Source organism: Sander lucioperca, chromosome 1 (genome assembly GCF_008315115.2).
Source record: "Sander lucioperca isolate FBNREF2018 chromosome 1, SLUC_FBN_1.2, whole genome shotgun sequence".
In the NCBI taxonomy this organism is placed as follows: Eukaryota; Metazoa; Chordata; class Actinopteri; order Perciformes; family Percidae; genus Sander; species Sander lucioperca.
Window position 1 is genome coordinate 525,448 of NC_050173.1, and position 72,089 is coordinate 597,536.

General features: G+C 41.8%; 1 protein-coding gene across 4 annotated transcripts; it reads right to left on the reverse strand.

The window, feature by feature from the left end:
- Nucleotides 1–14,618: 14,618 nt before the first annotated feature.
- pcdh18b (protocadherin 18b) lies at nt 14,619–27,489 on the reverse strand. Of its 4 annotated transcripts, none has more exons than XM_035999692.1 (4): nt 24,582–27,489; nt 24,041–24,129; nt 23,116–23,231; nt 14,619–16,126 (listed from the first exon to the last, which is right to left on the reverse strand). In XM_035999692.1, exons 1-4 carry the CDS (start codon nt 27,081–27,083, stop codon nt 15,171–15,173), a joined length of 3,663 nt encoding a protein of 1,220 aa, XP_035855585.1. In that variant the 5' UTR covers nt 27,084–27,489; the 3' UTR covers nt 14,619–15,170. The 4 variants fall into 4 exon arrangements, with proteins under 4 accessions (XP_035855585.1, XP_035855614.1, XP_035855560.1 ...); XM_035999721.1 differs by having other exon boundaries at nt 24,041–24,096; nt 24,582–27,488; XM_035999667.1 differs by having other exon boundaries at nt 23,062–23,231; nt 24,041–24,096; nt 24,582–27,488.
- Nucleotides 27,490–72,089: the final 44,600 nt, after the last annotated feature.

Genomic DNA, 72,089 nt, shown 5'->3' on the forward strand with positions numbered 1-72,089 from the left:
GAAATAATTTATAAATCACAAGAGGTCCCCAGATGATCCTAACCCCGTGCGAATAGGGCTATTGTGTATGGCTCAGGATGGACAGTTTGAAAAAAAAGATCAAATCGGTAGAACCACAGGGTCATTTTAATTCCACACATACTTCTATCTTGTCTACCTACATTACCCACAATGCAACTCGACTGCGGGTAGTTAAGTCAGAGATTCAGGTGTGTTATGCTACAGCAGAGATGAGCAGCAGGCTACAGAGGTCTGGTAAGCTCCCTTCTTTCTAACTCCACACCTCCTGATTCTTTTCATTTTCAAACGTATGGTCTTCAGACCCAACTGACTCAAGTGACATCACACGAGGACATTTACCAGACTTCACACAGCTTCCTCTGGAGACACAAAATACTTCATACAACCTGTTCACATATGCAATAGCACTCCCCAACACCTGGAAACAGAATTTGGTAAAACGTAAAACTGTTGGTTTCCCAAATATATTCCAAATATTATTCCAGATATTCACAGGTGCATACATTTGTTTACCCGTTATATATTTTAGGAGGTTAAAATTGTTTAATTTAATTTTCAAAATGATTATTATTATCATTACTGTTTATCTAGCTATTGCAGAATGCCACAAACATGGCTGATGTGTCCTTCAAGGCTTGTTTTCTCTGTAATCCAAGGCTTATATTTTGAACCTCTCTCTCACACACACACCGTACATGCACTGTACATCTAAGGTTAGAAACGATTAACCCCCTGCACACACAGACTTCCATCATCTTTGTATGTCTGACACACACTCTCTCTCTCTCACACACACCCACACAAACAGTGATATCAGGCCAATCTGCTGTGTCCCAGTGTGTCCACAGATAGTAGCCAGCAACCCAGCAAGGTGTTTACTGCCATATACAGAGAGATAAAACTGGTTTAGTGAGCCCTAACCCCCCAAACACACACACACACACACATAGTGGCACTATCTTTGTGGGAAACCGTCATTGACGTAATGTATTCCCTAGCCCATTACCCTAACCTTAACCATCACAACTGAATGTCTAACCTTAACCCTTACCCTAACCCTAACCATAACCTAATTATATCCCTATTCCTAAAACCAAGTCTTAACCCTCAAACAGCCCTTTAAAGTTGTGGAGTCCAGCATTTTGGCCCCACAAAGGTGTCCGGACCCCACAAGTATACTGTATTCCCGGTTTTGGGACCCCACAAATATTTAAACAAGAACACACACACACACACTCTGGTGCATCAAAGCAGATACATACTGGACACAATGCTGCAATGTGTCTTTAGGCGCTGACACACACACGCCATTACACAAAATGTGTGACACCAAACACTTGAGTAATCAAAAATGCTAACACTCAAAATGGAGGACACAAAAAGATAAAGACATTCACACACATAAACACTAAGATAATAAGACATTCACTTACACAAAAACACATACACACACACACACACACACACACACACACACACACACAGCTATTATTCAGCTGTTGGTCCATTATCTAACCAATGCCAGCCCTTCTCATCTGTGTGTGTGTGTGTGTGTGTGTGTGTGTGTGTGTGTGTGCGTGCACCTCCCACTTTGGCTATAAGCTTTCTGTCACACTACATTGCTGCTACATTTACTACACACACACACACACACACACACACACACACACACACAAATGCAATTATACACAACACAGCTATTGTTGCAGCCATAACCAAGTGAAAAATATATTCTTGTAGTATTGCTTGGATGAAAACAGGAGCGTATTGTCTTGATAACAAAAAGCAGCTTTGCGAGAGGTGGAAAGCATGTGAATGTGAAAACAAGAGTGATCAAAGTCTAGATCTAGCGTGTGATTTATGCCAAATGCAGTAAGCGTGATAAAACATGCTCACAAGCTACTTATATTATTTCACATACGCAGATATTAACTGCCACTCACACGATATAAGTTCCTGCACACCAATTCAACAACCGAGAGTTGTACAGGTAGCTGCGATCGAGAAACAAGACATAGGGCAGCTTGTTCTCATGAACCATATGTTCAAGAAGATATGAAAAGTTTCATTCCACGTTTTTTTGCTGTATGCACCCCAATGACTGCTGCTGCATAAGAACGCGGCTGGCTGCGTACAGAGGAGGTCGGGGTGAATGGGTGTGTTATAAAACACAGGACTTTTACATTATGCCAGAGAGCGGAATTTGCTTCTCGGGGAAAACAAAAGACTTTCACCCAGTAAATGCCTGTTCCTTATGATTTTTAAATCCAAACCACAATCTTTTTCCTAAACTTATCTAGTCATTTTGGTGCCTAAACTTTCATCGCCGCATAACGCTCACTTTTTGACCCCTAAACTTAAATGTAATAAATGACTGAAACGACCGGCAGCTCGCGGTGCTCTGTACCCGGCTCAAAGTCACCTATTCTCGGGTAACTGAACCACCAACTACCGCTGATACGATGGAGCACCATGCGGAGCACCCTGCAGAGCACTGTAGCCGGCTTTGCACAGCTCTGTAGCGGCTAAACACATCTACTAACTGCCGCTGATACCACCGAGCTGTGACGGAGGTCTGTAGCCGAGTCAAGAAGTTCTGTAGTGGTAGTGTGTGTGTGTGTGTGTCGCTCCGTAGGTCTGTCTTTCCATGTGCCTGATCGCATGTCTCGCTGTGAGAAGTCAAGACAGCCAAAATCACCTTAAACCTCTGTGTTTTATTTTGAATGTGTTTTATTTTTGTAAATTATCCAGCTGCACTGTGGTCTTCCTGTATGTGACTACCTGCCTGGCTTGACACATTCGCTCGCGTCTCATGTAAGAAATAGAGGAGACGCTGAAACTATTGCTGCAGCGCGCGGGCCGACGCAGACGCTACGCACCCGGTGTGAACGGACAGATTGGATAACATGGGTGCCGAAATAAAAATAGCTGCGCTACACTGCTATATGCGACGCTTACGCGCCCGATGTGTTCCAGCTGCTAAACAACTAGAAACTACTGCTCGGCGTCATAGAGCTCGTAGTCGGCAGTCTCATAGTTTCTTATGATATCTTACATTTTGGTGTGCATACATTTTCGTACAATATTCATGAGAATGCATTGCATAGGGAGGGAGAGGCAAAGAATGGCAACTGCGTGTATAGAACTAAGCAGCAAGCGAACAGAACAGCCACCACACTCCAGTGAGCGTCTGCTTGGCGAGCGATGGAGGGTGTACACCCTTTCACAGGTTAAATCTCAAAGTTGATTCCTGCTCACGCAAATCAACCTGACTTTTGACAAAACCAAAGGAGGCACTGGCCCTCCAGCCAAAACTCATCTGTTCAGACTGCACCTTGGCCCATAAAATAAACTTAATAAAAAAAAACAATTTCTCTATTTTCTATTGTCTCTAAATGTAGCACTTGAAGTAGTTCAGCATATTTGATGAAGTTCATGTACTCGCATGATTCTTGCACTTTTTGGGTTGTACCCACATGGTTGAATGCACTTATTGTAAGTCACTTTGGATAAAAGCGTCAGCTAAATATATGTAATGAGGACAGTGGTAGGATGAGGAATTGGTTTAGTGCTGTCACTATACAGAAGTTGTGTGCAGAAAGCATATCCCGCTGCCACCAGAGGAGAAAAGACAAAAATCAATGTGTCCAAAATGAGTGCTTCAGCATCTCAACAAGATGAATGGCCTTAATCAATTAGATGGTTGCTGCTGCCATTGGTTGTTGAACCAATCGATACTAAACTGATAATGGCAGCATACACACCCATGATACATACCGTATGCACACGCACCCTCAACGGCACTGCATTAAATCTCACATTCTGCATGAACACTGGCGCTGACACACACAACAACACATGTATACAGTATGTACAGTATGTGTGTATGTTTGAGAAACATACACACATACTGTGTTTCAGTGTATCCATGACAAAAGGAACATTGGTGGTTTTATTCCTGCTGTCACTCAGGGCATCTGTACTAGCGCTTTAACATAGTTATAGTACAGGAACCATTCACCATTCATAGACATTCTTACACTGGTGTCCGAGGCTGCCATACAAGGTGCCAATCTGCTCATTAGATAAACATTCACACACATTTACACTCCGATGGCGCAGCATCGGGAGAAATTTGGGGTTCAGTGTCTTGCCCAAGGACACTTGGACATGGAACTCCAGGGCCAGGGATCGAACCACGACTTTACTTTACCCACCTGTGCCCACATCCGGTACGTCACCGTACTACATTCTGACCAACTGGCAATTTTGGTAGCTTGTCTTTTTTCTATTACTGAAATATAACAGCAAAAACAAGTTCACTTACCAGTGTCCCTACCATACGAATGCCTACATGCAAAATTGGCATTCTGATCATATACAGTCATTCATTTTTGCTCATTCAGCTGTTTTTCTGCATTGAATTATGGGGCTATAATGTAGATCAATGGGCTGGTTTGAGATGAGCCAGGCCTGTGCAGAATTGATCATCGGCGATCACCACACAATGCATGCCAGTGGTATTTCTGTCCGTTTTGATCACGACTCATGGTGACTTCAGCAACAATAACTTCACCAGATCAAGGCTGTAATGTTTAGAGACAGACGCTGTAGCTGCTCCCCACCATACCTTACCACATTACAGCATTATAGTTTAGTACAGTCTGATTATGCATGACGTTCTATCAAGGAAACGTGTGTCTTGTCTTTCCGCTTTTTCTCTCCCCGTGGATATCAGAATCAGAATGAGATTAATGCCACAGTAGTTACCCTACATGGAAAAAAACAAAGCTTTAGTGCGTAACTTTTTGATATTAATGAACGTCCGTTACATTCAAGCCATTGCCAAATGAGTTGCTACAAAGCTAATTTAGACTATCAGCTCCACATAACTCTCTCTGTATTTCTCAGTATGGCTATGTTCAGAAGATTGTGGCGTCTGGCGACTTTCCCACGCAGAAACTCAAGTGAAGATAATTACCTCTTCTGAAGAGTCCATCATGTTTTTTTAATCCTCCGTGTCCTCCTTGGCTACTAGCAACTGCGTGGAGGAGGGGGGAGCTGTCCGCGATCACGGAAGGCTTGTATCATGTGGACGCACAGACAGTTTTGTTGTCATTACTTAGAATTCCTCATGGGGGAGACAGAAACTACGCACTATAGCTTTAAGAGTCAGTGTCAGTGGGGGTCCGGGGCCTTGTTGGTGAGGCTGACTGCAGATGGGAGGAAGCTGTTTTTATGTTGTGAGGTTTTGGTCCTGATGGACCGCAGCCTCCTGTCAGAGGGGGAAAGGCTCCAGTGATGGAAGAAGCTTAAGTAAAAGTACTAATACCACACTGTAAAAATACTCTAAGTAAGTAAAAGTCCTGCATTGAAAATGTTACTTAAGTAAAAGTATGTAAGTATCATCAGGAAAATGTACTTAAAGTAAAAAAAAGAGTAAATGTACTCAATGCAGAAACATCCTCCCATTTTAGAAAGTGGAAAAGATCCAAACAGTTGTGTGTTTAATAGTTTAATCAATTCAGCTGGACTTGTAGGCCGTTACATTGTTGGCTAGTTTCTTTTATAATAAAACATCACATTTTATAATCTACATGTGTTCTGTGTGCAAACACCTTATTTTGTAAAGTAACTAGTAACTAAAGCTGTCAGATAAATGTAGTGGAGTAAAAAGTACAATATTTCTCTCTGAAATGTAGCGGAGTAGAAGTAGAAAGTGGCATGAAAAGAAAAGACTCAAGTAAAGTACAAGTACCTCAACCATTGTACTTAAGCACAGTACTTGAGTAAATGTGCTTAGTTACATTCCACCACTAAAAGGTTCAAACACTAGGGGGAGAGGGATCAGCTACAATCTTCCCTGCCAGCCTCAGCGTCCTGGAGGCCTACAGGTCCCGGAGAGACGGCAGATTGCAGCCAATCACCTTCTCAGTAGAGCAGCTGATACGCCGCACTCTGCCCTTGTCCTTAGCAGTGGCAGCAGCGTACCAGATGGTGATGGAGCAGCTGAGAATGGACTTGATGGTAGTGTAGAAGTGCACCATCATAGTCTTTGACAGGTTGAACTTCTTCAGCTGCTGCAGGAAGTACATCTTCTTTGAGGATTTCAGGATTTCATGGGCTTTGCGGTGGTTGTAAAATAATTTAAGAGATATAAAGGCTAAAGAGCAGTCTAGAATGATGAATGGTATTTTAACACCCTATTTACACAACATCATGTAAACAACTTTTTGTTGGTGGTTAAGTTAAAGCTGAGGGCTATTTCACAAAACCTAGATGGCGGATTAAGCCGGGATTTCCCAGTTATCCTGGATGATTTTAGCCTTGACTCGGTTTCATGAAAGCAATTTACCATGGAGATTTATTCTGTGCAGCTATACAGCCAGGCTTGATTCATCCTGGTGCCCCCCTTTCTGTTCACTCAGCAGTCACTCCGATGGATTTTGCCTTGTTAGTATTAGCCTGCATTAAAATACCACAGGTACATATTTCTGTTCAGTTCGGTACTGTTATTATTTTAACATTGTGACCATTCTTTATTAGAATAATTCATGTCACAGTCATTGTTACTCTTATATTATGTTTATTAGGACTGTCTTTTTGGATTTTTTAAGGTTATTTTTTGGGCTTTGTCTTTAATTGATAGGACAGCTGTAAATTACATTTCATTTTGTAATGTAATGTAAACAGGAAATGGGGGGGCATGCAGAAAAGGGCCGCGGGTCAGAGTTGAACCCGGCGGCTGCTGTATGGAAAGCTACCAGGGCACCCCTTGTTGTTAGAAGTTCGGTAAATATATTATGGCAGTTGTTGAGATGATTAGAAATGGCTGATGAAGTTGCAAATGTGTTTTTAATGAAGTCATAAGAGCAATATATAAAGTGCTATACACGTGTGTTTCTATAATTGGCAACAATGGCAGACTGGTCAGAGACCAATACTTCGGTAATTATTTTAGTTGATTTATTGCTTTTTTATGTTTGTTTGTTTTGTTTTTTTTTTGGGGGGGGGGGGCATTTTAGGACATTATTTGATAGGACATATTAAGATATGAAAGGGGAGAGAGAGGGCAATGACATGAAGTAAAAGGCTGCAGGATGGAATTGAACGTGCGGCCGCTAAGGCAACGAATGAGCCTCTGTACATGGGGCACATGCTCAACCAGGTAAACTACCCAGGCGCCCCTTTATGTATTCTTTAACAATAAAGGACCGTGTTTGTTTATCTTCCATGTGCATTTTATTTGGCATTCTTTACACACAATTTATGTTCTGTCCAGTGAACTGGGATTATAATTTGGAAGGATTGTGCAATTATAAAAACATATCATAATTGTACAGTCCTCCCAAATTATAGTCTTAGATCACTGGCCCAGTAACTATATAGTGTAGGCTACTGTACATTCATGAAACAACAGGGAGAGGACACCTCAATGTGTTTGATCTTTTATTTTGCTGGGGAAGAATGAATTCATTCCCGTTAGAGTTTCTAGATTTCAGAGTCCAATTTCTTCAGCGTCTTTCTTCTTATCTCCATATACACGAGGAAGCAAAGCGTATAATATGTCAAGAAGGAAACTCGGCTGCTGTAATAAAACAGAAAAAAATACCGAAATATACATTTATGAACCACTGCTCTTAACTGAAACCATTGAAAGAGTTACTTGTCATTTGCACAAACAAACTGTTGTACACTTAAAAGTGAGCAGTGGACGTTTATATGTTACTCAGGAAATGTATATTATGGCGAGACAGAGAGAGACAGTCAGAGACCGAGAGAAAGAGAGATTTGCGCATGCTATTTTAGCATTGTGGATTAGTGGTTGTAATTGATCTTCATGGAAATTTAATTTGTGCCAATGATTAGTAGCCTAACTCCTTCAATGGTATGATTATGACGGTTTCACTTAAGAGCAGTGATCAGTCTAAATGTATATTTTTAGGCTACTTACGTATTCAGTCTACGCTCTCACTCGCTGTTTTATTGCAGAGCATTCTTGTGTTTAAGAAGTGTGTACAGTATGGTAACTTGACTGTGGCAAGTAAAAACTGTTGGTCGCCAACAGAAGGCATCTGTATAATATGTTTATCTATTATTGTTGACTGTTGAACACTCCCTCCAATCTGAATTTAACACAATGCCGTCTGGACAATGTTATGGAACACCAAAAGATATGTACAGTGTAAGGGATCTGTTTTACCATGTGTAATCAATATAAAATATTCCCATGCCCGGGTGATTTCAATCAGAATCAGCTTTAATGGCCAAGAAAGTGTGAACACATACAGGGAATTTAACTCTGGCTTTTTGTTGCTTTCAAGGTTCAAAGTAATAGACATATGACTAAAAACAAAGCTGAACAAGGCGAACATAAACAGTTTGATACTATGTATAGATATAAGTTGCATATAAAAAAGTTAATGTATCCATATACGTGTAAGATAGTAGTAGCCTTGAGTAGGCGGCACTGCCATTCCTATAACAGATGAAGTTCAGCAATTTTCGCTTTCTTTCTACATTACGAGACACTGTAGTTTACACTTGGTCTGTGTAGGTCGCCATGCTTGTTTAAAACTGTATGTACTCCATTAAAGGTCCTATGACATGCTGCTTTTTGGATGCTTTTATATAGGCCTTAGTGGTCCCCTAATACTGTATCTGATGTCTATTTCCCAAAATTTCGCCTTGGTGCAGAATTACAGCCACTAGAACCAGTCCCACAATGAGCTTTCCTTAGGATGTGCCATTTCTGTGTCTGTAGCTTTAAATGCTAATGAGGAGGAGACAGACCCGTCGCCAGACCTCAGTCTTAAGGGGGGCATATGAAATGCATGGGAGGGCACAGTTATTATTAGCCTACAGTACATATATTTATAATAATCGTATACTCTATTCGCGCAGCACGTAATCATCAAGTTAAACATAACCAACAGCAATATGACCAGGTAGCCTATAGCCCACATCACATTACATAGAAGCAATGTTATGAATATCCATAAAACACTTGACTATACAACATATTAGATGTAACACCAGAAGCATCTCTCAAACATTGCATTTTAAAGCAGTCAACAGAGGAATATGCATTGCCATGAGACACACACACACACACGCACGCACATACATACACACGCACAGAGACTTTGAACCTTTTGACTTTGAGTGGAGGCAGCGCTGTCCTCTCTCCAGTCCCTCCTGTCAGTACAGCGGGAGGCGGCGTTTCTACGAGCAGAACCTCCCCATCAAAGTATCTTTCCACTCGGACTTTTCAACCACTTACGGATATCCCTGACGAACTGAAGCAAGTAAGCCAGCGAAAACTCATTCAGCTTTTAAAAATGCACGGTAACTGTTGAGCGGCTACACTGATGTAGGCTACGTCATGTGCGTAGCCTAACTTTCTTTTTAGTAAGGCCGTGACAGGCTGTTGCAGTGTAGATTCCCCTCAATCAAACAAAATCACACCATTGTTTCTTTATATTTTTTAATGTTTTAATGATAAAGAATGCAACATTAATGCAACACAAACTTAGCAACTATGATAACATAAAATTAAAATGAAAGTAATTTTTTTAAGAGATCTGTGCCTCAAGTGGGGGGGCACAAGCATTTTTGGGGGCGGGCCCGGACCCCTATGGCCCGCCCATAGCGATGGGTGTGGGAGGAGAGAGGTGGGTCAAGGTGGAGGGTGGGGGTGTGGCCTTGACCAGCTTGCGGCCACAATTGTAGCTCTATTTCCTCATTGGTAGGCTAAATTCTCTGGGCAGCTGTGGGTGGCGGGCAAAGCAGAGAAAGGGGAGGTAACCTCCCCTTATGACGACATAAAGGGAAGATTCCAGATCAGCCCATCTGAGCTTTCATTTTCTCAAAGGCAGAGCAGGATACCCAGGGCTCGGTTTACACCTATCGCCATTTCTAGCCACTGGGGGACCATAGGCAGGCTGGGGGAACTCATAATTAACATTAGCTGAGTGATGAAGCAGCATTTAAAATGGTAGTTGATAGTTTATTTAATAATTCCTTTTTATGTTGCAAATCTATTCTTTTTAGAGTGCTATGTTTAATTTAGCTTTGCAGAACTATTTATTTTACACTGTTATTTTTTACATTAGATTGTTGAAAAAAAACTGTATGTACTCCGTTAAGGGATGATGAAACCAGCCTTCTCTGTGAAAATAAAACCCGACCGTCTCAGCCACAATCTTCAACCCGGCATCCCGTGCCCCCTTCTCTCCGCACTTCACCCCTAAAATCTAACACAACACAACGCAGTGTACCGCAGCAGTGCCGAGGGGTATCTCCAGGTGGCAGACATGCAGAGGGAGTGGGTTACATACACATACAAATACATATACACACATGTAAACACACAGCTCTATGAGGATTGTAAACAGTAAGACAATAGGGCAATGCAAAAGTGCAAATGGTGCTGGAAAAAATTAAGGATTATTAATATAACAGGCTTGCTTATATATCTGAGGTAGGTTGTATATGCAATATAGTATATATATATATATATACATATAAACAGTGTATACATGTTTAAATAATACTTTGTAGAAAAATAGTTCCAATAATTTGCTGCAACCTTTGCACAAAATTAGCTGTGTTGTTGATGATTTGTGATGTGTTCATTCTTTTTATTCTTTTTATTATATTTTTATTATATCTTTTTATTATGTTATGTTTATAGGCTTTATTGGCGAGACAAAGGCAATGCTCCTGTCCTGGAGGGACAATAAATTGTAGTTTATCTATCTATTTATTTATTTTGTATTCTGTTCTATTTTTAGTTTGATTTTTTTAATTTTTTTTTTAGGTTATACATTTTGTGATGTTGACCCGGTGGGATGGACAGTAATGCCCTGGGTGTGTTGATCCTCAGCTGCTGAGAGTGGCCTGGATTTATTCCCTGCAGGCTGTTTCCCAGAAAGCTGCAGGGTGGTGGTTTCTCCTCCAGGGGGCTCTGTCTGGTTGTCTGCTCCTGCTACTCTCTGGTTCCATAGCAGCGTTGGTGCTGCTTGTATTGGTGAATGAATGAATGAATGAATCATTATTTAATTATTGTGTCATGCAGCGGTGGAAGACGTATTCAGATCCTATACTTAAGTAAAATTACTAATACCTCACTGCAAAAACACTGTTACAAGTAAAAGTCCTGCATTGGAAATGTTACTTAAGTAAAAGTATGTGTCATCAGGAAAATGTAGTTAACATATTAAAAGTAAAAGTACTTGAGTAAATGTACTTGGTTACGTTCCAACACTGTTGTCATGCATAAAAGAAAAAAATGCCCAGCCCACATAGGCTTACAATACATCATTATTAACAGCAAGGGTACCAGATACCAGAATAGCAAGAAAAATGACATATATTAAACAAATAAACCTTGTCGTTTTTCCCATGCTTTAGAGACAAAGGCCGCCAACTTATGTACAGTTAATTTAAACAACCACTCCATTTTGTCGTCATCAGTACACCAAAACTTTTCAGGATTTTGAACAGACATTTCATGATAAGATAGGTGCTCCTAACTCATCATAATAAGGACCATAGAAAACACAATGGGATTCATTCTCAACTTCTCCTAATTCACATACACTGTAAGAAAACAATCCGTAGAATAAACAAATTACCAGTACCTTTTCTTGTTCAATTTACAGACAGAATTCTCAAAATTTAAAGTATATCCTCTGTACCTTTAACAGACATTTCTGTTAATCCACAAAGTATATTTTCCCATATATCTACTGACTGTTCTAACAGTGTAGTTCGCACAACCCTTTTATCTTCTTGGATGTTTGTGAATCTACCAACTTCAAGGGCAACCAGTGGTAGTAGTGATGTGGGTGGTAGGAGCTGGGTGCTGGGTTTACAGTGCACATGGTGAGCCTCTAGGTGTCGCCCATCATCTAGCTGTTAAGGCAACAGAGGAGGGCGGTGACTCCATCTAATCCAACCCCCTCCATGCAACTCCCTGTCTCTCTCCACAGCAGCTATTTCCGTCTGCTTCCACAGCAACTTTCTCCCATCAGCCACCGCACATCCAAGTTATGATCCTTTTGTTTTTGTGAATTCAAGTGGCTCTGAGATTGCTGACAGAATGCGGAGCTCTCTGTGTTCTTCCGGGCTGAGACAACAATCCTGGTTATATCAGGTCATTTAGTGTTTGTGGAAATGCTTCAAAGCGTCCGCGTATGAGCAGGAGCGTGTTGCACAAATTGCAAACACTGACAAGAACCCAAATTTGCTGATGTGGAGATGAAGACTTGTGAGAAGTTTAGTGAAGGGTGACCTGCCATGTTCTGTTCATTCACAGTGTGTTCATAGACTTTACAGTCTTTTCGAGCTTCATGATATAGAGCAGGGGTCTTCAAAGTTTTTTAAGCCAAGGACCCCTGAACTGAGAGAGAGACGGATCAGGGACCCCGTACTGCATATATTGTATAAAATTAAGTTGCATATTAAACTGGGCCTAGTGCAAAGAATACAAAGCTATTAAAATAAAACTGTTTTATTGTTAAATGTTGCACAGTAACGTTAGATATTTAGGAATAACTGTATCTGTGGATGACTACCTTACCTTACATTAGTGTGTTTTTTAACAAAAAGACAGATTTATATTTGCTTATAATAATAGGTTGGATTCATGTTAAGACATTTTAATTTTTGAAAAAAACTTTCAAAAGAATTAACAATAATTTGGAAGTCCCCCTGCAGTAACTCTGAGGACCCCCTAGGGGTCCCGGACCCCCTTTTGAAGATCTCTGCTATAGGACATCACAATGTATGATAAACAAGACTTGGGCTGCAGCTAATGACTGTGTTCAGTTATATAGCTATTTGTTCAGTTAATTGATTCATTGATTAGTCTATTAAATGTAAAAACAAAACGGTTTAAAAAAAATTCCTAGAGCCCAATGTGACATCATCAAATGTCTAGTCCAAAACCCATAAATATTCAATTTACAATTATATAAAACAGAGACAAGCAGCAAATACAGATATTTGAGAAACCAGAACCAGAGAATCATTCACATTTTCGAAATATGTTCATTTTTGATACATTACTGACACAATGAAATGATTATCTAAATTGTTATTGATTGGTTTTCTGAATAATCCGTAAATTGCCTAAATGTTGCATAACTGCACATGCAAGTTAATTCATTCTTCCCCTATCCAAGACATTGTCTTCATTGGTAATGCATTGAAATATTGGCCTGATATGTCGATTTGATGACTAGTTACTTGAAATCTTTTACATGGACCTGATGTGTTGTGTATTATTTCACTTCATACTTCATTGAGATTGTAAGCAGTAGTTGACAAACCAGTCCATTTATATGCATGCAGCCTCTATTTTCTATCTTCATGTTTGACTCCTTTTTGGAGGTTGTTGCAGCCTTTTGTTCTACTATCACATGTGGTTACATATTATGAGTTTGATGCCTGATGAATAGGATTGGGCATCGAGAACCGGATCCAACTTGGAATCGTTTAAAAAATTACGATTCCAATGGAATCGTTTCTTTATTGGAATCGTTTGGAAAATTTAGTTTCAAATCCATACATCGGTTCCAAATGTAACATGTGCAAGTTTTGGTTTCCGTAGCGGCCAGGTGCTTGTTGTGTTGCAGCCTTGGAGCACGGTAAGCGGCGCTCTAGAGCGTGGCTGAAAAAGTGTGGCTGAAAAAGCCCAGTAAAACTGTAAATCACTATTGACTCAAAATAAAAATGTCCTCTTATCTGTGAAATGAGCATGGGACCCATTTCAACTCCACCCCTCAAAGAATCGGAATCGGTAAGAACCAGAATCAAAAGGAAGAATCGGAATTGGAATCAGAATTGTTAAAGCTATAGTGCATAGTTTCTGCTGCCCCTATGAGGAATTCTAAGTAATGACAACAAAACTGTTGGTGCATCCACATGATACAAGCCTTCCGTGACAGCGCACCCCCCCCCCCCCCCCCCCTCCACACAGTTGCTAGTAGCCAAGGAGGACACAGAGGATTAAAAAAACATGATGGACTCTTCAGAAGAGGTAATTATCTTCACTTGAGCTTCAGCGCGCAAAAGTCGACGACAACACAATCTTCTGAACATAGCCATACTGAGAAATACAGAGAGAGTTGTGTGGAGCTGATCTTAATTAGCTTTGTAGCAACTCATTTGGCAATGGCATGAATGTAACGGACGTTCATTAATATCAAAAAGTTATGCACTAAAGCTTAACGGGAGACACCACAGGTGAATCTGGAAAATATTTTAACTAACAGATATCAACATGAAACTTCCCCAGTTGATTACTTTAAATTAAGACAATAATTGTTTTGCATTACAAGTTTTGTGAACTTTTATGTTTAATTATGCAAATGAGGCATTGTCTAATAAAATACAGTATGTGCTAATTTGCATAAATAATGGTGTTGCAATACAAAACATTATTGTTTTGCACTTCAACTCCTTTTAGAGTGAAGTCATGTTCATGTGAGATCATACACATAACACTTTCTTGGTTATACGACACATAAAATACTATAGAAGCTCCCAGTACCACAAGAGAACTCAAATATAAACCACAGACACCGGAATAATATTGGTGTATTATTTTTATTTGTGTACTGTCCCCATCCCCACAATAATCCACAAAGACACGTGTCCATTAATTCACTGATATATTCATGTATACATATCATAGTGACAAATAAAAAAGAATCACAATACAAAAGACAATTTAAATATGTAGAATGTCGATCGCATGTCAAAGTCTTGATTCAACGTTGTTTTTACTCAACATGCATTCAAAATATAAAAAATAGACTTTTATGTTAAGTTTATATACACTTTTTTTATAAATATAAGTATACAAATGTATTTTTAAAATACAAAGATAAATACAGTCACATAGTGTACATTGTGTACCGAACCAGCAATTACAAACAATTTTTTTGGATATTTAGCATTCACAAAACACAATTATTACATTAGAAATGCAACTTTAACGACAATTGCAGGTCTTGTTTTTTGTCTTCACTTTCCCCATCTTTCTCTTTGCCACCCATATATCCTTACTTTTTATTGGCAAGTAAAGGAAACAGTCAGTGGGGTGGTGAATAAATTAAAGAGGATACGAAACAGGAAGTCTAGCTCTGCCGGACATCCTGTAAGAGTTTGTTGATCTCGGCCACCAGCTCGCTGGCGTCCACCAGCTCGTGTCGGCTGTCGCTGCGTTTGCCCTGAAAGTGGCTGAGCACAGAGTCAAAATCGTCCTCCTCGTAGTTCTCCGGGATCTCCTCCATGGCTGGCAGCCACTTGGAGGAGGGCCCGGGGAGCGCCACCGGCACTGGCACAGGCGCGGGGGATGGCTGCACCAGAGTGGGGCTGACCAGTGCCGTGAGAAGGGGGCTGCTGTGGGGTTTGGAGGTGTGGCCGCTGTTCTGGGGGCTGTTTTTGGGTGCCTGCAAGCCCTTGTGGCTGCTGCTCTGGGAGCCAAGCTTGGTGCTGGGTTTCAGGGTGTGGTAGCTGCCTCCCTGGTGGTGGCCAGATGGGCCGATGCTGCTGCCCGGGTTCTGGAAGTGGGTGTTGGCGGCCCAGGCTGCCACGCCCTGCTGGTGGACGGAGGGATTGGGCTTGCCAGGGAGATGGCCCCTCCTGCGATCCAATGATCCAGTCATGGGTACCACCACCCCGCTGAGACTAGTCCCCTTCTGGTTCTCGTTGACCTGGACGTACGAGTCCAGACCCTGGGGTAGCAAACGCTGGAACACACTGCTCATCTCTGACAGCAATGACGTGGTCCCGCACAAGTCTTCGTCCCTGGCCTCGCCCCCAGCGTCCACTCGCTCCTCCTCGTCTCCACCGTCCTCACCCCCCAGGTCCTTGCCGAAGGTGGAGAAGCTCTGGTTCCGGGCAGGGCCGGCGTCGGTGCACGGCTGCGGGGTCTTTTCCTGGGAGAGGTCAGTTGCTTGGCGGCCTTCTTCTCCAGGGATGTAGAGGTTGCTGCGGTAGTCGGAGGACGAGGCTGGGGAGGCCAGGGGGGGCATCCAGCACTGATCTGAGTGACCCAGGACACGACACTCTTCCGTGCAGAGCCTCATAGCTGCAAGACAAGACAGAAATACTCATAAGAAATCACAAATACCGAGCTGTGATGCAGTTAAAAGCACAAAATCCAACTAGAATCAGAGAATGTTTGTCACCATTGGTTGATTAATCAACTGAAACCATTAATTGCCTAATTGTTTCAGCTGCATTGACTGCAGTCCCGTGAAAACAGTGGACCTCCATATTTGGTGATTTCTAAGTTTTCAGACAAACTGAAGGATTTAATTCTATTTTATGGGCTTATGAAATTCTCCCCATTGCTTAGGCTAAAAAAAATCCTTTAAAAGCCCATTAATAATGTTTCAAATGTTTTGTCAATCCTTAAAACAAGGCTGTTTTCTTAAAAAGTTGACGCTTTGAACGTAAAGCATTTGGTCATTATGCACATTATATCTAACTGAGTGGTCACATACAGCATAGTGTTTATATTAGCTGTATCTTGCAGATAACACTCAGGGATGTCAGAATTTTATGTGTATGTACATTTTTTTTCATGTTGGAACTAAAACAACCACAAATCTGATCACAAAATCAAAGAGCTGCAAAGATGATTGCTGTCTTTTTAGTCTTTTGCCATCCAGCTAATATTTGCCTGCCTCTCCTCAGGTGTTTGTGCCGTGCTGTCACTGGAAACACAGTTGAAATCTTCCCCTAATTAGTCTGAAAGGCTCTCTGCAGGAGCACCGCCTGCTACAGTACCTTCCAATGTATTTACCACAGAGAGACAATTTCAGCGAGGCCGATCAATGCCTATTACCCATTCAAAATAACTCCTCCTCTAAAAGCCCTGCATTTTTCCCTTTCAAGTCGCTCTTTTCAATATTAAATCTTCAAATAGAAAATCTCTGAAGAATAAATTAGACGAATCAAATATTCCAACTTAAAGCCTTCATTAAAGGAGTGCAGCGCTTTTGAGTCCTGCTATTGAGGGACTTCATTATCCCCTCATTAACATGAAAGGAACATTTATAATACATCTTAGAGCAGATGAAAAGTACATTTGGGTGCACTGAAAGGGGAAAAAAACAGTGCGGGGGCAGCGGCAGATTGGGTGCTCTGCTGATGAAAGGGTGAAAATGAAAGATTTAACCCAACTGATTTGTGTGTAAAAATGAAAGAAAGAACATGTCAGGCAAACATTAACTGAAAGCCAGCCCGTCTGTCTGACTGTAGTGTCAATTCAGCTGATTTACTGACTGATTCCCTTGCCAATAAATTATCAGACTAGTTTTATTCAGAACTATAGACTGGAAGGCTCACTGCCCATACTGTCTTTGTTTACTTCAGAGCTTTTCTTAAGCAAATGTTATCCCTGATAAGAAGCAATGGGAGGGAGCAGTTATCCACTGAGCAGGGGGAAACCCAATAAGTGTTGGCAGTGAGATTTAGGCTACATTTACATTGCTACGTTTTGGTTTTTAAGCGGAGTTTTGAGCCAAAAGCGATCTCCGTGCACACAAGTGTTTTTAGCTCCAGTAGAAGAACTAATCTCTGTTTAAACTAACACGCCCAAACCTCATATCTCATCAACATTCTCGTATAATAGGCATAAAAAGGAGGTAGCCCGTTGCTGGTAGTTACCATGGTAACGTTAGTAGTTCAGTCTCAGAGAACGAGACGTTGTGACCAATAAGACCCAATCAGGCGGAGAAACGATGGTGTTAGCGTCGGTGTTGCCAAAGGTCTCTCCGTTAGCGGCCGTTGAGACTGCAACACAACCCCGCAGATTCCAAAACAAAACGGGTCAGAAGTGTTTCCAAATGCCTCTGTTTAGAGGCTCGGAAACGCCAGAGCAGGGGGAATGAGAGGGGGAAACGTAGCAGAAGATATTCGTTTTTTAAACAAAAACGTAGCAATGTTAATGTAGCCTTAGACTACACTGAGCACTACAATGTGAGGACATATTCAAAGGGACGTTCCAAAGATTTAGAATGGTAGTTCCGTAAAGTTGGAGCGATTTTGGAAGACAAAGAATGGATATTATCCACACAAGATATTATACAACATATTACACAGGCTGAGTCGAAGGCTACTCCTCAGAAGCCGTAAACTGACTTTGATATATACAGTTGGTTCTCATTCAACCCCTTAGAAGGAAAATAAAAAGTAGCCTTCATGTGCACTTCCTGCCTTCTTTCCCTCCTACCGGCAATGCAAAAAGAATAGGCAGTTATCGATCTCGACAGTGAGAATATTTTTTAATCAATGTGATCATGGGCAAACTGTTCTCAGCGCTCTGACTTCTTTACATCAGCGTCTGTGGATGAGACGCCCACTTCTATTTGGGACACTGGCAAAGGACCATAGACCAAGGAGACCTTGTATATTTCTTTTGGTCTTAAAAATGTCCTCAATTTCAAAAAAGTGTGTTGCTATTCTGTCTTTAAATACAAAAAAAGGAAGTACAGTGGGTTAAGGGTTTTTCGGTCAGACCTGCTATAAAGTGTACAAATACGCTCAGATTTGTAAAATGAATTGTAGTATGTAGAAGTATGTAGCTACATTTACAGACAAAATAGATAGTTGGAGCACTGTGGGAATAGCCAGGATGTTTAATGTTTAATTTTTGCACTACTTTAGTGTCTGATAGGAAGTAATCATAAGCATAGCGCCATCTCCTGGAGAGCCAATGTTAAGTGTGTTCTGTCTAAAAATAAAAACTGAAATAATTTTTTTTTTTTTATGTTTTTTTTTAACCTGGTAGTGTAGTTTCGGTTTTTCTTGAAGACTTTAGATTCATTCCGTTTCAGGTACCAAAATAATTTTTTTACTGCTTATTTACGTCTTTGGTGTATCGTGTGTGTTTTACTAACCCTGATCTGGATAGGTTGCGGCTCCCTCCATTGGGATTGATGCGCTAGCTAAGGATAATTAACTCCACCTGTGTAGTATTGGTTGTGTATAATTAAACCCACCTGTGTGTGGAGTATTGTTTGTATTTGCCTGTGCACACCCTATTGTACGTCGTGTGGCAATAAAAAGCATTAAGTTGGAGTGCCATCCCAGTAACTTCATCTATGATTATCCACATTTAGGATCCAGCTCCCAGCCTTCAAACTTTTCCAAGTGTCTATGTGAGTTGAGCGCGTCCAGTCCTATTTTTATAAAATGAATTGTTCAAATAAGCTAGTTCACTTTATTTATTTTATATAACTTTAATGTCTGCGTGTGTAGTACGGAATTTGAGTGGTTAGCCTAGCTTAGCATTCGGACAGAAAGGAAAATAGCTTGGCTTGTCTATAGTGATTAAAGTAACTTGTAAAGTTCCCTAATTAGCATGTTATATCTTGTTTGTTTGATCAGACAGACATTTTCTTTTTCAAACAGCCATCTGTCATTCTTGACAAACAACTGTCTGGCCTGGATATATAGCATGGGTGGACAGATTCGGTCAGTGAGCACAGCTTTTGCTTTAGGTCTCTCTCTCTATTTTTGAACTTAAAGAGTTAGGGTTGCAGTTCCCCCCTGCTTCCAGTGTTTATGCTAAACTAGGCTAACCACATCCTGACCCTCTAAAAAAAAGCAAATAAGTGTATTTCCCAAGGAGTCATATCATTTCGGCAAAAAGAAAAAAAAGCTAAATAAGGAGCAGAGATGCTCTCATACATATCTTTTAATTCCTTAGATAAATGTAATGTTTTCTTAAAGCATTTGAAGCCTGGAGTTACATTGCCTAGTGCTATACTGTATACCATCTTCTGCATCTAGATTGGGCTACAAACAAAGACTTTCTACCTCATTCTTCCCTTGTGCAGGGAGGGCTACCATTTCCAGCCATAATGACAGGGCACCGACTAAACGCTGCTGGAAATCATCCATGCTGCACTGGACACGGGGGCGGGAGGCGGGTTGAACGTACAGAAGGAGAAAGGTGAGCTTTGAGATGTAATTATGCTCTTCAGGGCTTAATCACGAGCGCAACTCGGCGCCGACTCCATAGCAACTATTCGTCACATGGCAATTAAATGCCTCCTTTTCATCGGAGGAGCATAAGGGCTTCGGTTTGGACGGCTGAAAGTGAAGGCTTGAATGTGGGAAAGTAGGAGAGTGACTAACGAGCAGAGCTACGAAGGAAGGGAGGGAGGGAGAAGGTGTTAGTGAAGAGATTGTCTGCCCGTCTGGCTCAACTTTAATTGGGATGTAGCTCAAATGCAGTGTCGAGTGATGGCTGTGTGGGAAGCTGGCTGGATAGAAACGGGAGCTCTGGGAAGAGAGCGATGGTGCGATAAAACCAGCTGCGGCAGCTTGCAACCTGGGTGACGTTTGCGACAGGCTGAGAGACTTTTAGAGGGTGTGACCGAGTGTTTGCTAGGTGGGTAGAATATTTCGAAGTCGGTAGGGTCAATCAATGTTCAACGAGTGTTCAAAGTTCTTCCTTGTTAACTGCTAACTGTGGAGAGGAGGGAAACTGCATGCAGTGAGACAGTAGGGAGAAGAGATGGGTGGCTGATGGTGGCTGCAAAGGAGGATCAGTTGAGCTATCTGGAGAGATAGCTCAAGAACTTCGCGACAGTGAGGTGAAACTCTGTGGTTGAGTACGTTCAGTATCATTCACAAACCTCCAAGGCCGATGCACATGCAACCACTTGTAATGCAGAACGAAAAAGGCATGCCGACATAGCTCAAACAGTGTTATGCTAACAAGCAGAGTGAAGTATGGCATTTTTGCTATGGATTTCTCAACCTGTTGTGGCGTGTTTATGTGTCACAATGTTTGTATGGTCCCAGCAATAGCCTTGTCACTTGGTCAATTGGATTTGTGTATGGCATCCTGTTTTTGCATTCTGTTTTCAGGTTTATGGAGGGAGCTCCACAAGTGATTTTACAGAAATTTAAACATAATGGGACACCCTGGTAGCTCACCTGGTAGAGCGTGTGCCCCATGTACCAAGGACCAGGGTTTTAATCCGACCTGTGGCCCTTTGCTGCATGTCTTTCCCCTCTCTGTCCTGTCTACAACTGTTCTAATGCCCAAAATAATCATCTTAAACAATAAATAATTGAAAGATAAACTTAGAATCATTCAAGTCCATCTTAATACATTACTAATTTGCTCATAGGTACATTGAGTTATCGGTTACTGGCCCTGAAGTGTTCACTTCCAAGCTTGTCTCCGCTTGGGGGACTTAATCTAGAGTTGTTCCGATACCAGTATTGGAAAATGCCTCAGATACAAATTTACTGTAGCCCTGCAAAAAAAATGTACTTTCAAGTAGTTTATTTAGGTTGTTTTTACTGTTGCCTGTCAACCTCGATAATAATAATAAAAGAAAGTTCTATGGCAAGGGTCTTCAACGTTTTTTAAGCCAAAGACCACTTAACTGAGAGAGACGGATCAGGGACCCCCTACTTTTTTTTTTTTACACACATATTAGTAATTTGTTTCGGCCGATACACAGGTTCAGGTATCGGAATCGGGGGAAAATGGCGTTGAAACATAGTCCATAGTCAAATCCATAGTCCTCGCTCTGTGTAAAATGTCTTCTTAAGTTCAGCTGTAGCTAATGTAAGGCTTCAGAATCAATATCAAGTAGGCATCTTCCAAATTGAATTTATTTTTGTACAAGACCCCGTCTATATCTCCAGGGACACTGAAACACTGCTAGAGCAGTCCCAGTTTCAAAAGGCTGTAACTTTGGTAGATATCCACCTGATTTGTGTAACTCAGACTGCTGAACCTTTGCCTGAACTTTGGAATGCCTTTTTGCACAGAATGAGGACTGTGGATGTTGTCCCATGTCCCTTACGTTGGGACTGTGCCATAAAGGATGGAAGAATGATTGCAGCAACCAATAACTCTTATCATTGTTTATGTATTTCAATTGAGTATCGTATTAAGAAAATCTTAAAAAATTAGAAACATATCCTTTAAGATGTATAATTCAAAACTATATGTTTGATCCTTTTATTAAAAATGTATTGAAGACATCAATATATGACAGTGGAAGAAATGTGCCACAACCTCTAGATGGAGTTGCTACGCCATTTTCAAAGATTCAAAAAAGACATGGTGGGCCAGTGTTTGCTCAGAGTAGAGGATCTATACTTATTGACCATCTTGTAAAATGGATGGAATCATTTATTACATTGAATAGATATATCATGGTTATTGTAAATCTTTTGGAGCTGAGTGATTAGTTGATTACTCAGTTTGTCAATCAACAGAAAATTAATCGGCAACAGCTGAAGTAAAAATACCCAACATTTGCTGGTTCCAGCCTCTAAAATGTCAGGTTTTTCTGATTTTCTCCATCTCTACATGAACGTAAACTGAATATCTTTGGGTTTGGAACTGTTAGAGACATCATCTTGGGATCTGGAAACCCATCATGGGCATTTTTCACTATTTTATGACTTTTATAAAGCAATCCATTAATTAACTACTTGACAAAGTACATTATTTAGCAGATTTAATAATTTTCCTTCAACTCTCAAAATGTTCCTGTTAAATTTATTGAATACAGTGTATGGTTGTTTTTTAAACCTACACAGAACTGCACGCTGTCAATCGGTTTGAGTAATTTTTTTATAAAATTGATCTGATTCCAGCTTCTCTCATCTGTGACAGTAAACTGAATATCTTTGAGTTGTGGACAAAACAAGACATTTGAGAACGTGATATTGGAATTTGGGAAACATTGATCCACATTTTTCACCACTTTCTGACATTTTAGAGACCAAACAACTAATCGAACAATCAAGAAAATAATCGATAGACTAATCGACAATGAAAATAATCAATCGTTAGTTGCAGCCCTGAACCCACAGCACGACATAAGGATTTTATGAACGGATGCATTGTAAAAACTGATGAAAGACTGAAGTTGGGATTGACAACTATGCTAATCCCAGAAAGGACAGAAAGGGGTTGGGGATAGGATATGAAGGGAGGGTTTGTGGGGTATGCTGGATGGTTGGCCAGGGGTGTACCTGCATGCGTTCTGTGCTGGCCATCAGGGGCATATATCTCAGTAAAGCCCTCACCAAGGAGCCGGTCCAAGGGTGACTCCCTGCCAGGCTCGTAGTCGCTGTCCCCTGCCTCACTGTCTCCACGGCCGCTGTCCTTCAGACTGAACTTATCCATCTCATTCAGGGCATATCTGCACACAGAGACAGACAGAACATTTGATACCTTCCTCATAGAGGACTGGCTGGTCATTGACAAGGGCTGGGTATCGTTCGAAAATGTCGATACCGGTAGCGATACCAATACCGTGACTTTGATAACAGTTCCTAAACGATACTTTTTTTGATACCAATGTTCTAAAACAAAAATAAATAACAACATTACGGCACAAATCTTTTTATGTATTTTTCTGCTCCTATCAGCCGTCTCTGTGTATCGTAGCGTTCTTCTTGCGTGTCTCTACGACGTGTAACGTTAGGCAGCCAATCACCATCATTATTAGATCTTGGTAGAAGCATGCTGCATGCTTATTGGCTCACTGACGCTGATGAGATTTACTCCTTAGGTATTGAAATTGGGTATTGAATGACGAGGCATTTTTCAATACTCGATACTTTAGAGGCAATTCGGTCGCTGCCTAAAATTTATTGAATTCGGTACCCAGCCCTATCATTGACAATACTATTATGAAATAGTTAAGGGAATGCCATGCTACTGATAGATAATAAGGTGCCCAGAGAGGCAGAGAGTGCTCTGCAGGAGAGGTTTTACATAAAATTATGCAAATGTGAAGTTGTGGAGCATACAGTTTGACACTAAACCAAAATGCTACTGGATATGGATTTAAGAGACTATGTGAAAGTACTGACAACATACAAAATCATGTGGAAATGATATTGTAGAGGTGTACAATATGAGTATGAGTATCACTTTATTTTGACCTTACTTCTACCAATTTCTGACAATAAAGGCTTTGAAAGCATTGTTGAGTGTGTGCGTTACCTGTAGCTCCGGGTGTATTTGTTGCCTCTGAAGCTTGGTCGTGGCTGGTACTGGCCCTGATGGAGCATGGACAGAAGCTGTGAGACTTGCTACAATCCCAAAAGAAACAAACAAAACAAAAAAAAAACAAAAAAAAAGGAAAAAGGAAAAAATGAAGAGGGGAAAATGAATGGAGTCAAACAAGCAAGGCCACAAGACAATGTTTTTTTTTGGGGGGGGCATTGTGGGGACGAGGGGAAGGGTGAGGGATGGGGCATGACAATTGTGACTTGCTCCTGAATGTGATGATCAACAAAAACATGACACAAACAGCTGAGGGTAACAGAATATGTTCAATCTGATCAATCTGGAACAAATACTGAATAACAGACACACAAAGTTCATAGAATATGATTTTGGATACAAATATTGCAAGTGGATTATCTTTTGGTGCATTATTGATTCGTAAAACACATAGAGCTGAATGTTTATGCACAAACAGCAATCATGATGACAGAGCATCTAGGTTTTGAAATCAATGACAGAAACTGAATTGTCTCACCTCTACAGGCGGGGTGGCGTGGGCCAGCTCTAGTGCAAAGTTCTCCGGCACATGATTGGAGGAGATGGTGACCAGGCTGTTGAGCGACTGGCGGCTGTGATGGCTCTGCCTGCTCCCTAGGGTGCCCCTCTCAGGTGTAGGGGAGGCTGAGGGGGAGCGCGGGTGGGCCCGCACCGGCAGAGTCCCATTGACGGTTGGGACCAGGGTGATATCTGCCTTGTGGATCTGCCTGGCGGGCTTCTTGGGGTGGTTCTGGTAGCTGTTCTCCGCCACGCGACAGTTGTAGTTGTGTCTGGGGTCTTTCTTTTCGCGGTTGCAGCGGGCGGTGGCAAACAACACCATGACGATGAGCAGCAGAGCGCAAACAGCGCCCAGAGAGATGATGACGATGAGGGAGAGATCCAGCGGCGCCTGGCTGGAGCCGGTGGGGTAGAGAGGGGGGAGGATGTCCATATTCTCCTGCAGGGAGAGCCTGAAGAGGGCACCTGTGAGCAACCGAATGGTGCCCCTGTCCTGCACTTCCACCCTGATCTCCATCACGTCCCGTGGAGCCTGCACCAGGCTGGCGTTGGTCCTGAGCTCACATCGCCGGGCGTCCATCACAAACAGACCGTCCTCATTGCCACCGACGATGGCGCAGCTCACTTCTCCATTGGCGCCGGCGTCGCGGTCTGTGACTTTGAGCGCGGTGATTAGCTGACCGGGCGATGCGTACTTCCACACCGGCAGCTCGGCGGTGTGGTTTCGGAGGGACGGGGAGTGAATGATGGGCGCGTTGTCGTTTTCATCCAGAACAGTCAGCAGGACGGTGGTGTTGGTCGTCAGCACAGGGTTTCCCCCGTCGCGTGCCTGCACGGTGAAGGCGATCCGGCTGACGTCTTCATGGTCGAAGCTGCGTAAGGCGTAGATGGCGCCATTGGAAGGGTCAATGGTGACGTAGGTGGAGATGGGGCTCCCCTGCACCAGAGCATCTAGGACGGTGTAGGTGACCTGGCCATTGGTGCCCAGGTCTGGATCGGAGGCCACCACGGTCATCAGGTAGGCTCCGGGAGAGTTGTTCTCGGATTTGAAGACCTCGTAGCGGCTCTTTTCGAAAGATGGAGGATTGTCGTTTTCGTCCAGCACCTGGACGGTGAAGTGTTTGATGGTGGAGAGGCTGGGGGAGCCCCTGTCCTCGGCTATGACCGTCAGACTGTACTCTGACCTCTTCTCCCTGTCCAGCGAGACATTGGTGAGGATCATGTAGTTCTTCTCGTAGGTCTTCTGGAGTCTGAAGTGACCGTGGCCATGCAGCCTGCACACCACCTCGCCATTGAGCCCCGCGTCAATGTCGTCCACACGTACCAGAGCTATGAAGGTGTCCACTGGGGCGCCCTCTGAAATGTACGCCACTTCCTCTTTGCCAGGCGTCATCAGGTTGATGTTTATCTCAGGTTTGTTGTCGTTTACATCCGCCACCTTCACCACAATTTTGCAAAGCCCAGGAATGGAATTAGGGCCCAAGTCGTGGGCCTGAACATCCAGCTCATAGGAGGCAGTGGTTTCAAAGTCCACTTTTTTAATAAGAGTAATGTGGCCATTTTCTGGGTTTATCTTAAATGTTTCCAAGATCTTTGGCGAGACGTGACTGCTGAAAGAGTATACTATTTTCCCATTAGTGCCCTCGTCCGGATCTGTGGCGTTTAAATCAATGATCAGAGTCCCTAGGGGGGAATTTTCCAGCAAATTGATGATATAAGCCTGCTCATCAAAGGCTGGGCTGTTGTCGTTGGAATCCGAGATGCTGATCTTGAGCAAAGTGGAGCCAGACTTTGGGGGCACGCCGTTATCCGAGGCCGTGAGCTGCAGCTGGTAGCTGGACTGCACCTCCCGGTCCAAGTCCCTCATCACCACCAGCTCTGCGTACTTGGCCCCGTCCGTCCGGGTCCTTACGTCGATCTTGAAGAAGTTATTGGGCGTTAGGGAATATGTGTGCAGGGAGTTTTCCCCGACGTCCGCGTCCATGGCGCCGTCCAGCGGGACGCGCGTCCCCACGGATGCGCTCTCGGAGATCTCGATGGGTACGATGGCGCGGGAGAAGTGCGGCGAGTTGTCGTTTATGTCCAGCACTTCCACCTCCACATGGAACAGCTGCAGGTACTCCGTCGGGAGTGTGACCACGTCGAATTCAATCGAGCAGTTGGAGTTTTTCTCGCAAAGCTTCTCGCGGTCGATTTTGGTGCCAATGCTGATCTCCCCGTCCTCCTCTCGGACAGACAGGAACGGCGTACTCCCCCGCTGCATAGCGCGGAACCGAAAGGTCAGGGAACTCGGCAGTTTGGACAAAACCCCGGCTACATCTTCCTTTAACCGTGCAATAACCGTGCCCACTTTCTGCTCCTCGTAAACTTTATATTTCAAAGTCTTACCGGTTGCGCCGTGCACAAGCGCGACCAAAAGCAGTAGTTTGAATGGTGCCAAAGAGAATATATTTCCTTTGGTTTGGATCATTTTTGCCCTCATCTTCTGTGCGCACACTGTGGTGATTGCTTCCACAGAGGGGGGGGGAATCCTAGGGGGAGAGAGGGAATAGATGTCTTCTCAGACGTCTGGCATGTTAAATCCTCCGCTGCTGCTGCTGCTCACGGTCGCAAAGAAAACTCCGCAAAATAGATAAAAAAATAAATAAATAAATAAATAGATAGATAAATAGGCTGTGTTAGTTAACGGTCCTTCTTTTTGGAAAATAATTGCACACAAAAAGCAGAACTGTGGCGTTATCCTTGTAGACAGATCTGTTGCACGTCTCCCCGTGAGTGTGCGCGCCTGTGAATGAGAGTGTATGTCCCGGCGAAGAAAAGACGCAGCTTTCTCCCAGTCTGTTTGTGAGAGTGAGTGAGTGAGCGAGAGAAAGAGGAGGGAGTCTGTGTGTGTGTGTGTGTGTGTGTGTGCGCGCTCCCTGCTTCGTGCGCTCTGTTCTGTCGCCTCTCCAGTCTCTCTCTCTCTCTCTCTGCCCGCCCCGCACCCAAACTGCGTCTCTTTTCCACACACAAAAACCCCCCCCCCCCCCCCCCCCCCTCCCCCCACCTCTTCCACTCCCTCGCCCCCTCTGCTCCTAAATCACCAGAATGGCCTCCTTCAAGCAGCACAGGAGGGACTATTGATGGGAGCCCCGTTTCTCTCCCCCACCTCCCTCCCTCCACAACACAGAAGAGACATCCCCAGTATCGAAAGTGTGCCACAACAATGGGCCAGAGGAGGAAATATTCTGGGCTCAGCCACCTTTCAACACAACCACACACTGACCCGCGGCAGACTTACATTGTTATGGTTGCGATTCACAACGTGTGCCAACTCGGGTCTTTTGTCAGGCGTGCGTAAAACGCCAAGTTGTCCCTCTCAGAATAATAATGCCACGGGGAAGGAAACATGCCCATGACTCAGAGGTGGTTATGAGTCCGGGGCGCACACTTTAAACCCAAAAGTAGGCTATATGAATAAAATTCCGTAATATCACTTTTACCATTGTTGGTTATATTTTCTTTATGCGACCCACGAGACAGCTCTCTCTATCAGTTGAATCAATGCCACTACATCTGAATTTACACCTGGCTGTTTGCTGACCGAGCAAGTGTATCCAGCTTTAAATGAAGACCTGACAAGTCTGATGCCAAATATTCCAGGAGTCTCTGTGGTTATGTGAGCGCCACCATAAAATCAAAGAAATCAGTAAAATAGTCCTGTAGTACAGCTGAGTAGTCTGGTAACGATACTAGTGTCATCACTTTCTTTTTGGGGCTTGTAATATTTCTATTTATCTAAACTAGTAATGTATCTGTTGTCTTTGTGCGCCAAAGACGCGCACAAAATACGTCTCCATCCAATTTTTATTTTATTTTATTTTTTTTTTTGCCAATAAATCCCGGTTAGTCTCCCTGACGAATTAGCAAATTAATTTGGCTTTTGGTCATACGTTGTGCACCCCACGTGTGCGTAACTTCATATCAGAAATCAGTGTCAGACAGTTGAAACCAACAATGTTTTTGCGCGTTGGCTATGGCTCCTCAGTTTACCAAACCGAAAATGTACACCAACATAATACAAACACTTTTACGACTGCTTAAATGATTTACATTTGAAAGCAAATGGCTCATTACAGATGATTAGCCAGAGTGATAAAATGTTTAGAACTTACTAACTAACTTTTTTTTTTTTTTAAACATTAGTCTCGGGATGTTTTCTCGATCTTTCCCTTTTCCATTTCCGCTATAAATCACATTCTCACACTCACTAAAAGGGTTAGGTATGGCGAGTGCCTTGCCATCCACCCACAGCTGACCCCCCACGTGTGCTCTCTTTTTACAAACACCCCCCCACCCCCCCTCCTCTTGCTGCATAATAATGTTGTATGGAAGCCTACATCTCTTGATCCCACCAAATTACCATCCTGCGAACTCAAAGTGTCTCTCAGAGAGCAAACAACTGGGCAAGCGGAGCTTTATGAGAGAGTCACCAGGCCATCTGGCCCGGGCCTCCGACAGCCCAAACCTACAATTACCATCTATTCAGACCCAGCCGCCCCCCGGCCAAATAACACCAAGTGAGAATTAGCCCCAGCGCATGTCAGATACAATCTAATATCCTCATCATCTTGCTGTGGAAAAAAAACTCTCCTAAACCACTTTTGTATGAGTTTACTATTCAGCAATGAGAGGCAATCAGTGCACATTGGATTGGATTTTTTTTCTGTGGATGTGTCATAGCTGCTGATATGACAGTAGAGAGAAAAAAGGGAGGGAACGGCATGAAGATGAAAGTGTCTGATAAGTGTTTTTATGGCATGTATGAATCCATTCTCCGCTCTCTACATGCGTAAAAGTTCACATCTCAGCAGACATTTCTATACTACATCCTCATCATTGTGTCACACACTCCTGCAAGCCAACAGAAGCCCATTTGGAATGTTCCCCAGATTCCTTTTTTTGTCCCCCCCCCCCCCCCAAACCATTCGAAAAGTAATGAGTCGCGCTGCGCAGACTTATACTCTCAATAAGCTTCATTTGGAGTGCGAGCCATATCTGATAACCGCGGCGCTGATTAGTTTCAACAGAGCAAATTATCTGGAGCCGGCATCTTTGAGAGGATGCGTCTCTGTATTGGATTTTATCTGCATTTTAGATTCCTATGTGTGACCCGTGGGAACGCAGGCTCTCTGCGCCGCCATCTGTCTCGGAGAAAACACATGGACATCACAAACACACACACACACACACACACACACACACACACACACTGATGCTGAATGACCCAACAAGGGCAGAGTGTCCATTCAGTCCACAGTTTAAAGATGCGATCATTTCATGTTTTTATGAAGGACTGCGGACGATTAGTTAGTGTCGATTCTGTGACCAGGTCGAGCATATACAGTACTTCTCTTCTCTATTCTATATTATACTCGCATGTGTGTGATACTTAACCGTGAAATTAAAGCCATGTTACGGAATGTCATATTCTGATGACCATAATATTGCCTAAATCATCCAGTTGGAGTTTTTTTTCATTGATTTCAGAAGACAAACTGGACAACTTACTAATGACTGAATGTTTTTTGGTTATTGTTTTGGTCAAAGTGATGTATCAAAGGCGGAACGCAGTCCTAACACTGCTTCCACATGAAGTTAGAGGATGTTTGCATGCAGCAAGATCGCATTCGGACACACTGTACTGTAGGAATCCCACGCTGCATTACTGAACTACATCTTTGTGTTGTGTTTTGTAACATTTAACGCTTATTGAAGCGGTAAAGTCAGAGTTTTATCCAGCCGATTACGCATTAACAAAACCATTACGCACGGTGCCAAGCTCTCTCCACGGGCAGCCACAACATTGTGGTGTCTCTCACGGGAGCAGCCCCCCCCCCTCCCTCCGGTATGTCTACAATAGAATAACCCGCGGATTTAAGATCCCCGTAACATATAACAACGTTAGCCCCGGGCCGGTGCCCCTGCACATTTAGTACTACACCCCCCTGGTGAGGAGCTAAAGGTGCCTTGGTGGCATTACTGGAATAGGGAACGCGCGCAAATCACATTTCCTCTGCAGAAAAAGAAAAAGAAAAGCCCCACATGTAAAACAGATTCCAGCCAACACAAGTGTCTTTAATCCCAATAGAACCGATTCAGGACTGTGCTGTGTGTGTGTGTGTGTGTGTGTGTGTGTGTGTGTGTCTCTTTCATTTCACTTATTTGTTCAGGGACAGTGCTCATTAATCCACAGCAAAGTAACTGTAAATAAGCCAGAGTTAACTCAACAAAGTTGTGTGTTGTCCCTTACCAGTTTAAAAATGGCAACCTAAAAAAATAAATAAAATAAAATAACTTAATACAGTCAGCAAGGAAAAGCAACATGCACAGACCAACATTCATACAGGCACAATGCACAACAAAGAGTAACAAACACAACACAAATCAACCGGAAATTTTCCATCAACTGATGATGATGATGATGATGATGATAATAATATGAAGCTTAAGTGACTGGTGCTGTAATCACATTCTAAACACCAATGCCCAGGTTCAGTAAATATAGTGTTCATAAGGAAACATGTTTGATGTTTCACTTTGACTTTTCCCTCGGAGTTAAAAAAAAAAAAAAGAAAAAAAAAAAAAAAAGCAGAAGGGCTTCTGCGGCCAGTTGGAGGAAGGGTGACTGTGGTGCATTCAGATACTCTGTCCTAGGGGACCACGAAACTGGTGACTGAAAGGAGTTCGGAGGGGGACGGGCTCAGCGACTTTGTCATTGAAATGAAGCAGGAGACCCCGATGACAAAGGCTGCATAGCAGGTGGAGAAAGGGAGGCCGGGGGTCTCCCAAACCATCCTCCCTCCCCACAGAGAATCAGTGCGCACCGGGGGGAGGGGGATGGAGGCTGGGAGCGGTGGCGGTGGCGGTGGCGGGGTTTGTGTTGTGTGTGCGCTTTTTTTGGAACATGGGAATATATGCGCTCTCTCAGTTTATACATTCGTCTGTCTGTTTTTTCGTATTTCCAATTCATATGTTATGTCAAGGAGCATTCAGTCTCAATTTTCATACGTTAAACAGCTATTTTGTATATATTTGTTTCTGTATTTATTGATTATTTGTTTAAGTTGGCATATGCACCAAGGCCAATTCCTGATTGTGAGTTAAAGCAAGCCTACTGTATATGAACTAGGCAATTGTGAACAGTATTGGTGATAAGGGAAAAAGTAGTAAGAACAAAGACAGTTGTGTTAACAGCAGTTCGATCATATTCGATAACAGTCAAATAAATTGTTATATAAATGACTCCTGATCCCTACATATTCAGCCCCTTTCTATCTTCCTCAGCAGAAGGGGAGTCTTGGCGTGCGGCTGCGGGGGGGGCCGCGTCGGGAGGATTGTAAAGGCACGCGAGCATCTGCCACCATCTCATTACCATGCTGTTAGCTCGCGCGACAGGGAAGGGATTTGGGCTCAGAGAGCGGGGAGTCGGGATCTTTTCCTGCACCCAGCAGGCATGGCCCAAGATGACACATCAGACGGCTCGAATTACAATGTGACGCATAATCAGCTGATCATTGGATTCTAATGTGACTCAGTCTAAATGAAAGCTCTTAGAAAAGATAAGAGCACGGCCATTGATGGCACAGCATTAAAGGACAATTCCAGCCTTGCAGCAGGCCGACAGCAATGCTATTAATCATATCATATCCATACAGGCATAGTAGTATACAGCTGTGAAAACATAATAAAATATATGACACATTGGTATTGATTGGTATTCGGTATCGGCCGATACGCAAGTTCAGGTATCAGGAAGTAAAAAATGGCATCGGACCATCTCTATCCACTGGATACCCAAACATTGCTCCCATTTGTGATTGTTGAACATGTCCTTCCAAAACTTTCCACCGACGTTGGAATCTGGCTGCCATTCAGCCACAAGAGCATTGGTGAGGTCCAGCACTGATGCTGGGTGATCAGGTCTGGCTCACAGCCCTTGGTCCAGTTCGTCCCAAAGGTCTTGGTTGGGGCTGAGGTCAGGACTCTGTGCATGCCAGTCAAGTTCTTCCAGATTAAACTGGGAAACATTACTGTATAGATCTATCTTTGGGCAACAGGGCATTTTCATGTTGAAATTAGAAAGGGACAAAAACTGTTCGCACAAAGTTGACATTTCCCTTTATCGGAGGTGCTGAGCCCAAACCAGGGGGAAAAAAAAAGACCCAGACTTTTGGCGATGTAGTGTGTTTAGTCCATGTGTTTGTACAAGAGAAAACATGGATTACCTTAAATACAATACTTTTTTTTTTCAAAATTGCTTTTACAAAATAAATATTTACTCCTAAAAATATATATAGTTTAACATTTTCAGAAATCATTAAGCACACAGATATTTGAAAAGGAATATTGAGTTAAGAGTTACATGCTGGAACTATTTTTTGGCGAACAGTTTATCCATCCGTTCAGTAATTCTGTGCATGTGTTGCCAGATATGGTGAGTGATTTTGATTTTCCAGATAATGATATGGATCTCTATACCTGGCAACCTCACTGTGAATAAGCTTCCAGAGGAGGCATAATTTCTGTTAGAGACTCTCAGGTACTGAACCCAAACGCAGACCAGGACAAGGTAGGTGGTGAAAAAGGTGAGTATCTATTGAAGACAATAAGGTAATGCCAGATGTGTAGACAGGTGATTCCAGGTGATGGAATGCTGATGGTAGTGACGAACGGGTTGGGATATGAGTACTGGTGGACAGAAGTCTTGATAGAACGATGTAGTAGGTGGTTCTGGTTGCCAGGCAGGGGTGAAGGGAATTCCAGGGTGAAGGTACTGCAGACAGAGGAACAGGAATCAGTTAAGCAAACACACAAAAGCAACAAAGCAACAGAGACTGACTAGCAAACAATTTAGGTTGACACACAAGCACAACATACGAGTTTGGCTAACAAATCGGCAGGGACTGGATGTCAGGTCACAGCTTAAACAGTGTAGTGATGATGATCAGGACCAGGTGTGTAGATTGCTGATGAGGAACAGGTGAGAGCAGGTTCAGGTGATCCTGGAATTCCCGCCTTGCACTAGTTGCCCGGGCAACCAGAACAGGGTACGTTCAGGAACACACAACACAAAAACAAACCAGACAGACAGGGAAAACCTGCTCAAGGGAATGGGTTTGTGACAATTTCACTGGGCTTGCCTATTGTTAGCCAAAAGATCAAATTCATTTTAATATTGTTAGTAATAAGAATTATATTATTGATTGTATTTCTATTTATTCATAATTATATTAACCCCAAACCAAATTCTTGTGCCAGAGCTAAGTTAACCTTTAAGGGCTTTTCACATGGGAAGCGATTGTCGCGCCTCGTAATTCATTTACATTGCTTTACATTGCTCTTCTTATTTCACGCTCAAAAAGAAACTGAATAAGGATATTTCTCAAAATGTTGGACTATTGCTTTTAAGGAAAATTGTAGTTCCCTGGCCCCCTCACTAAGTTATGTCTCTTGAATCTGCAATGTTTACTGTATCTCACGAGTTATTGTGTGATGAAATCAAAGTTTTCCTTTTTCCCCTGCATCCTCAGCCTGCATTGCTTACCTCTACAGCAAATAGTGATTTCCTACATTTCTGAAACGTTGTTCCCTCTCACTTTAAAAGGGGGTCTTTGTTAAGTTGTGACAGTGAAGAGAAGATGTTGCAAAGTGACATAAAAAGAGGGTGACAGAGAGTACGGTGACACATCTGCAACCATGCAGGCTGCAAATTTGAATCTTTCTCTCTTCTGGATTTCTCCTTGGGTAATTGTTAAACGTTGGTGCAAACAGTTGCACTTTGATCAGAGAGACGTCACGTTCGGGTGTTAGTCCCCTCGAATCAAACTCCATTGAATTTGTGCAGAAGCTAGCTCAGCATGATATCATGTTGTCTACATTTGCAGGTATCCACAGAAAACAACAACACAAAGACACTTCTGTCCACATACTTTTGGTCTGAGTCTGTTTTTTTCCTGGTTTTGTCTCGGCCTCTTCTATCTAAATGCTTCCAGTGTGCTTTGTGTCAACAGTTTGGGTTTGACCCTTCCCTGTTTCAGCATGACAATTCCCCAGTTCTACAAAGCCAGCTCCATAATGAAATGGGCGGCTTGGATCCACCTGGGTATTTAACTTATTGACACACAGACCAGAATGGAACCCCAGCAGGACCTGATGAGCCTAAACATAACTTGGACCCAGCTCAACTCTGGCCTCTGGTTGGGTCTTGAGATCTCTATTGCATGTAAACCACTAAATCTATCTTAGTGTCAATGTAAAATGCATATGAAAAGTCATTTTTCCCCCCTATGAGCTCACTGTACTTTGAATCTTGTGTGTTGCTATGGTTATGGTCATTTTAGTGACGTGGAATGACTGGAGGAAAAGTTGCTTTGAGTAAAGGTTTGCTGGCGCACTTCATGGATTTTCATTGGTGTTATTTATTGGTTGATTCTGTTGTAAGCACATTGTTGCTGTCAAGAAGCTCACATTTTCAGATTTCAATGATATGTTGGACTTATGGATCATATTAACACCTTCAGAATTACAACAAATGTATTTTGTAATGGGATTTTCTACACCAAAACCATGGACTGTAAAAAATAATAAATGTAGCATTAGTGACGTCACCCATTGGTTTCTGGACAGTCGTTCGAGATTGCATTTTGGCCTTCGCTACCTTGGTATTTTGGAGACAGAAGTGACCATATTTGGACAAAAGGGCGGAGCGGGGGAGGATGATGCGGCTAAGCCAGTGAATAGTTTCAATGGCACTGCGCTAAGCTAAAAGCTACCAATTTTCAACCTTTCTGACGTGAGTCATCCAGCGGAGTTTTACCAAGGTGTGTAAACACAGACCTCCGGTTACTGTCAGCGTTCAGCTACATGTACGGCAGAACAGAAAATCTGTAAACTTTCCCTAAAGTTACCAGCTAACGCTAGCGGTAGCTAGCTAGCTTGGTTGACAAGGTGCTGTTCCAATTAACTTTGATAAAGTGAAAACACAGTGAGAGGGTCAAAGTTTGAAATTAAAACAGACAGCACCCAAAAATAAGTTGAGGTCTATTTTAATGTCCACAGTGTTAGCATGGTTAGCATTGCTAAGCCTATGTCCTGATTGACAGGTCCTAAAGTATCCCCAGCTTTCTTGTCTATTTTAAAATAAATGGGACCATAATTTACTAAATGAACATCATGCTGTGTTAAGTAAGACTTGAAACTAGTGATTGAGACCATAAACTAATTATGAAAATGTTTACTGAGTTGATAAGTCAAGGCAAAATTAGGGTCATTTCCCCATAGACTTCTATAGAAACTAACTTTTTGGAGCCAGTGGAGTCGCCCCCTGTTGGATATAAGATAAAATGCAGCTTTTACGCACTTTCGCATTTGCTTCACTTTTCAGGCCCGCAAGTTGTTGCTCTACCTAAACGTGAATTTGACATGCATTTAATTAATTTATCATAAGTCTCGAATGCAACTATTTTATATTCAATACCTCTTTAAATTCACAAAGCCCTGCTTATTTTGAAAAAAAATATGTTAATATGTCAATATAGCTGAACTAGTACAAGGAAGTGTTAGCCAACAGCCAGTAATGCAACAGTATATCTATAAACAGTATTTATACTGTTGCATTATTTCAGTGATCGTAGTTGTGGAGAATAACAACTTAACATCAGGATGGTTGTCTGAGGGATTAGGGATCGACCAATACTGTTTTTTCAAGGCCGATACGATATGGATTATTAGTAGTTAATGAAACCGATAACCAATATTTGGAACCAATATGCATTTACAACGAGTTACAAGTCAAAATTAAGATTTTTGAATGTTACAAACTCCAACACAAAACTTTCTTTAAATGCTTTAAGCGATTATTTAATAAATGACAAACTTTCAACATAACACCCAGTAACAGAGAGTCCAACCCAGTCTCACGGCAGTTCGTGAAATGGTCACGTTATGTAATCTATTGATTCGTGTACACGGACACGTTTATCTCGTTTTTTTCGTGGTGGTCAGCACGTTTTTTGAACTAATGAATTTCAATGGGACACATATTTCGTGATCCCAACATGACTACGGTAGCGAGTAGTATGAAATGCTGAAAATCCGCGCAGGGAGGTTAGTTGGGGTGGTGGATGGGTCAACAACACAGGACTTTCACTCCAGAGACCGGGGATCGTGTCCCGCGTGTGACGTTAACTTTCCCCATTCTTCTTTTCCTAAACTTAAGTTTCCCCATTCTTCTTTTCCTAAACACAACCGTCCCATTGTTGTCCCGCGTCCCCCAGAGACCGCGGATCATGTCCCGGCGTGGGACGTTTCCTTTCCCCGTTCTTCTTTTCCTAAACACAACCATCCCGTTGTTGTCCCGCGTCCCCCAGTGACCGCGGATTGTGTCCCGGCGTGTGACATGTCCTTTCCCAGTTCTTCTTTTCCTAAACCCAACCTCCGTATAGATGCTTCCCATTACGTGCTAACCACCACGATAAAAACGAGATAAACGTATCCGTGTACACGAATCAATAGATTAAAAATAACGTGACCATTTCACGAACTGCCGTGAGACTGTGTTGGAGAGTCAGATAGTGTTGTGGACGGGACATTAAGTCAGACTCAGTGGTGAGTGAAACCGAAGCAGAGGGACAGACACAGAGCTGTAGCAGAGCCAATGTAGCAAAACTTTTAATTCATTAACTTTATCGATTATCAGGCAAATAAAACGCTGATACAGATAATCTGCAAACTGCCAAAAAACAGCCCCGATAATCAGCCAGGGCCCATAATCGGTCTATCCCTAATCAACATCATTTTCATGTGTATTATAATACAGAGATCTGCCTATCGTGAAGTAAATACTGTAGGCCTGTGTCATAAGAGTAAATAGAGAGAATGATTCTTCGCGTAAAACAGTACAACTTGTAATTCCTGCATTGTTTACATCACATGTAGCGGTGTTGGTGCTGAGCTGTGCTCATGCTGTAAAGCCTGTTAGCCTTTCTCTGCAGAAGAAAAGCTTGTTTGCTCTCCTCTTCTCTCTGATCAGCTCTGATTGTCTTCGCCGGAATTGCCAGCCCATCCATAAAGCCCAGGCTCCTACCTGGGGTGCAGTCTTGTTAACTGCCCCCCGGGACTCCATTCACATTTGGAGGTATTGAAAGAGCCTTCTTGACTTGGTAATGGGCTCCCTGAGCTGTATACAAGGCCCTTGTCTTGTTAGGTATGCGCTGTGCACCGCCACCATTTACCTTGTTGACTTTCTCCACTTTGAAAAGAAGCTTTTAGATGCCCTGCTTCACCTCCAAGAGCAGCTCTCACAATGAAACCACACAGTGTAAAAAAAAAAGGTCTCTGGATGTGCAGGGATGATTTACCCTGAAAATAAAAATTAAGTGCAGAGGGACTCGTAGAAAGACACACTTGTAGCCTTGGCTCAGAAGTTACAGATTTGAAACTAAGCTTGTGTTATATTTGTTTTTCACACATGAAATATTCATGAGCTTCAAAAATCAGGAACACCTCGTCGATACTCTGCAAGCAGCGTGCTGTCATCGACCCTGCTCTGTAAATTAGAGCAGCGCTGACAAACACCACAAAGGTATCTGTCTACGTGCTGGTTTTGTCTGCCACGAAAGGCTAATTGACTTCTCTGGCTCGTCCTAAATAGACTCACAATAGTCTTAGGTTTCACGCACGAACAGCGCAGGGCTTTTTACAAAGATCACAGGCACTTTTTACACCGGGTCCTTCCCTGCATTCAAGTTGTGACAGAGCCAAAGCCCTCCTCCCTGACGGACACACGTCTGGCATATGCTGCCTTGATACCTGATCACTTGTTTTTGAAGTTGCACAATAGCCTCTACTGGTCTACGCCCGATTTTCAGATCGTAGGACTGGGAGATTAGTGCCCAGCCAGTTGTTGTCACAATGTAATATCCTCTAAACTTTCAAATGCCACCCTTTTTTATATCAGTCCACCTTTATTCATCTTACCCCACCCCTCATTTTTACCTCTTTCTCTTCCTCTTTAAAAGGGCAGTTCCAAGAAGTATCTGCCAGATGCTAAGCAAACACTTTTTTCAAGGGCGTAACTTTGGGTTCAACATGGGGGGGAGGGGGGGTGTTCCAACTATATAGGGAGGCAGTGGCACATGTATGCATGTATTGAAAAAAGCGACAAAGACATTGAAAAATAAATGTCAGAAAAAAGACGACAAAATCTCAGAAAAAATTGTCCAAAAAAAACCTCAAACTCGAAACTCAGAAAAAAGCAACGAAAACGTTGAAAAATGTACAAAAAAAATCAGAATAAGCCCAGTTTTGATAGCCGTAAATTACGCCTATGACTTTTTTGTCAAATTTTGGTCCCGTTTCAAACCTGTTCTCTCTGCTCATCTACACAAACACAGTAACAAAGTGCCTCGTCAAGCGGTAGTGTTTGCTTTGATGTTAATCATAAAACTCTCCAAGTTAACCAGTGCAGTTTTGTGCAGACACAAAAAAAGACTGTGTGAGAGTTGCGGGTCTGTGGGACAACAGGACAATAGTGGGACGACAGCAGCAAGTAAGGATTTTTTTTTCTGCGCTGACCAGAGTATCGGAGGGGGAGAGGGGAGCGAACAAAGGCCTCCAATGTGGCTCGAGTTGAATGTTTACCACGTGCGGGGCCAATGGGTGACATATTTTCGGGAGTGCTCATTCATTAGACCAAAGATTTACTACCCCCAGCCCCCACTTCTTCTTTTCTGTTTGTCTTGGCAGATGTGAGGCAGGCGCTGGCCTTTCTCGCTCACTCTTTTTGGTGTGGGGGGTAGAATCTCTCTCACCAAAGCAGCACGTGTTCTTAATATCGGGGCCATTTGCGTGGAAAATCTTTTAGATACCTGGATCAGCTTTCACTGCAGGCTAGACGCCCCCCACCCTCTCTGTTGTGACTCGAGTAGACCGAGGCAGGGCAAGAGACCTGCTCTCCTCCTTTTTTAATCTTCGGTCTGAAATCTCTTCACTTAGTTGCTCTTTTGTGTGCAATTCCCCGTCACTGTTGATATTACATCAGCGTGGCATTGCAGGAGCAATCAACTGGTTATTAAACTGTAAACGGATTACTTCACGCACAAATGCAATTAGCAAGCATCTAATTCATTACAACGGAACTATTAAGCTGATGCAATAACAATCATATTTTCCATTTTAATGTTTTTCTTGAAGTGCTGTTATACTGCAATTAGACGCAAGACCAAGTGTAAAGTGGGGGCTAGTCATCAGATTTGTTTTTCATTATAAGCCATTAACAACTAAACAGGCAAACACATTTCCTATTGAGTACTTGGGTGCACCACAGACCTTTTTTTTTTAAATAATTGCCTGCTACAGTACCCCACACAGACACCAACAATCTTTATAGAGTTTCACAGTAACTAGCTATTGCAGGCAATCCAGTGCTATTAGTTATCACTGCAGGATCTTGTTTTACGACCTTAATTAAAAGGTCCAGACAGTGAAAACAGCAGTTGTGTTTATCATGGTGGCCCAAGGGAAGGGGGGTACTAAAGAGTGTACTTATTACACGGCCCATAACCAGGCCAGTCTTAATGAATCTCAGACCCATGTGCTTTATCTAAACACATTCCAGGTTGGGCCCGGGGAGGAAACGGCGCAGGCCTCATCTGAGCAAACCTTAAAGGGTTTCAATGTTTAACTAGCTAATGGCGTCAGCATGGTCCCCTTCCTCATTTGACCTGCAATAGAGGCAGACGTCGGAAGGAAACTCAGGTCTAAGTCAGATAATCTAAGAGAAATCTTCACAATCAAACACCATCCGTGAGTCTAATGTGGTGCGCGCTCAGCCAAACGCCAGAGAAAGCCATTTCTTCCCCTTAAAACATTGGGCTTGTAGAAACAACTGTGTGTGTATATTTGTTCGGGTCGGCTCTCAAATCCGGCAGTTTGTTTGAGTCGCTAAGAGCAATAGACGGGGGAAAAGCACAAGTGCAGGCGGTACAAGTTTTTGGAAGTGTAGCAGGGATGTGAAAGCCCCAGAGTAGGGCTATGGCGCGGTGTAAAAATGAAAAGTAAACAAGATTTTCTGACAGCTAAAGAGTCTCCTGGCATCTGCAGAGCTCATGTTTCTCCAGACAGACCCACTCCCAGCTACTGAGGGAAGTGTACAGGCGGCCGCAGGGCACAGTGACAGAGGCCTGCAGTGTGTGGGTGTGCAGATTTCTTGTGAAATTACATGGCTGAAATGTGGGCCAGAGCCAGTGCTACGCCAAGGGCCAGTACCTGTGTGTTGATGAGGAGGGACACATTAAAAGCAGCCACCGATTCACTCTTAAGAGCCGCAAACACTTAGCAGCATGTTCTCCCCTGAATCATTCATAAGCAACTCAACGCATACATAACAAAAAGCCAGAAAAGTGGGAGTGTGGAAGGAGAGGGAAATGATTTGCATAAGTTGAAATGTCAGATGACTGAGTAGAATTTTTCTGATGAGCTTCTTCTTCTACATACGGGACTGAGTTCCTGCACGCATGTTAATAGTCGGGCTAATTGACTATTAATTTGAATCAAAGCCTTGCTCTGGATAAAAATAACTTTGAGAAAACACCCTAATGATCAGATTTGGTGCATTGTGCACTCTCTCCTCAGTTCTCTACGCCGCTCTTCTTCTTCTTCTTCTTCCCCATTCATCCCAGCGGGTTTGTTAATGAAAACTTAAGGCTCAAACAAATCCAATACTCCCAAGAGGGATTCTCTGGTGGGTTAGGCTGGAGAAAGAGAGAGAGAGGCACCAGAAGCATCTCTTTGCCTAGCTGTGTTTAAGCTAATGAAAGAGCTCCCTAATTACTTTGCCAGCGTTGATTTCCATGAGAAAGCTCCAGTCATCAGTCACGACACCTTATTCATTAGTCTTGCCTAAAGGATGGTCCCTCCATCGCTGCGCACCTCCCCCACCCCTCATCTCCTGCTTTCATTTTTAATCTACTCTTCCTCACTCCCTTGCTTTCCCACCTACCATAACAAACCGCGTGTTTTCAGAATGAGAGAAGGGGAGAGGTGCAATTAAGGGAGTAGCTGCACTTCATTTGGACCACCACATTCATTAAACACAGCTTCATGGAGACTATAGGGATGAAGTCCCAATGTGAAATAGCCCTGAGTGCTCATGTCAAACACAGTGTGCAGTGGGACGTTGTTACAGGTCTTTGATGCCAAAGTAATTTTGGTAATTGGCGGTTGAAACTGAAGAACTTACTTTGGGACTTGCAAGCAAAGTTCATTTTGAGGACATAATTTGATGATACAATGCTGAGGAGAGCAGACGCTGTGGACAACAGACAACATAGTAGCTATATTTAGCTGTGTTTTCTAAACTCTAAAGCCGTAGTAAGCATAAGTGAGGGAAAACAATGCACCTTTACTGTTATTGCTTTTACAGAATCATATAAACATGTTATCATGTTACAAACATTTACAGCATCCCTTAGCAAACAATTGAGCTGTTAAAAAATATATATATCAAATTGTTGATTTTATTGTTTTGCATAATTTGGCCAAATGGTAGCATGGAAATGTTAAATAAAAGAGGGCCAAGGATTGAGCTTTGGGGAACTCCACACATCATGTTTGTGTGCTTATGCATAGTTGTCAAATTTGACAAAATTGCTTCTGTTGTAGATACAGGACTTGAACTATCCCGTCTAACTAACTAACCCAGTTTCCCTGTGTTATGGTCAACAGTGTCAAAGGCAGCACTAAGATGGAGGAGGGAAATACATTTCCCAAGACTAAACACAAAACACAGACATTTAAGTGAATATTCAAATGCCCCAACTTGTTCTAAATTAAGACGTATACATTTCTGCAGGTCAAAATGGTAACATACTTTACACTCAATATTTCCATTTCAAGACTAAACAGCTACAGCCTTGCACACACAGAAAACATTTCATAAGCTCAATTTTTGGTATCGGATTTAAGTTTAGAGTCATGGATTCAGCCGGGTCAGATACACACCAAACTAATCAACAAATTGTTAGATCATCATGTCATTTGTCATGTCTATGATTTGTCAACTATTAAAATTTGGCATTGCAGGTATAAAATAACACCGCTATTGCATGACCTATTTCCATTTCTTTCATACCTACGTTTTGACAGTTTTTTGTTGTTGTTGTTTTTTCTCAGTACAAAAAGTCAGAAGCAAAGACAAATGACAGCCCAAAAAGCCCTGCATTCATTACAGTCAACATGAGAGGAGTTCATGTAGAGTGAAGTCTGAGTAAAGGAGAACTATCAGTCATCCGTCTCAAGCTAATTTATCCATAGCTGCGCCAGATAACAAAACCCCACGTCAACATTGTCTCTCAAATCTTAAAGAATAATTTATGTTTATTACCACTTGGATCTTATTTTCATAGTTTTGCCATCATTTATATCATAACATTGTACTACTTACTACAAGTTAAAAGGTAAGGTACACAAGAAGAGTATTGATCTTCTCAGTGTTCTCAGCCATTATTTGGTATTATAACTGGATAAAATGAAGGTTAAAAACTATAAAAAGAAAAAAGACCATAGTTTGGCCAAATTCATCTACACTCAAAGGTGCACTTACTTGATTTTTTTTCCAGAACATTCAAGCACATTTGAAGGTCTTTTGTTAAGACCCGCCAATTACAATTTGATATTTAAAAGATAGGAGATAGAATGTCTTTATTGACATTGCATTAAAAACGTCCAACGAAATTCAGACTACTCTTGTAAAGTGCCACTAGTTTATTATTATTTATTATTTAATCCCAGGAAAACTAAGAAAGCAGGCCCAGAGCAAACTCTATTTGTTAATAAAGAATGCCAGATGCGCTTGAAAATCTGTGAAAAGCTAGTAAGAAGACTTTGAGTAAGGATATTTTTTGTCAAACTACTCTTTCCATGGACACAACTGAGCTTTCATTAACAAGACCAAGTTGTAAAAAGAATTAAATTATCCTCAAAATTCAACTATAATTAAATGGCAATTTTAAATGAGAATAACACATTTCCACTCAATTTTCTTATTTCAGGACATCCTATTGAGTGTAGAGGCACTGTGTTGCACCTGTTCATCTGCTGGTACGTGTAGCACTCGCCCTTTATTTGTTACTGGACAAGGTTATTTTTTCCAATTAGACTCAATAAATAGCTGCAATGAGATGCAGATGGATGGCAGCCCAAATCAGCCAATCTGCCGATGCTAGACAGCAGGCACTGCTCAGCACCACAACATGCTGTTACATATCTACAGATGTCCACCCCCACCCCCACCACGGTCTCTCTCCCGCTGAGGGATAAGTGTCAGTGTGTCGGGATGTACAGATGCAGATCCGTCATTGTTAGAGGCCAGGCGAGAGTTGATGGTAATAAGCCTTCTCCTTCCAGCCCCCACTCCCAGCCACATGACTTTTTTTTGTGTGTGTGTGTGTGTGTGTGTGTGGGAGGGGGGGCCTCAGGCCCCCTTTTGTCAGGCCACAGGTGACCCCTGACCCCTTAGCCCTTCCTCCACTGGGGACACGAACACACATAGTTAAACCCTAACTCACACTTTTTTCATAAGTCGTGTGCAGCGTCACCCACCCACAGGCACACTTTCACAGACAAAGACACTTGTACGCTGACACCGACTCTACCCCTCTCCCTCTTTCTATGCCTTTCTTTCTCTGAGCGCTTTGTGGGAGGTGAAGCCTCCTGCAGGCCATTAGCACGCAGTGTGCCGAGATTAAAACAGCCTCCTCCCTTAATTAAGAGTAAAAAGTGAGAAGCGACACAGGGGATGGATAGACATCAGATAGAGAAAGAAAGAAAAAAAGCGATGCATTGCTAGAACCATTAAAGCTTACGGAGCAGAATATCTCTCACCTAACTTTCCTCAAAAGCAGCCTAGTATTCCTCACTGTCTGATTGAGGCTGCCTGTAAGACTAGGGTTGGGCATCGGTTTGATTTGACTAATTCTGAGTCACATTCTGCTTTAGAGCGCCGCTTACTGTGCTCCATGGCTGCAACCCAACAAGCGCCTGGCCGCTGATCGATGATCGGATTCGAAACCCAATTTTCCGAACGATTCCAATAAGGAAACGAGTCCATGGGAATTTTTGAAACGATTCCAAGTTGGAACTGGTTCTCAATGCCCAATCCTAAAATGCACACAATTCAGGATTATTGTACATGTATTTCCCACCATTAGCATTAACATTTTAACAGCTTCCTCGGGAAGATCACACATTACCTTTGTTGATAACCTGTATTATCAAGGGGGGGTTTCAGCAGAGGGTAAGTTTAAAGTTTTTAAGCAAACGATGAGTTGGAATTTTTCTTCTCCAGAAGCAAAGTAACTCTACCTCACAGTTTGAAGATACACGGGGAGCTCAAGTAGTTTGTATTCCACTGTGGCCCACCTCATCGCCTGGAATTTAAGACATTATACAGAACGCCTCACACAGTACTGAAGGGGGGGTTGGCGCTGGCAGAAAATGAGCAAGAATCGAAAAGATGAAAGTGGGCGACTTATCAGGATGAATATTGATGCGGAGCCTATTTGCAAATCACCCTACTTTTTCAACATCAAACCAGGAAAACCAAACCAAACCAAAACAATAATGACCTCTTTTTTTTTTTTTTACCTTATCTTCCTTGTAAGAGGAAGTATCGTGAAAATCAAACAGTAAAAATCAGTAAAACTTGTTTCAGGTATTGCCAGATTTCTGGGTTTTTTTATTTAAAAAAGTTACTAGTCTAGTCATAGTCATAGTCATATAAATACATGATTTCAGAAGTGGAGCTGGAAGAATTCCAAACGACTGCAGAAATGCAATGCTTTAATAATGAGAAAAGTCACAGTGCTTGCAGCTTTTGTTTTATTGCACGCACTGCTCTTAAGTAATCAGTTTTGTATAAAGAGTGTGTAGTCTTATGAACTGAAGGTGTATTATGCAGCACAGGGACACAGAAGAGAAATAAATGCAAGAATAAGTCATGAGAGAGCTGAGGGCTGAACACGCATTCTTGTGTAAAGTAGAATTGAATGTCTTTACAAGAGCCAAACTGAAACGTCTAAGGTACTCATTGCAGTGTTTCCCCAAGTGCACAAGGGCAAAGGCAAGCACGTCTCCCAATGAAAGCACACACACACACACACACACACACACGTAGATGTGACCAAAAACACTTTTTTGCAATTGTATGTGACCACCGGTGGTTGTGAAGAGAGAGAGGAATACCAAATCAGCAGGTGGAGTCCTGTCGCAAGTAGAGCTGGGCGATACGGAGAAAATCAAATATCACAAGACTTTTGACCAAATACATCGAAGTCAATATTGCGGCAATATTGTAGGGTTGACTATTGGAGCTGTCACAAAATATTAACACAATGAGAGTTTTGATAAACAATCACCAATAATGTGATGATTAATTGATTGAATCAATCAATCAATCAATCAATCAATCAATATTTTTCATCGAGCACTTTAAAACAACCAAAGTTGACCAAAGTGCTGTACAGAAGAATACATAAGACTTAAAGTACATTACTCCCACAGGCATAAAATACAAATAAAATGAGTTCAGAGACACAAAACATGAGAAGACAGCCATACAACAATAAAATCAAAATGTCAACATCAGGTGTCAAAGGCCAAGGAGAAGAGGTGGGTTTTAAGAAAGGATTTAATAAGAAACAGTGAAGAGGTCTGTCTGATGGGAAAAGGCAGATCCTTCCGCAGTTTAGGAGCTGCCACAGCAAAGGCAAATATAAAACAGCTAGTAAGTCTGGTACGTTCAGAAAATATATATATCATATCACGATAACCAAAAATGTAAGACCATATCTAGCCTCATATATCAATGTCCATATATTGCCCAGCCCTAGTCTCAAGCTTCAGTAAGGACTAGAGGTGTGACGAGATCTCGCGAGATTAAAATGTGACGAGACTTCTCCTCGAGGTAAAAATGGTCTTGCGATATCGGTCACAAGTTCAGAGCAGCAGCCAGTAGACGGTGCCTGACCTGGTTGGTCGTATAATAATACATCTAGCTTAGATGATTAGTCTGGCTTGGACCTCTAAATTAGCATAGAAGATCCCCTCCGCCCGTTCGCCAAAGCAGACTCTGAGTTCACTTTTGCAGAGCGATAATGGAGTTGCAATTGTAAAAAGCAGTGTTTAAAACCAAGCGTTAGAACGTTAGAGGGTACGGCCGCTCTCTCTCTCTCTCTCTCTCTCTCTCTCTCTCTCTCTCTCTCTCTCTCTCTCTCTCTCTCTCCCTAAATTCAATTCAATTCAAGGGGCTTTATTGGCATGTAAGTTTCAATAACAATATTGCAAAAGCATCAGACAAAACACAATAAACAGTTATATGTACATTAACACAATATTAGGATGGGTTAATATCATTTTACAAATCTATTTGTATGGCAAATATAAAAACAAAAGTTATTAAGCAATATGAAAAAAAGTATATTCTCTCTCTCTCTCTCTCTCTCACTCTATCACTCGCGCCCGACACACACATGCGGACTGCAGCGTGCAGTAAAGTGTGGCGCTGACTCGCGCAGATCACTCTCTTTCTTTGTCTTTTTTTTTTAAAATGAGTCAAGCAGAAAGCAAAACCTAACTTTACTTTTAAGGATATTAAACAAAGAGAAATGTTCTCCCCTCGTCTTAAAATGGTCATAAATCAATACAAGAGCAGCCTACTTCCTTGTTTACTGCTGCAATGAAATGCTTGGTTACGTTGTAACCTTGGTTCTCTGAGTAAAGACAATTTTTCCAGTCACATTTCTAAAAGGTGCTGTAGGTAGGATTGTGAAGATCCAGGACTTAGCGAAAAAAAATGTGAACATCGATAACTTCTCAGTCCCTCCCCCCTTTCTGCTAAAGCCCAAAACGGTCTCCTAAGCCCCTCCCCCCACAAGGGAGAATGAATGCATGTGCATGAGCAGTGATTGACATGCAGTTAGACACCCCCACTGGCCCTGATTGCTGCATCTGAACAGGGAGCACTACAGGCTGTAGGTGGTGCCAGAGGAGCCGGATTGTAGTTCTACTGGAACATAGGGTCAGTTTCAGCAAATACGACAGAACGTTAGTTTTATAAGTCTTACCTACTGCACCTTTAATTGAAGTTTTCTTTAAAATAGTGTTAAAATCTTGTCTCGTCTCGTTTTCGTGAACCCAATCTCATGTCTCGTCTCGTGAGTCACAGCCCCTCTCATCTCCTTTAAAAAGAACCAGAGGGGAGAGGCAGAGGCGTCAGACCCAAATTAAAATGCCTTTTCTGGCAAAGTGTTGAACCTTTAAGCGTTACAGAAACAGGACAGCACGTCTTTGAAAACCCTTGAAAGTGGAAATTCTTTCCAGCCTAAAAATATTTATTTGTTTATTTTAATCTGAGTAGCTATCCGTACATTTGTTTGTACTGGGAACAAAGGTACAAGGACACTATAAATTAAAATGAATCTATCTGGAATATAAAATATTAAAATGTCTCCATTGACATATAACATGCAACTTAAGCGCTCCATATAGATGCTTATTGATAGAACCAGCTGATCAATTCTCAATTTATGATACATTAAAATGTGTCCTATTCATCGTGACACTGATTGGAAGAGATTTTTTTAATAAAAGGTCAGTATGGAGCCCATGCATCCGCCTCATGCTGCTAACTTGAGGGTGCACTCATTCTTTTTCAGTCTGAGCAGCACCTCAGCTAATCAGCCCAGCAATCAGCCTGCTTTGTGTGTGTATGTGTGTGTGTGTGTGTGTTCACTGCAGCATTCATTCCACTCCATTTAGCCTTCCCTCTCAGCCACCTCCCCCCCAACTGTCTTTTCACATTTTGTCACATTTTGTCTTGTTTTCTCCCCACTTCCTTAATTTCTTTCTTTCAGTGGCGGACCCCGCCCCTCCCGCCAACGGGCTGTCGGCTTGGCAAGAACCTCGGAGCAGTTGTGGTATGAGTGTGTGTGTGTGTGTGTGTGTGTGTGTGTGTGTGTGTGTGCGATTTCAAAGCCACCAAGGCCACCAATACACAGGCATTCACATTAGACACATGCTAACTAAATGCCCATATGTTTGCACACGCAGGCCACCAATCTCTCTCTCTCTCTCTCTCTCTCTCTCTCTCTCTCTCTCTCTCTCTCTCTCTCTCTCCCCCCCCACACACACACACAGAGGATTGTATGCAGATGAAAATGTACCACATCACAGGCATAACACTGTACCACATCACACAAAACACAGACAGCACCTCCCTCACTCTTCCTCCTGAGGAAATCAGTCTCATCTGGAGCCTTGCAGTTCTGTCTCTCTCACTCTTTCGCTAGCTTTCTTCTCCTCCTTTTTCTCTCTTTCCTCTTTGTCTCTCTAACCTCCCTCAGAGAAAATCTGTTCCAACTGCATCTCAAGCCACAAAAAACAGAGCAGAACAATTGAATTCCTGAATAGATTGTGATGGGTTAACATGTACACACACTCTGACTCCCTATACTATTACACACAACAGTTGTCAATAAGTAAACACACTAAACACATGTAATATTGCTATGCTGTGAATCATGCAAATCACTGCATACCCAGCCACTCAAACAATTCAGTTTCCAAAGCCACCAAACTCCCTTAAAAAATCCTTCATTTTAAGTATGCCTTGCCGATGGGTTAAAATGAACCTATATGGAACTCTTAATAATATATATATATATATATATATATATATATATATATATATATATATATATATATATGTTTATTATTATTATTATTATTATTGTTACTATAGAGGGGATATATTTGGATATATTTTGATTTTCTTTTAAAATGTTCTGTATTTAAGTTCTCCCAGTGTTCCTAGCAACATATGGTTGATGGTGAGGCAGGACATTGGGATATAGGAGCAGAGGTTAATACCACCCCACCAACACACACACACACACACACACACACACACACACACACACACACACACACACATAAGCGCTACAATGAGATCTATGAATGCATGGGGTCATAGAGCAGCAGAGGGGAGTGTGTGTGTGTGTGTGTATATGTGTGTGTGTGTGTGTGTGTGTGTGTGTGTGTGTGTGTGTGTGTGTGTGGAGTGTGGAGGGGTTGACCTTGGTGATGTGATTCACACAAATACCACAGGTGTGACTCCATTCTGTGTGTGTGTGTGTGTGTGTGTGTGTGTGTGTGTGTGTGTGTGTGTGTATGTGTGCTGTGACACAAAGAAAGTGAGTGTCTACCAGCTGGACACATGATTCAAGGCTTTTTTAATAGTGCATGTAGACACACAACAGAAACCACATGTGTCACAGCACATTTGCGATGTTCTGAGCGTATTCTCCCATGGCTGTCTGTGCTTTATGTGGCAAGTGAGTCATTAACTGCACACACACACACACACACACACACACACACACACACGCAAACACATACGCACACACAAACACACGCACACACACACACACACACACACACACACACACACACACACACACACACACACACACACACACAATCATTTGTTGATGGCCAATATTTGGGGACCATTCTGGGTGCCATGTGGTTGCTAAGTGGATGGATTTTGGCAACAATTCTGTGAGCCAAAGGCTGTTGCCTAATAAGGTTAATAGGCCTATATTGTTTGATTGTATTACAGTTCACAGTGCTCAAAGCAACTTAAAAGGAAGGACATATTTTGGGAAAAACACTTGTAACACTTTTGGAAAATTTACTTTATTTTGAAGAAAATGAAGATACAGATCCAGGAGCACTCAGATTGGAAGCAGAGGGAAACAGCTAGCCCAGCTCTGTCAGAGGGAAGAAGTACACCCACCAAAAAATCCAAGGCTGTGCATGTCACCCACATGTGAGTGCACGTGCGTCCTTGTGCACGTACACAAGACAAACAAAACGCGGACCCACTCATGAAAAAAATTGCTCCATAGCGCCACTTCATTCAAAAACTCCACAGGGGAACTCAATTTTCAGTGACTTTAGCTGGCAAGCTAACATGCTACAAGAAGACAGCTTCGGAGTTGTTGAAAGGTTATTTTTGATAATGCTACGCCATTCAGAATGATGGTACGTTTGGCGCTGCTTCTGTAAGCCCTGTTTATAAGGTTAATGACTCCACAACCACATCTGAGCCTTCCTTCACTACAGAGGGGAACACTTGAATGCTAAACTGCTTCAGTCAGTGACAGTAGTCATGTTTCCATTCACCCATTTTTAAAGTATTGCTTTAGAAAAGCTGAATGGAAACGGCTAAATTCAATAAAACTTCCTCAATTGCGCAAACATGTTTTACGCTCGCTTCAGGTGGTTTTTGCCTTTGTCGAAAAAGAGATGATTTGCTAAATGTGATATGGATACGCTTTTGCGGAATAAACTCTGACGTAGCGGATATTTAACTCACAGGACTGATCAGCTGTTCCCACTGTCGGAGTCTTCCCGGATATTCCCATAATGTGTTTTCATCTCTGGACAGCATAAAACATGGCCAATACTCACAAACATTCAAGAACAATGAAATGTTGCTCAATTGAACCAAATTCCTGAAGACCTCTCTCCATTTTTCTCTCTCAGTTGCAGGTAAATGTGGCAAAGGCGATTTGTTTTGTTTCCGGTTAGCAACCTCGACTTCTTCTACTCTGGCTAGTCTTTACCAGCCTGGTCTCACAGAATACCGTGAAATGATCACGAACTGTTAACACCGCATTACGTGGTGGTGGCACGGAATGTGTGAAAATTAGTAAGTCAATGAGAAGATGACGTAGCATCAAGAGCGACTACGGTAGCGAGTAGTATGAAAGCCCGAAAATCTGCATAAGGAGGTTGGTTGGGGGGGTGGATGGGTCAAACAACACAGGACTTTCACCCAGGAGACCGAGGATTGTGTCCCACGTGTCACATTTCCTAAACCCAACTGTCGCTTTCTTCTTTTACTAAACCCAACCGTCCCATTCTTCTTTTCCTAAACTCAACCGTCCGTTGTTGTTTTCCTAAACCCAACCGTACCGTTGTCCCGCCACGACCTTTTCCTTAAGGGGCCGTGTTCATTTCACGGAATTCTTCTGTGGGCCCATCACGGAATTTTCGGCGATTCCGTGAAACTGCCACAGATTTTGAGTTAAGGGGCCGTGTTCATTTCACGGAATTCTGTGAGATCAGGTTATCTTTACTGGTGGGTTACAGCCAATCGAGCCTATAGCACCAACTTCTGACCAAACTACGCTGTAGCTGAGTGCGTTAGCTCCAAATCAGTTGATCGCTGATCTTTTTTGCGCCATTTTCTCTTAAAATTCCCTTGACAATTCAGTCCCTCCAGAAAAACGTGATTATGCGATCGCATAATTCAATGCATAATCAGCCAAAGTCCGCATATTTATGCGGGGGCCGCATTTTTTCAAATACACCGCAGTTTCGCCGCATAAATTGCAGATTTCCGCGCAAAATATTAGGGGCTTGCATGATTTCATAATCCCCGCGTTTTCATTGCAAAAAAGTCACATATATCTTAGCAGAAAGTTGAAAAATGTTGCGTTTACTTCACACAAGAGCAGCCATTTTCCCCTGTCGCCATGGGAACGTTATGAAGTGACGTAATTACGCGACGTGAACATCATCGAAAAGCTGCAAACCCCGCGATGAAGCCATGATGAAACTGCAGTTTTTGCAAGTTCCCGCAATTTAATCGCATAAAATTGCATAAATATCCTGCATATTCCATCGCAGTTTTTAAGAAAACGTGCCGCATAATCAAGGATTTTTGCCCGCAACAATCACAAAAAAACTCAGCATTTTTCTGGAAGGACTGACAATTGAATGGAAACACAACTAGTGATGATTCAGTACACTCAGTGTTAAAGATTGGTTTGTCCTCATACCTAGCACCTCTGTTTCAAATGAATATTTTCTGGGGACCCAAAGGAAGAAGTTGTGGACTATTAATAAGCGTGATTATTGTCATGAACGCTGTGTATGTTTCGGTACAAACGCTCAGAGGACGAGAGGATGAAACTGGTAAAGAGGCCACAGGGACACACCAAATCTCCCACCTCATAGGCTACTGGCTGTTCCATACGTACTGTAGCTTCTGAAACTAAGTAAGAGCAGTGTTTATGCTTTTGAAGTAAAGTCAAACAAATGCCATTGTGACATTTGGCTTTATTTTACCATGTTGGCATCAGCATCACTGACTGTAAAATGTATGAGTTCCACATGCATACACTCTCCAGTGCTTAATGTGTATATTATACATCATTAACTTCATTGTAGCAGTGATTTTGTACTACACTTTTTACTGCATTTTCTTCTGTGCTCTTAGAGTACGTATAGTATCATTGTATGTTCATGCAGAGCCTGTTTGTCTGCAAGCAAGCCTTTCCTAAAAGTACAACCACGCCAAACACAGAGAAACAAAGGAAGATGGAAGATGATTTAAGCACAATGAAGCAGCAGAATTCCTGTGTGTAGCCGCCTGCTGAGCTGTGTGTGTGTGTGTGTGTGTGTGTGTGTGTGTGTGTGTTGGGGGGGAGAGAGAGAGAGAGAGAGAGAGAGAGAGAGAGAGAGAGAGAGAGAAGGAGGAGGTTTTGATTGGAAATATTTATTTTGGAAACTGAAAGTTGGAAACCACAGTCTCTCTCTCTCTCTCTCTCTCTCTCTCTCTCTCTCTCTCTCTCTCTCTGGCATTCTCTCTCTTTTTCCCTCTCTTCCCCCCCCACCTCCATCCTCCTGGTGTCGCATAACCAAAATGGACCACTCCACATCACTTGAAACTTAATACCTCCTCCCTCGCACCCCCTCCTCCCTCTCTTCTCCCTTTGAGGGAATTCAAAACAATGAGAGCCTTTATACTCTCTCTCTCTCTCTCTCTCTCTCTCTCTCTCTGTCTGTCTCTCCAGACACCAGCCGAACCCCCAGCTCCCCCTCCAGTCCATACCTCCACCCCTGCCTAAACAGTAACAAAGCCCCCCTGCCTTTAGTAACCATATACTTCCACTGGCAAACATGCACATTCACATAAACACAGTATCTACTGTGCTTTCAATTGTAACACTGTCTGTCAATTCATATATTTGAACCATGTTAAGATAGTATATATATATATATATATATATATATATATCTCACTCACAGACACTCACACACACACACACACACACACACACACACCAGCTGCTGTCTCAAAAGGCAAGGCAGCTTTATTTATATAGCACATTTCTCAATACAGCTCTAAGTGTAAAGACAGGCCAAAGCAGGATGCTGCATTGAGTAACTTACTTGGTTTTGTTCATGTAACTAATAACCTGCTTATAAAGTGAGGCCGTGTAACTTTTTATTTGTTTCTATTTCTGTATTTATTGTTTATTGTCTTATTAACGTTTAAAATGTTTCTTTGTTTATGTATGCACCAAATACCGAGGCAAATTCCACATAAGTGTAACTTACTGTGGCAATAAACGCTTTTCTGATTCAGATTCAGATTTTGGAAGAAGAAATTACTAAATAGGCCTACTTCTTTTACAAATGAAAAGTTGAAGTTGAATACTCAGGTTAAAGTAGCAGTGTGAAAATATAAATTTGGTTTTTACAAGAATAAAGATGTTCTCAAGATCTAAAGTACTCATTACGCAGCACAATGGGCCCTGTGTGTGGCCAGTATTTCTGCAATAGTATTTGCAAATGTGTGAGAAGAGTGAAACTGTATTTCCGTAATCCGTACATGTTACTCAGTTTGTGTGACAGAATCACCTAATGTGCATACGATTTGTAAAGGAATATGACAATATCTGTTTAAAAACTGAAAGTAAATGGTCTTTGGTCAATGAGTGAGATTTGTATTTGAGTACTCATGTATGGACTGACATACACAAGCAAAGTCCACCATTTTTGCAAATAATATTGCTTCAGTATTAGTCACATACTTGTGAATAATGAATCATTCTTATTGTGTAAGCAGCATTTTAGGTCACATACACATACATGCTTTTCGGTTCTGGTGCGTTTCCTGTTCACATTGACTTACTACAAATAAACCAAGAGCTGTGTGCATGAAATCACTTGGACTGACGGATCATAAATTCATTTGACAGTTTGTGGGGACTGTTATCCTGCACCACCAGCATTACATAATCATGACTGACACGTCATGAAGCACTTTACTGTACATTATATCTTCATTTATCGCCTCTGGTGTTCACAACTATAAGGGAAATAAGTGATTATGAGCATTATTGGTTGAGACCACAAACAGGCACTCTGGCCTTATATGTCAGAAACGCTTATATGACGACATGACATTTGCTTGTTTTACTGTTTTACATGTTAATGTGGAACAGCCAAATTACACAGTACAGAAGTGCCGGTGTTTCATTTCATTCGTTTTAAAGTTTATTTGACAGGGCCAGTGCTCATTAATCCACAGCAAAGTAACTGTAAATGAGCCAGAGTTAACTCAACAGGCTAATTTTTCATCTGTTGTTCCTGGCTAGTTTAAAAAAAAAATGTTTTCATTGTTTACCATGGTATAGTTGTATAGTTGTTTTACACTCTACTCACTGGCTGTAGTCTACAGCTGCACTATTTTGTCTTTTTTTTTTGAAGATACTATGTAACAAAATGGTGACTTATAGAGTTAACAATACACATATATAGACAAACATAATTACAGACAGTCACAGACATTATATACTTCAGTTATGTTAAATGTTGGTGTGATTGGAGATTGAATGTACAAATGTGCAAGTCATATATAAGGTAACTGTGTGTATGGACGTGTTGATGTTTGGATAGTCTTGCTTTGCCAGACCCTCTGAGGTCTGACTACTCCACAAAGCATTCCGGGATGGGAGGAAAACGTGCTCTGGTTTATCAGCACTTCTTTAAACCAATTACAATCGTCTTTGGCGGTGCTAAACACAACACAGAGCTGCTGCAAAATAGTCGTGCGATAGAAAACTCAGATTGGACAGATTGGTCTAGCTAGCTGTCTGGATTTATCCTGCAGAGATCTGAGGAGCAGTTAACCATAGTCCTCATAACGAACGGAAACGACGGAAAATACATGCGGCACCGGAGCAATCCGGGAACGTCAAGGATATAGATTAATGTTTGGATGACTGGCATCGTTCGTGTACGTACATGTTTGGTGAACCTTAGTAGTAGATATATACAAAAAAAATACAAAAATTAAACTAAACCAGAAAAAAAGCAAATAATAGTACAATTGTAATTAATAAATAGTAACATAATTGGATATTAGTATAACTATATCAGCACTTTTGTCACGTATAAAATATTTGCGTTCAATAATTTATGGTGTGCACTATATTGTCTTGACGACTGCTGTAGTTTGTGAATGACTGTCATGTTAGTCCTGTTAAGTAAAAAAGTACTTTAAACTAACTTTTTGGAGGTCAATTTTGAATGTAAACATTAAGCTGGTGCATTTGAGGGTTGCTTCTTGCGTGTACAATTTACAGTATAAGTTCTCTGAGAATATCTTTTATATCTAAGCTAAATTAGTATTGTAACTGAGATTTCCCTAACCAAAGTTAATCGAATCGGGACCGTGTGAATCGGAATGGAATCGATTCTGGAAATCATTTGCTACACCCAGCCCTACTCATGCATCAGTGTTAGAGCAGCACGTTACTGTGGTAACTGCTCGAGGTGGAGCTAGTTCTACCTACTTTTTATACAGTTAGTTCTAGTGTTGGGCATCGTTTTGATTTTAACAATTCTGATTCCAATTCCAATTATTCCTTTTGATTCCGGTTCTTATCAATTCTTGATTCTGATTCTTTGAGGGGTGAAGTTGAAACAGGTCACATGCTTATTTCACAGATAAGAAGAACATTTTATTTTGATTCAATGGTGGTTTACAGTTTTACCGGGCTTTTCCAGCCACGCTTTAGAGCGCTGCTTATCGTGCTCCATGGCTGCAACACAACAAGCACCTGGCCGCTACGGAAACCAAAACTTGTGCATGTTAAATTTGGAACCGATAATCGGATTGGAAACCAAATCTTCCAACCGATTCCAATAAAGAAACGAGTCCATTGGAATCGTAATTGACCTATGGGTTTTCGTAAAATGTTGGATAATTTGCTCTCTTTTGGCATCAAAAAGTTATTTAAAGGAAACCATCTGAAGCCTCCAGACATTAACTTTTTTGTGAGAGGTCATACACCAAAATGGTTCGGATCATCTGGTTACATCTTAACAATGTTGTATTTCATAAGCTATTTACGTGCTTCTAAACGTAAAATCTGAATGTTAATCTGCAAAGTAATTAGTAAGTGTAACTGTCAGATACATGATGTGGAGTAAAAAGTATATTTCCCTCTGAAATAGAAGTAGAAAGTAACATAGTAACATCTAGTAAAGTACAAGTACAGTACAGAACTTGAGTTAATGTGACAACGTTAAAATCAGCCCAAACAAACCCAATGTATACCTGCACTGTAGTTATACAACGTGGAACTGATTTTAAAGGTGCCCTGCCACACAAAAGCGTTTTTACTTGTATTTTTTTAAATATGTTAGGTCCATATGTGTTTGTGTTATGTCGTGAATGTGAAAATGAACTGCTACCTCCTCTGTCAGATCTAGCCACTGAAAAGAAATAAGCGGAGAAATCAGGCCAATTACAAAAGCTGGTCAGTCTGACGTGGTGTTGCCTGAGCTCATTACTATTCATGAGCTCGCCCAGTTGCGCTGGGTAAAGGATGCTGATAGCCAGGCTCTCATTGGCTAACTGTTAGCCAATCAGAGTCAAGCAGCTTAGCTCATTGAATATTAATGAGAACTGGCATAAATTGAGCTGAGTCTTCCTGTAGGCTTTCTATACCACGCTAGAATGGCTTGAAACAAGGTAACCAAGGCATTTTTTTTCCACAAAAAATGTTACAGAGTCCATGATAGAACTTCAGACATTACCACAAAGTAATGAAATACGTGTGGCAGGGTACCTTTAAACTACTACACTGTTGGGTAGTTTAATATATAACAATGCACTGTTTTTGTATTTAGCATGAACAATATTTCTAAGTATTCAGTACCATGAAATACAAGTACTCATTTACAACCATTACCTCAGAATTTAACCGCACATGTACAGTACTTTCAACCATTGATGACCATGCTAATGGTAGCTAATTGAAGATAGATGTTGCTGTGCAACACAACCCGTTTTCACTCCCAACTCGTCAAATACTGACGTCTGGTCAGTGGCTCTCAGCGCCAGATACAGACGCAAAAATCAGGCAGGCTGGGGGGGTGGATGGGTCAAACAACACAGGACTTTCATCCAGGAGACTGGGATTTGTGTCCCATTCTTGTCCCATGTGTTACTGAAACATACATTTTATAAACCCACCTACAATCTTTTCCTAAATCTAACTGTCCCTTTCTTGTGCCGCATGTCAGTTAACCCTTGTGTTGTCTTCCTGTCGAACTTTTTTTGGCGCTTTTTCCGACGTTTTTTTAATTATTTTTATTCATGTTCAATAAACCTAAGACATCTTAAAGAGTCTGCCTCCCTTTCATTCATTTTGGATTTAAAAGCATTTACCGAGATGAATTCAAACATGCATGCATCCAAGTTATTTCGGGGCAATTTGGTTGTAAGAAACCAATATTTCTGATATAAAAAACTTTAAAAATGGGTCAACCCGGGGACAACACAAGGGTTTAAACATACGTCCCGACCCAGAGCGTCAAAAAAGTGACGCAAAGAGTCCCGACCAAGCACGCCTAAGATGACGCCAAAGAGCTAGACACTAAAGGAGACTTTTTGCGTCAGTATCAAACGCCAAATGCACCTGACCAAGCGTTGCTTTTTGACGCGATGGGAGTGAGAATGTGTTGCAACTGTGGCAACGCTTCTCTACTTGTGCTGGAGTTACACTTCGTGTTAGCATTTACAGTTATCCTGTAAATGTCACAGTGGCCCCAGTTCAGCAAACATTATAGGATAGCGAACACAGACAATCACATTTTTTTTCTTGATCTTGACTTTTTATTAGATAAAAAAAAGAAGAAAAAAATAGACAGTGCAGAAGACATGTGCATATGTAAGTCGGTATTTGCATATGCATTCAAACTGTGCTCGGATTGACTTTAGACAGGCAACATACAGAACAGAGCCGACAGGCACTGGCCATGTGTTTGGAATCAGTCCGGGAGAGCAGCCATGGTTTGATTAGTTTCAGATTTCTCTCTATCTTTCATTCTGTCTTTCATTTTCTTTCTGTCTCCCTCTCTGATCTCTCCATCTTTCTCTCTACCTCTCCCATGTTCACTTTCTTTCTTTTTTTCATCCTGGAGAGAGCATTTGCAGCCACAGCCTTGGATCCAGAACACACATTTAACACACATACGCACACACACGCACGCACGCACACACACACACACACACACACACACACACACACACACACAGAAACAAAGAAAGGGAAGAGAGAGCTTTAAAAGTTTATGATTTTTATGCCACATTCAGCAGAAAACCACTCTAAACCCAAGGGATCTGTGGGCACCAGACATGAAAACTTGCTCCAAAATAAAAGAAGAAAACGCAGTATGGAGGAAGAAAAGAGGAAACAAAGAGGAAGGAGGAGGGCTGCAGTGGGAACGGCTCTGGCTCCTCTGACGCTCTCAAATTGCAGCCTCTCTTTCTGTTTAAAAAAAAAAACACTGGAGTGCCAGAGAGTGTAGGGACTGCAGCTAGTCAAATATTGGTTTTGAATGATGTAAGGAACATGGCATTCTGGAGAGCCACAGCCAGCGCCTGGCTCTGGAGACCCAGTCTGAGACTTACACTGGCAATGCGTCTTCACAGACTCTTCAGGCACAGAAACATGGCACTGTCTCCCACTGGCACTTGTCGATACAAAGGGCTGGGGGGTAAATAATCCTGCACGTGTTGACTGTGGATCCCTTAAGACAGCTCATCTTACTTCTGCTGATCCCTTACTGTCTGGGGCTGAGGGGAAAATATGTTGTTTTTTTAATAGGAAATTGGTCATATTTAAACTTAATACATCTGCAGGGGGTTGATTTAGTTCTTGATGTGTGCCAGTGACTCGACAATTACTTGGCCAGCTGCTGAGATTTTTGGCTTTGAGAATTCACTTTCCAGACTGTAGTGTTGCCTGCTCCCCCCTCTAAAGTGTTAAAACACTCCCATTCACAATGATGTCTTGATTTAAATACACATTATCTGCTGCCAAAACAGCTTGCCAAGAGCAATTTATTTATGACTTTATTGTGTATACAGTGTATGGTACGCAGCATTGGAGATGGCCATTGGAATTGGGAAAGTGCAGAAAACTATGAATTATGCAGTCTCTTTTTTATTTTCTTTGGTTCCTACCTATTAAAAGTTCATTTAGAGATACAATTGGTACTTTGTGTTGCTTGGTCTACCTTTTCATTATCTATGCATATGCCAAATACATACATAAAACCAGAAAGCAGAACAGATCTTCAGTGGCCCCCAAAAGTCCTAGGTTCACTAAATGCCAGTGGTTGACCAGGGATTTTATTTTTTCATTTTTTTTATAAAATGCAACATTGTAAGGACTTTGCACTACTAAAGTACTTATCAACTAAAGCATCCATCCATCCATCCATCCATCCATCTTCGTCCGCTTATCCGGTGTCGGGTCGCGGGGGAGCAGCTCCAGCAGGGGACCCCAAACTTCCCTTTCCCGAGCCACATTAACCAGCTCCGACTGGGGGATCCCGAGGCGTTCCTAGGCCAGGTTAGAGATATAATCCCTCCACCTAGTCCTGGGTCTTCCCCGAGGCCTCCTCCCAGCTGGACAGGCCTGGAACACCTCCCTAGGGAGGCGCCCAGGGGGCATCCTTACCAACTAAGGCAGGTATTACATTATTACTAAATCTTGTCATGTAGAGTGGACCAGTGTCCATAATACTGTGGTAATATTTATGAATATGCAACAGGTGAGCACCATATAAAGGTGTTTATAATTAAGCCAACCCAATGAATCTTTGGGGTTTGGTGGTGTTATTCCAGCACCGGAGGACTGCTTTGGTTTCTGGGTCTCTGGGCAAATGATCAAACTAACATTTGTTAGCTGCTGTGTGCCCTGTACTTAATGGGAACTCGGAGGTGGCAGGCAACACATTCTCACTCCCAGCGCGTCAAAAAGTGACGCTTGGTCAGGTGCCTTTGGTGTTTTTTACTGATGCAAAAAGTCTCCTTTAGTGTCTAGCCCTTTGATTTTATATTTAGACTCGCTTGGTCAGGGCTCTCGGCGTCACTTTTTGACGCATTGGGTCGTGATGCAATTTTATCTGCGGGACAATTAGGTTTAAGAAAAGATTGTGGATGGGGTTACAACATGTACATTTCAGTAACACACGGGACAAGAACGGGACATGAACCCCGGTCTCCAGGGTGAAAGTCCTGTGTTGTTTGTCCTGTGTATCTGTCTTTGTTTCTAAATCTCTACGTGTGTCTATGTGTGCGTCACTTTATGGCTTGAGCCAAAGAATGAGAGTCTTTGCTGTTGCTGGGGCTGAGTACATTAAAAACACTGGAGTCATCAGTTTTGTTCCCAAAAGTAAGGAGAGCACAGGAGAGGATGTATTAAAAACCCCAAAGTATTACTTTTTCAGCTACTTCTTCATCCAAATTAAAGCCGGCAATTCAGTTTAGCATCAGCTTTTTAAAAATACAAATTACCACAACTTTCATACAATATTGGTATTATTCAACTTTTAAAGACATTCATACTAATTAATTAATTAACTAATTAACTTTTTCGTACACATTTAAACCAGCAATCCAGTTTAGCGTCAGCTTTTCAGCTTTTTAGCATTCACACGCATTTTTTTGCAGGAAATGTATTTTCTGGAATGGGTCGCTGATTTGTTTATCTCGTGCAAGCAAACAAGATAAACACTATTCCACTGAACTACAGTGTGCAGTAACACGACTAGATATGCTGCAGTGCACCGGGAATGACAGTGAAGAAGACTGATAGCAAATAAACATTATTGTAAACAATACTGGATTCAACATACTTAAAAATAAAGGATAGATCAAATTAGTTTTGGTAAGTAACATTGAATGTAAAAAAACATTGTATCTGTGTACAAGAAAACTCCATATGACACCGTAAAGTTCTCATATTATGCTTTTTGGCTTTTTCTCTTTCCATTATTGTGTTATATATCTTTTTGTGCATGTTATAGGTTTACAAAGTGAAAAAGCCCAAAGTCCACCCCAAAGGGACTTACCATCTCCAACAGAAAACACTGTTCACAAACTGCTCCAAACAGCTCTGTTGTAGTCCAACCTTTACTTCCGTGACAAACGTGCGTCACTTTGTAACACACGTTATAATGCTCGCCTAGTTGCTAGCGTGGCACGCCCTCATACTCTGAAACTGACTGGCTAGTAGTCCTTACCTAGTTACTGTGCATGTGCAACAGAAGTGAGATGCCTCACTCAGTAGCTAAAACAGGGTGAAAAGAGGAGCTGCAGCAATGTGCAGTACAACCAAAAAATATAGTGTTTTTTGAAAATTACACCACATAAACCTATTCTGGTACAACCCCTAAATACAATTATGAACCTGAAAATGAGCATAATATGAGCACTTTAAGGTATTTAGAATGTTTAAACAGACAAGCATAAGGAGATATTTAAAAATGTATGGCAAAAAAATTCATCTTTATGGACTTGTTTTTGTTGAATGAGCTTTAAAGCGATATTCATTGATTTTTCTTTGCCCACTTGATGGTCAAGCAAGCTGTAAACACAACATTATCATCTTATGAAATTAATATGGCAAAAATGTTATAGCCAACAGTTGTCTATTTACACATCCAGCAGACACAGAGTAACATCATCATTAATTTAGTGTCAACCTGATGAATGTAAGTCCAATAGTCATTCTTTTAGCTCTGCTTTGGTCTCCACCAACTCCTGCGAAAAAATATCTTTCTCTTTAGGTGTTAAATGCTCCAGCTCCAGTTCACCAGTCTGCTTACTGTGTCCGTCTGCTGTTTGCCGCTAGCAGGTAGTGTACAGTGGGTTTTTTCACTGAAAACAGCTGCTGCTGCTGCTGCTGCTGCTGCTGGAAACCAGATTGACGAGAGTGGTGAACCAAAACCAACTCGTAAAATACTGATACTTGGTCAGTAGAGCTGCCAGCAATGTTGGGGAAGTTACTTTTAAAAAGTAGTGTTTGCTCATTACTCGTTACTTCTTAAAAAAATAATCCGTTACTTTACTTAGTTACCCCCTATGGAAAGTAACTTTTTACTTTACTCGTTACTGTTACGTTACTTTTAAAAGCAGGCGTCTCTGGCAGAGACTTAAGTTAATTATACCAAAACTATCTTTGACCATAAACCCAATCTATGGTTTATCAGTTAAGTGTCTGAACTACACTGCAGAATTCCGGTCAATTTCAACACGTAGCTCTGTTTGTAAATTTGGAGTGCTGGCAGTAGCAACAAAAACGATCGGTGCTGCCTACACCGTGTTATCCCCCTGCTAGCGTTAGCACCCAACAGGCTTAAACAGGGCAAGTTTTAAATGTGTTTTAAGCCTCTAAACATGCTCGAAATGTCATTACAAGTGCCTACCCATGTGAAGTGATTCCTTCCGAGTGAACACAGTGAATCTGACTGCAGTAGATGTGACAGAAAGGCATACAAATTTTGTTAATCCAGCCAGGGCACATACCTCTGTTTATTTCCTGTTTTCCGGTTAAGTCCACACTAGTTGATTGTCGAACTCATACAATCCAATATTCCAGTCAAATTTGCTGTGTTTAACTTGTAATGACATTTCGAGCATGTTTAGAGGCTAAAAACACATTTAAAACTTGCCCTGTTTAAGCCTGTTGGGTGCTAACACTAGCGGGGGGATAACACGGTGTAGGCAGCACCGATTGTTTGAGTTTTTCTTGCTACTGACAGCACTCCAAATTTCCAAACAACAGAGCTATGGGTTGAAAAACCGGAATTCTCCCTTAAGTGAACGAGGTGTACCCGGTCCACCAAACACTGGGCCGTCTTGACTGTCTTAATTCTGCACATATTTCTGTTACTGTAGTCCTATTTACTATTTCATTATTTCATCCATGCGTGGCGCAGCGGATCCATGCGCACTGTCACCTGCCGTGGAGACGCTGGCCTCACTAACCTCACCTCATCTGAGTCGAATCTTCTTCACGCTGGACTCAGTTTCACTGAGTGTACTAACACTTAGAAAATAAATGGCATTACATCAGTGAGTTCAAACTGCTTATTGTGTGTAATTTGGACTGACACTGAGATGCATGTTGTTCTGTAACTGGTGTGACGCCAAGAGTCCCGACCAAGCGAGTGTAAATATGATGCTAAAGGAGACTTTTTCTGTCAATAACAAACGCCAAAGGCACCTGACCACGCGTCACTTTTTGACACAATGGGAGTGAGAATGTGTTGCTGAAACAGTAACGTCACAGGTCCAACCAATGAGCTGAAAGACTCTCAAATGCCCTGTAGAGCGGAGGGGAACTGCAGAGTTGGTGATTATTCTCTGTGGGCTCGCCACTATGAGCGACACCCTCACATTACACACACTTGATTGATTGATTGATTGATTGATGATATAACAATATCAATTAGTGCAGCTTTAATGGCTTTTATGGGCCATTTTATGATTCCTGCTTTAGTTTTCTAGTTTTAATTCATACTTCATGTATCTTAGTATTGATTGTTTCACGTCTTGGACAACGGTCTTGGTCGCCTCATTTGTACAGCACTTTGTAACTGAAGCATGATTTAAACGCTATACCATAAAGTCATTTGATCCATCGATAATATGAAAATACTGATTAGTGCAGCTTTAATGGAATGTTTTATGGGTGACTTTTATGATTCTTGCCTCATTTTTATAGTTTTGACCTTTTTTTAAATACTTCATTGCAATGTTCCAGACAATTGTTCACTTCTGAGTCCATTGCACATTTGTATACTTTTTATACATCTACAATGAGATTAATAGCTAATAAATAATAACTACAAAACACCAAAACAAAACCAGAACAAAAATAAAAAATAAAAAAGTTTTGACCTTAGCATATTCTGTTCTTGAATACTTATTTTACTTATTTGTACAGAACTAAAGCATGATTTAATACTTAATACTTGTCAACAAACTAACTAAAAGTGAGGCAGGGTTGTTGTAGAAAATCATGTATCGGATTTTCCCTGGATAAATTAAAGTATTTAAAAAAAAATCTTTCATGTCTTCTTTTATGTGTGTGTTTGTGTGTGTGCCTGTGTGTGTGTGTGTGTGTGTGTGTGTGCGTGTGCGTGTGTGTGTGTGAGTGTGTGTGAGTGTGTGTGTATGTGTGTGTTTGTCCCAGCCTGAGTGTTCGTTCCAGTTTCTTTTCTTGCTCAGGATGTGGGGAGGAAACCAGGAATGTGTCCCTTGTCCCTCTCGGGAGCACAGATTTCTTTAGAGATATATCTTTGGAGCACACTACTAGTAACTTTAGTAGCAACTTTATTTATGTGTTCCAAAAATGGTCCTTTGCCATATACTAGTAGTAGCTAAGTGTGGACATGTAGTGCCTGGGCTGGAAATAGAGCCTTCCCAGACATCATCTGTAGTTCTACTAAATGCTAAATGCACACAGTCAGACCAGAACAGGCTTTAAATAAAGAAGCATCAAAGTTAAACCCTGAGCTCTACGGAGCACGCTATAGTTGCTCTAATATATTTGGCATGAACAAAGATTTCACCCAGAGGGATATTTCACAGATTTTTGATTTATTTCTTTATTTGAAAGGGGACAGTGAACATTAATCAACATTAAAACAATGTAAATGTGCCCGAGTTAGCTCGAAAGTGCTAATTTTCATCGGTAGTCCCCCAGCCAGATGTAAAACAGGCAAAGCTATGCACGTGATTTTTTATTCAATCATTCATTTGTTTGTTTTTTGGAGCTTTTGCACTGCTATCCCCAGAGCTCGGCTGTCAATAACAAAGTGTGGGCGGTACTCTTGATTTGACTTGACTTGTCAGTCGGCTCTTTTCTGCACACCACAGGACTTGAAGAAGGGTAGCAAAGTGACTTTTTTTATTAAATTGCTTCAACAAAATTAAGTTGGCATTTCTTAAAAAAAAAACATTTCATTGACAGTGATTTAATAGGTGTCTCTTTCACAGATTTTTAATCACATAAAAGTAAAAAAAAATAAAATAAAATAAAACAGGCCTGGCCACCACAGAGCACTCTGTAGCATTCTGCCTGCAGAACAACATGAGGTCAAAGCCTCCAGCTAACTTCCCACTGCTGCATAAACAATTGGCTGTGTGGCGGTGTGTGTGTGTGTGTGTGTGTGTGTGTGTGTGTGGGGGGGGGAGTCAATCTGCAACATTAGACCATGTGGGCTGCTGTGAAAGAGACAGACGGTGGCTGAGGAGAGCTCGACAGATGCCCTTTTCACCGCCAAACGCAGGCAGGTCAAAGCATCAGTCAGAGGTCAAAGGTCACCCCGCCTGCAGTATGCAGGAGCAAGAAATCAGCAGCAGTATCTGTGAAAAAAAAAAAAAAAAAAGTTGTCATCCTGTGTCCCTTGGCGTGAAATCTTTGTTTATGCCAAATATATGTAAAATAAATAAATTATAATGGAGTATTTTTATATCAAAACACTTCCCTTTCCTCTTGCGACACTGATTTAATCACTCTCAATAAAAAACATTTTTTTTTTAAGGAATGCCAACTTAATGCATTTGTATTCATATTAAATTCTGTTGAAGCAATTTCAATGAAAAAAAAAGAGTCACTGTGCTATCCTGAATCTATTCTGGATGGGGAGCAAACCTTTTATAATCTCTGTTACGTTTATTTTGAAAGTCCTGTGGTGTGCAGAAAAGAGCCTACCGACAGAGGAAGAAAAATCAAGAGTACCGCCCACACTCTGTGATTGACAGCCCGTCTCTGGGGATAGCAGTGCAAAAATAAATAAATGAATGATCGAATACAAAATCACATGCATAGTTTAAACACTAAAACAAAACAAAAAAAATGCTTATCTGTGAAATGTCCCTGTGCGTGAAATCTTTGTGCATGCCAAGTATGTGTAAAATACATAAATAAATAAATAATAATGTTGGAGTATTGTTTATATCAAAAGCGTTCCCTTTCCTCTTCCTGTAAAATCCTAAAAATGTTTGCTGACTGGGGGACAAATCATATATACAATCAGATTTAATTTAGAGCAACTATAGCGTACCTCACCAATCATATACAAAGCTACTTGACTGTTAGTTTTCTGGATTGTAGTAGCTATCACTAAACTAAAAAATGCTAAAGTGCTCTGTAGAGCTCAGGGTTTAACGTTGATGCTCCTTCATTTAAAGCCTGTTCTGGTCAGACTGTGTGAATTTTAATAATGGATGATGTCTGGGAAGGCTATATTTCCAGCACCATTATTGGCACTACATGCCCACACTTGGTGTTGTATAATAGGCAGGAGCAGGCGAGTGATTGAACAGATATGATGATCAGGGGTCAGAGGATTTAGCTATTGGTCTCTGAAAATATTAGTGAGGAAGCATTAGTACATATACTGTATGATGTACCCCAGTGCACTAAATACACACTCCAACATGGCTACAGTGTGCATGGGCGCACACACACACACACACACACACACACACACACACACACACACACACACACACTAGGGGCTGAACGATTTAGGGAAAAAAATGCGATTTTCCTGCCGGATGTTGCGATAACGATTTGATTTGCGATTTATTTATTTTTTTTACATATTCTACATATAGCACCTTCTACGATCATGTTAAATGAAGTAATAACAAATAAATGAAAGATCCACTGAAAATAGGACATTTTTGTAAACAATCTGTGCTATGTAACACTATAGTAGATGAAATAGACATTATTCCATCATTTATCAAAAAAACTGTAAATATAATAATAATAATAATAATAATAATAATAATAATAAGAGGAGTTAAAAACGTTAAATCAAATGTTACACCAAACTTTCAACTAAATAGTTCACACTCACACTCACACACACACACACACACACACACACACACACACACAGGTTTGTGGACCTATCTTTGTGGGGACCCGTCATTGACATAATGCATTCCCTAGCCCCTTACCCTAACCTTAACCATCACAACTAGATGCTTAACCTTAACCCTTACCCTAACCCTAACCATAACCTAATTCTATCCCTAATCTTACAACCAAGTCTTAACCCTCAAACAGCCCTTTAAACTTGTGGGGTCCAGCATTTTGGCCCCACAAAGCTGTCGGGACCCCACAAGTATACTGGTTTTTGGACCCCATGAATATAGTTAAACAAGCCCACACACACACACACACATATATAGGTATAAGCAACACAAATGCAATCTCCGATGCCTCTGCATGAAAAATGAAAGATTTATTCAAGAAGAGAGCAAAATTCAACCCTGAGGCCTCTTCTCGCAGGAAATGGATCCACTCTTTATGTGTGTCTGTGCATGTGTGTGTTGTTATTATGTGCATGAATGACTTGTTGTGAGAGGAAGGCAGAGCATGCCTGCGCACACATACACAAAGACCTAGATGTTGGGAGGGGTAAATAATACGTCCTATTTTTAGAGGTCTGCTCCAATTTGTGCTCCTCTCCTCTGAACCCAAACAGAGTCGGAGCTAATCAGCACTGCCTCCTCACAGCCACAGAGAGAGGAACAGCCACAGCCTGGTTGTTCCTGTGTGGAGAAAATACCTCCATCTCCCCACAGCTTAGCAAAGCGAGACGCAGATTAGAGCTGTTTTTTCCTTTTCAAAAATCTTACCTAACCCTTGTAACTTTGCGATCGTGTGCTTTCTTGCCAAAGTATCCCTTGATTTTATTCATCATAGACTTGGTACTTATTGCTGTATGCATTTTAACTATGACTATATATAAATACAATTGCCTTGCTTCGCTGCAGGAAAGATTTAAAACCTTTTCCTATTCAAAGTATATAAGTGTAATGTTCTTGTCAGGGGTGGAAAAGCTACACAGAATGTGTTTCAGCAGCATTTTACATTCCACATGACGGATTGTGATTGGTTTAAAGAAATGCCAATAAACCAGAGCACGTTTTTCTCCCATCCCGGAATGCTGTGTGGACTAGCCAGACCTTCCTCCTCAGCGCTGTGGAGGAAGGTCTGGCAATGCGAGACTAGAGTGAGGTGAACTGGCACCTCTCCAGCTCCCAGGTCACACACCGTACTTTGGTCTGTGCAGGGACCCTCCGGTTCCCAACCCAACTCCCTACGGACCCAGATCCCACGGTCCAGACAGATCTTTAGCCTCCCTCAGGTCAACGAGGAAAAGGCTGGCGATGTGCTGCTCTTTTACTCAGACACTGGAATGAACGACTGCTTGAAAAACCCTGTAGGCAAACAGTGGATGGCACTTGCTTTTTATGATCTGTCAGCTCATACGACCGCAAATGCTCAATATGGAACGCTGTGACGACTCTGTAAGGTACTATACAGGCTTGGCAAATGGAACTTTATCCTCATAATAGGATTTTTTTCCTCGTTGCTCCAGTCAGTGGTCCTTCAGAGGTAACAGATTGCCCGTACAATCTAATTTACAAATGTGTCAGTAAAAGCGCACTTATGTTTTTCCAGTATTAAGAGATTCTCTGAAAACTGGTTCCCATAGTGAAAACAAATGATCAATATGCTCAATGATTTCCTGTGTTGCGCTCGTGGATACATGGATGAATAGTTTGCATTTTCAAAAAGAAAGCAGCAAGATCGTACTGTAACTGCTCCATCAATCCCTCATCGCTTCTGCCTGCTACCGGGCCGGGGCGGTTTCATTTTCATCTGAAAGCTCTACTGGATCATGTTCAATGTCACGATCCTGGGAAACATCTGAGACATGTTGCACTACAACTGCTACATCATAGTCTGAAGCATGTTGGTGTTCTCTGCATTTGTGTGCATTGTACTGTATGTTGAGTAAACGTTTGTTTGAAACTTGCAGGCCCTAAATAGACATGGCACATTTATTTCTGTCTTAAATGATTAAACATGTCCCTCTTAAAGCTTTAGTGCGTAACTTTTTGATATTAATGAACGTCCGTTACATTCAAGCCATTGCCAAATGAGTTGCTACAAAGCTAATGAAGACTATCAGCTCCACACAACTCTCTCTGTATTTCTCAGTACGGCTATGTTCAGAAGATTGTGGCGTCCGGCGACTTTCCCGCGCAGAAGCTCTAGGGAAGATAATTACCTCTTCTGAAGAGTCCATCATGTTTTTATAATCCTAAAAACGAAGCATTACAAAAAATGTCTTTAGTTTTAGTCTTTGTCAATGTCTTTCATAGAGCAAATAACATTTTATCTTTCAGAGTTGACATTTCCGACCATAGCCTGTTTTGTACTGGGAACCCAGAAATTCCGACATTCCATGTCAAATTGAACACAACAAGTCCGTGCCCCTCGCCTGGCATCATGGCGTACCGAAAGTCGGAAGAAAGCGGCAGAGTCCTATTTGATTATGACTGTGTCAGATAAAAGCAAGTGCCTTGCAGTGGAAGGTGGTCAAATATGACAATTTATTAAAGGGAAAAATCCCACGAATTTGAAAGTACATTTGAGAAGCGCGCACAAGGAGGCTAACCTAGCTTACCTTAACAAGGTAAAGGAGAACGCAAAGCCCCCTTTCCCCGAAACAGAAGCTAACCCCGGTACAGGGCATGGATGTATGGGTACAGGGCCAGGCAGCATGACAGAGACAACAGCAGGACAGTGAACACTATAGGAGGGCTTTCACCGGCGACCCAATAGCTGCTGGTTAGTAAATATGCAGGAACACCAAAAGCGGGAGGAAGTGTGGGTTAATATGTGGATTAATACTGGGATGTCTACACAACTGTGTGAGTCGACTGACTTCAAAAAGTTCGCCACTTTACTCGAACCAAAGTTCAAAACACCTGTTCATGTATGTCTTCTTTAGTCTGTTGGCTATTTAGTTTTTTTTCCTGGAACACGTCACTGACACATTTTGCACTTACTGCGGCGTCTAGTGTAGACTGTTTACATATTTGTGCTCATCATATGTACATTTTATGTGCTGGTGTTATTGTGAATACATATTTCTAAAATGGTATGATGTTTTTGTTGAGTTATTATTACGCAATACTTTTTCTGACCTTTTTGAATCTTGTCCCTGACCCATATTACAAAAAAGACTAAAACTAACACTAAAACTAATTAAAACTAAACTGAATATAAAAATAAAAACTAAGGAAAAATGCAGAACTATAATAACTTCGTTCTGTAATGTCTCAAAAACTGTATTTTTAAGGCACTAGAAAAAACATACAATTTACATTTACACATGATTTGAACCGGTCAAAAAAGCCAATACTCTATATTGACGAAGTTTCATTTCCGAAATTTTTCAGGTGCCGCCGGAAATTCCGCCAGATGTCCCGTGACGTTTCCTTGTGTTGGCATTTTAAACTCTGGTGGATTTCTGAGGACTATGGTTAACTGCTCCTCAGATCTCTGCAGGGTAAATCCAGACAGCTAGCTAGACTATCTGTCCAATCAGAGTTTTCTGTTGCACGACTAAAACAACTTTTGAACGTACACATGTTCCACCAAAACAAGTTCCTTCCCGAGGCTATTTTGCAGAGGCGCAGTACCGCACCGCCCAAGACGACTGTGATTGGTTTAAAGAAATGCCAATAAACCAGAGCTCATTTTTCTCCCATCTAGGAATGCTGTGTGGACTAGCCAGACCTTCCTCCGCAGCGCTGTGGAGGAAGGTCTGGCAATGCAAGACTACCAGGCCAATATCAGCTCAGTATAATGTATAGTTTACACTCGTTTACTGTAAGTGACCCTCTCAATATGCCTCATCGTGGTGCCTGGACTCCTCTCTGGCTGCTCACTATGCTTCCTGCTGCTTCACGGACCCAGATCTCCACATGCCTCCCCCATCTCACATGCTCCGTCTGTTTGTATCAGTGTGTGTTTGTGTGTGCATGAGTGGCATCTAAACTCATGTTTGGTCAGAGGATTTCAGAGTGTGCAGACAACATTTTGACCTCCGACTGAAAAATCCCCCACACGCATCTAGCAAAGATTTGTGTCCATCCTTCTCACATGCCTCACATTCCTCCCTGTTTGCTTCCCTTCCAAAGTTCTTCTGTTTAGAGAAAGAGGAAAGTGTTGACCTCTGGTTGGTTTGAGGAACGAGGGAGGGGGAAAACCATAAGGAGAGAGAGGAAAGAGAGAACAAATATTGGGACAATCTGGTCACTAAAGTACATACAAAAGTATAATTGAAATCCTGCTTTTTATTTTGACCACAGTTTGACTCACTACGGGATGAATCACTT

Bases quoted from the DNA above. Each gene is read 5' to 3' on its own strand.
- pcdh18b (XM_031288311.2), bottom strand. From the start codon at position 27,083: ATGAGGGCAAAAATGATCCAAACCAAAGGAAATATATTCTCTTTGGCA. The intron at 23,232-24,040 runs GTAACGCACACA...CTCTGTGTGCAG, and splicing joins AAATACACCCGGAGCTACAG to ATATGCCCTGAATGAGATGG. The intron at 16,127-23,061 runs GTACACCCCTGG...CTTGTCTTGCAG, and splicing joins CCAGCACAGAACGCATGCAG to CTATGAGGCTCTGCACGGAA.